This window comes from Hyperoodon ampullatus, assembly GCF_949752795.1.
Source record: "Hyperoodon ampullatus genome assembly, chromosome: 11".
In the NCBI taxonomy this organism is placed as follows: Eukaryota; Metazoa; Chordata; class Mammalia; order Artiodactyla; family Ziphiidae; genus Hyperoodon; species Hyperoodon ampullatus.
In genome coordinates this window covers 5257218-5329306 of record NC_136924.1, presented here as the reverse complement: position 1 = coordinate 5329306, position 72089 = coordinate 5257218, and positions in this window count along the sequence as shown.

The following is a 72089-nucleotide window of genomic DNA, read 5'->3' as shown; positions in this document are numbered from 1 at the left end:
TACAGTTCATTTCCCTGTTGCTTCTTTGGGGAAATGAATAGAACACTTCAATGCCAGAAAAGAAAAAGCTGTATGGGGAAAGGAAAAGAAAAACAGAAAAAAAGATACATTTTCAAATGTCAGAGGCCTATATGGCATCTGACCTAGGAAGAAGCTCTAAAGAGGAATAAATCTCCCTGGCGCCTCCATCACTGAGCACTGACCTCCTGCGGACCTGGCTGCTGTGTAGGTAAGGAGTGCTTTTGTGCACCTTGAGTGGAATATTTTGCACTGAAAACACACTGAATTTAACTCAACCTTAATCATCTAGAGCTACCAAGAGAATACTTTTAGAGTCAGACTGAGGAGAACAGACAGCTCCCAGATAAGAGTGATATTTGAGGCAATTATTTGTTAACTACTCTGACTAACTCTTCTCCTGTAATATGAAACCTTTGATATTAGGCAAAACAAATTTCCTAATGTTTGATAACCAAGATTTATGGCTCTGTATTATTAATCAAAAGATAATGTGACTACTTTATATTTGTATATTGTTCATCAATACATTATCTTGACTTTCCATACATTATCTTGATTTGTGCCTGTTGAAATGTTTTTAGTTACACAATAGGGTCTCAATAGCCTAATTTTTTTTTGAGATCAAGAAACTGAGCCACATAGTTATTAAGTAAATTAGTGAAAGTCAAGCATTTTACTCAATGGCCAAACACGGACAGTAACAGTAATATTAATAGCAACCAATATATACTTTTTATTTACCATACGTGAAGCACAGGCTGTAAATCCTCATTCCCAGTCTTGATCAAGATGTGGCAATGAGATTTTGGGAAGTAACACCTTTTTTACAGTGTTATTTTAATAATGAAATTAAAAGACACAATATCTATCTATCAAGCTATCTCTCTATCCGTCCATCCATCTATCTATCTATTCGTTCATCCATCTAACCATGCCATGTACTGGAAAATAAATGGGTCAGTCTTCCTTTCTAAACATAATTTTAATTCTTAGATTTAAATTCTTTAATTTTAAATATCAACCAGATATTTTAGTCACTAAAAGAGCAAAGGCAACACATTTTTTAAAAATGTGATTATTTCAAAGAAGTGTCAAAATTCTTTCTTGTGCATGGAGATGAAAAAGACCTTAGCTGGATTTCCTTACACATATTTTCATGATTTGGTATTGCTGGGCACTGTAATCTTTTCAGTTTAGGTCTTCTAAGCGACTTAATCTGGTCCTAGGCAAAGACTTTTATTTTATGCTATAGAAAAAAACTACATTTTATTCTAATTCTCAAATGCTAGGTAGATATATTAATGGAAATATTCTACTGGCTTGAATTCTGTTGAAAGCATTGGTTTCAATGTTGACCCACTGGCCCTCTGATCAGAGGGAATGTCCTGATTGGAAAGTATTTGCTGATTTTTACATCTGCTGTGGCTGATTTCAAGATGTCAACATGATGCCACTGAACATAAAGCTGGTCAGAAATAGATACAAACAGTCACCGACATGAACTCCTGCACTCCAGTGGTTAGAATACATTACTTATGCAGTTTCACACTTCAGTATCTGGCAGGGTTATCAAAGTTATCTGCATTACTTTTTCAATCAAAGCTAAATCTCTTCTACAGCATTCCCATCCACTGACATCAAATTTACTTTTAAAAACTTCCAGGCACTGAGAGCGCTGACTGCCCAAGGCAGCCAACTACTCAATTTTGGACATCATTTACTGACAAAAATGTCTTTCTTATAAAGAGCCAAATTCTGTTTGATAAGGCCTAATACCAATAAGTCCTAATTTTGGAATATTAATTCATGATTTTCAAAGAGACTTAACATACATCATTTGTTCCTCAAGAACTTCCAATTATAAAAAAGACACTGAAAGTTCTTCCATAAGTGGTGGTATGTTCCCAGTCTTAAGTGTTCTCCACCCTCAGGCAAGCGGACAAAACCAAACCAGACTTTTGGTCTGAAGCATGAAAGGGGTGTTGAGACAGGCAGCGAGGCTGAGCTGGGCTCAGCTGAGATGAGACTGGGACCAGTTGGTTCTGGTCAGGGGAGGTGGAAGGGAGAGAGTTTTGTGGGAGGGGTAAGGAGATCTGGCCATGGTGTCTCTGGAAGACTGTTTATTTGTCTTGTAGCAGATTCAATTTGCTCTATGTACCTAGTACTTTCGAATATCAGATTTGAAAATAAAGATCCTTTGAGGGAAAAAAAAAAAGGGCTCCATAGCTGCATGAAGGGACCTTTAATATTATAAGAAAGAATTGGAGCTACTTAGGGAGAAATCAATGTCTTTAATATTTTGGGGAAAGGGAATGAACATGATCAGATTTCTGAAAAGTTAGGGTTTTTGATTCATTTGCTGTTAATCTAAGTATAGCCCTGCAAAAACCAGTTGCTTACTGTTTTCATTTTTAATTATTAGACATCTTATATCAATGGACAAGATGAAGTGAATGAGGAAAAATGGGTGACTGGAAAAATGATTTTAAGGTGTTGTAAGAGACCAGTGTTGAACATAATTGGGCCTTGGCCAGGGTGGTGACATTGGCAATAGGGAGACACTATGACTAATAAATATTTCAAAGGTAGAACTGAGAGGATTTGAAAACTCATCAGCTATTAGAAAGAGTTAAGAAAGAGATCAAAGATGATTCCTAGTTTTGAAACTGGGCTTCAAAAAATACTTTGGATTGAGTGAATTAGAACACAAATATCAAAATATATTTAATTCAGCTAAGATAGCACCTAGAAAAAAACTTATACCATAAGCGCTTGTATCAGAAAATATGAAAGGTCTAAGATTCATAATCTAACTTCCCATATTTACAATCTAGAAAAAGAAAAGCAAATTAAACTTAAAGCAAGAAGAAGCACTAAAACAGAAAACAAAACCAAAAAAATCCAAAAGTTGTTTCTTTGAAAGAGCAATAAAATTAACATACCTCTAGCCATACTAATTTTTAAAAAGGAGAAAAGATACAAATTACAATACTAGAAATAAAGAGGGGGATATCCTTCCAAATATTACAGACATTATAAAATTATAATAGCAAAATATTTTCATCAACTCTATGCCAATAATTTTGACAATTTAAGTGAAAAGGACAAAATCTTTGAAAGATACAAACCACCAATGTTCATCCAAGAAGAACTAGAAAACCTATATGACCCTGTATCTCTTAAATAAATTAGATTCATAGTTAAAAGCCTCCCCACATTGAAAAAACCCCAGGACTAGATGCCTTCAGTGGAATCTACCAAACACCTAAGGAAGAGATGATGCCAAATCTATGCAAACTTCCAGAAAACAGAAGAGGAGGAGATATCTTTCAACTTATTATATGAGGTCAGCATTATCCTGATGCCAAAGACATTACAAGCAAAGAAAGCAAGAGAATGATACATCCCTCCTAAACATAGGTGCAAAACCCTTAACAAATTACTAGCAAATTGAATTCAGCAAAATATTAAAAGGGTAATACATTATGTCCAAATAAGTTTATTACATGAATATAAGGTTGTTTAACATCCAAAAACCAATCAAAATAATTTATCACATAAACATTCTAAAAAAATAAAAGCCTTATGCCTTTCCAAAGAGGATCATATACTAAAATATCATTTGATAAAGTTCAATACCCACTTATGATAAACTTCTCATTAAATCAGGAATATAAGAAACTTCTTCAACCTAAGGAAGGAAATATATGAAAACCTAGAGCTAACATCATATTTAAATGTGAACTACAGAATGCTTTTCCCCTAAAATCAAGAATAAGGGAAGGAGTTTTATTCTCACCATTTCTATTCAATATTGTTCTGGGGGTCCTATCTAGTGCAATAAAGCAGGAGAAAGAAATGAAAGGCATATAAATTTGTATGGAAGAAATGAAATTTTCTTAATTTGCAAATAATATCAGATTTGAAGATGCTCCTAGGACATCCATAAAAAATTGCTAGAAACCATAAGTAAATTAGAAAGGACACAGGGTACACAGTTGATATACAAAAAACAATTGTTTCATTTGCTAGCAAAAAATTATAAAACATGCCATTTACCATTTTTAACAAACAATAAGCAAAAATTCCAATAAACATCAAATACCGAGCATGAATTAACAAAATATGTACAACAGTTATATTTTGAAATCTACAAACGATTGGTCAGAGAAATTAAATAAATGGAAGTGCATATCATGGTTATAGATTGACAGGCTCATTGTTAAGATATCATTTCTCCTCAAATTTATGTTTATATATATAAATAACACAACCCCAATAGTAATTCAATTATTTTTGTAGAAATTGAGAAGATGATTCTAAATTTTATCTGGAAATATAAAGGACCTAGAAGTCTCAAAACATTTTTAAAATGCAGAACACAATTGGAGGACTTATACTAAATTATTTAAGACAATAAAAGACACAAGGATCAAGACCATGTATTACTGAGCAACACAGGTCAGTTCAGAAACTGACTACACATATATTGCTTTATTTTACCTCTAGCTCAAAAAATATTTTATGTTTCTTTTAGTTTTCCTGTTCTGTGTTTGTGTGTGGGTAGGAGCTAGAGAGAATGAGTGTTGAATTTGGCTGATCTTTTTAGGGGGGGCATCATTTATCTAAATGACTATATGGTCTTTCTTTACCATTAACTTTATACATAAATACATATGACTGAGGAGAATTCTGATCTTATTCCATTCTTAACAAGTGTCATCTCTCAAGCAGACCTCCACTGATACATTATTTCTGGGACTATGATGTTCTCACAGCGCTTTAGTCACTGGCAATTTTGAAGGGCGAGTTCTTAGAAGTTTGGTTTTGTATCACTTGGAAGCATCAGGAAAGCAAAGCGTTAAAAGTCCTGCTGTTGGTCTCAGTCAGCCCTCAGAGGGAATCCTGTTTCTTCCGCTTACTAGAAGTTTGTCCTTGGATGAGGTACTTAATTTTCCTAAGCCTTATTTGAAACTTGAGGAGTCAAACCACATCTCACAGGTTTATTTTAAGAATTAAATGAGCTCTTGAGATCATTCAGATAAAGCACAGAGGAAGGTATATAGTAAATGCTGAATGAATGGTATTTATTTATTGTTATCATTTTATTGCTTCTACTGCTGCTGAAGAAAAATACCCAGATTCCTATAGGATTTCTAGATACACTAACATCCATACCTAGGTCTGTCTATCCTTGCTTCAAACTATATCTGGGGAGAAGTACCCCACTTGTGACCAGCAGCTCACCGAGTCACTGCTAACAAGCCTAGGTGGTACTTTTGCACAAATTTCAAAAAGGGACTGCCTCTTGGATGACAAACCCCTAGGAGAGCGCTCATGCTTTAGCGAGGAAACTGCACACCAGAATTGATTGTGCATATGCTTGCCTATATGGCCAAGTGTCTTTGAACAAGGCAAGAATCTCAGAAACAGACAGATGGTTAGGAGGTGTCCCTCGTGGCACAGTGAGACAAAATGGGCCAAAGTAAAACCCTTGCAATAGTCACTGCCTCTCTGGTTATATGCACATGTTAAAACCAAAAGGATCGCTCTTTTTTTCATTTGAGCACAGGGCTTTTGGCCAAAGGAGGACAACGTTTCTCGTGGGGAAAGGTGTTTCGGAAAGTGCAGACTGTCCCAGAAAGAGCTACATTCTCTAACTTCAGAAGGTGGGAGGAGGCCAGGGATTCCTGAAGAAGCACTAGGCCCTCACGCTCGTTCCTTGTACCGAGGTGCAGGGCTGGGGGAGGGACATGAGGGAGGAGCAGAGAGGGAAGGATTCTGAGAGAGAGCACAGTAGTAAGATTCCCATTGGACGACAGTTCAGGAAATCTGAAGGAATCTGAAGAGCAAATAAAAAACACAGCACGTGAAATTTCTTGATGCTAATCTAGGTTACAATTTATATTTTGCATTACACGGTGTTATGTGTATGTACAGAACGTCTGTCATAACAAAATAAATCCTAGCTTTTCACATTTTATTGTTTCTTAAACAAGCTGTATGCGTAATATACTAAAAGTAAAATATACTTTTTTTCTCAGAAAAAGTTATTACTGATGCATCATTCATCCACTCGTGCCTAAAGTTTAAAAGTATAACTACTTCTGAAAAAATTGAAAAGACACAAATATATGTGTACAAAACTCATATATGAGACCATCTGTATTAAATCCAGAGGCATAGCAAATCCGGGACCCAACTGTTCAGACCTTGTCTTTCTCCCCCATCTAGAGGGTGGTTATGAGGTAGCCCAGCGCTAGTAGCTTGGAGTAGCAGTCTCTCACCCGGACCTGGCTCTCCCCATAAGCCTACAGTAATACACTGACTACATTGGATTTGTTTCAGTTGCGTTAGAATCTGTCCCAGCCAACCTCACTCCTCACTTTTTTTTTTCCTTCCTAATTAGAAGGAAAATAAAACTCTCTCCTGCCACTCTGATCCTGTCTGATACCACTACATGGTATTTTGTTCCCCATTAGTATCTACATTTACTTCTTGCTACCATGGCAACCAGCCACTTAGAGCAAAATCCTTGATACCAGGTTTCTCATTTTCCATAGATAATCTGCATTGTGTACATCTTTCCCTCCCCATTTCAGGCCTGAAAATCTCAGTATAACCCAACTCATGCTTCTCTAACAGCATCTATTTCTTTTTTTATTTTTTCAACCTCTTTTGAACGACTGTAAACTTCTTTATAAAATAGCATCAAGTTTTTAAACAAATATAAGAGATTCTTAAACACTTCCACATTTTGCTTCCAGGAAAGCCAGTTCAGTAGCCAAGGGGTCCCTTGATTTCTAGAAACAAATACTTGGTAGTTTTTGGAAATTATACAGCTGTCTTTATATTTCAATAACATGTGGGCTTCTAAAACTAGCACTGTGACTCATTTTTGGGTTTTAGTTCACTAAATAGCCCTATTCTGCTCTGTTGATATAAGAACAGGCCACTTAAAGATGGCATTTAATTTGTTCCATATAGGACAACTTACACAATTTTCTCCAAAATTTTACTGAAATTCAACTGGTTTGTTATTTAGGTTTTATTTCAATTATCCAGATGGTACATATCTCATCTAATCAGGTATGATGAAATGACCTTTCACATTGCAGAGTCACTGTGTCCTACTATTTGACTTACAAGCTAGGATTTCAGTAGTTTTGTTTTCCAAGAAGTACAACAGTTTACCTTTAACTACAAGGGAGAGACAAGCAGAATTTTTCAAGAATGATGTAAGCTCTCAAAGCAAACCTCTTCTGAGAAAATGGTTTATATGGACAAGAGAGATGATTGGATTTTTACAAAGAACTATGAAGCCATTTACTATAAAAGAGAAAAAAAAGCAGGAGCATAAAGAAATTATAATTTAGGTTTATATAATAAAATATAAAGGACAGTGAAGTAACAGACTAAACTTACTCAAAACAATGCCAAGAGCATACCTTATATAACTAGGATATGCTAACTTCACAATTTTTAATGTTTTCTAAAACTTCAGACAACTTTTAAAAGGGAGAAAGGTACTGTGAATTTATAAATATCTATTTCATCAGAAAAACACAATTTCTGCCAACTTTAAGTAGAGATTTAGACTACATAATCCCTAAATATCTAGATTCTTTTACAAAGCAATGTTCTAGATGTTTTGCTTTGCTAGATGCCAAGCAACCTGAAGTTTCTAATTATCTTCAAGTATGGAGTATCTGTTTGTGGAAGTTTCCTGCCCTATGAGGTCAGGGGTCCACAACAGAAATCAGTGTGATTTGGCACACTTGGACTAAGAAATGACCTTCCTTACCTGTCAAATCCTCAAACATTAATTATCAAGGACTCAGGAGTAATAAATGCATTTTTGTACCTTCTTTTATTCTAATGTATAATGAAAAATCCTTGCAATAACTACCTTATCTTCTTCCTAATAAAAATTTCACTTCATTTTAAGTTATTTTTATGCTGGAAATTTTTTTTATGTTGGAAATTTTTGTGTATATTTATGTCAAACCCAGATTTTCTACAGCAATACCAGACATGGTCATGTTGGTGGAAGGAGAAGTGGATTTGAAGATAGAATGCACAAACAGATACATGATTTAGCACAACTCGCTTTCCATTTGCATTTCTTCAAGTGCAAAAGGGTTGCTAGACATACTCTAGAAAGAGTATGGCTTCTCACCACTTCCTCCTTTCCTTATTTCACCCTAAAAGAGAGAAATAAGAATTTGGTGGATCACATTTCCTACACTGGGACGGATTAAAGTTGTTATGGGTGGAATTTTCAAAAAGTAAAGGATTACAAGGTAAATAACGATCAGGTAGAAGTGGTCTCTTCTTCTTTTCACTTGTTTCAAAGTGACTGAAGTGATAAACCTTAACCATCTTTCTTTCTCTCCCTTTAGGGTCCTTTCTCTCCTGCCCTGTGGCAGGGAATCGTTTCACGAACATTTGCTGTTCCATAATGATAAGAAAGAGATGATTATGGTTCAGTATCCTTACAAGTGTACCCCAAATGGAGATAAAGGGAGGGAGGGAGGTAGATAGATAGACAGTAAAATAGATCGGTCTAATCTTTCTGAGAGAGCTTTTTTCGTGTTTTAGTGTTAGCCCAGATATTAGCTCCTTTCCCTTTGGTTGGAAGAATTTTCTTCACAGAGGGGAAAAAAAAAACTATCAGAAATCATGGGATTGATACTGATAAAGGAGAAAAAAGTTACCATATCTGCGAAATTTTTGGGGACCACTTCCTTTCCTTTTTTCTTCCAGTTTTATTGAGATATAATTGACATAAAGCACTGTACAAGTTTAAGGTGTACAGCATAATGATTTGACTTACATACACCATGAAATGATTATCACAATAAGTTTAGTAAACATTTATCATCTCATATTGATAAAAATTTAAAGAAACAGAAAAAATATATTTTCCCTTGTGATGAGAACTCTTAGAATTTACTGTCTTAACTTTCATATATAACATACAGCAATGTAAATTATATTTACCATGTTGTACATCACATCCTTAGTATTTATTCATCTTATAGCTGGAAGCTTGCACCTTTCAACTGCCTTTGTCCAACTCCCCCTTCTCCCTAATCTCTGCCTCTGGTCACCACAAATCTGATGTTTTTCTATGAGTTTGTTTGTTCATTTGTTTGTTTTTGAAGTATAATTGACCTACGACACTATGTGATTTGATATTTCTATACATTTCAAAATGATCATCACAATTAAGTCCTGGTACAATCTGTCACCATAGTAAGATGTGATATACTTAGGGACTATATTCCCCACACTGTACATTTCATAACTGTGACTCATTTATTTTGCAACTGGAACTTTTTACCTCTTATCGTCCTTACCTACTCTTCCCCCCCACACCCCCTCCTATGGTAATCACCTGTTCTCTGTATCTACAACTCTGTTTCTGGTTTGTTAGACTTGTTCATTTGTTGTGTTTTTCAGATTCCACATGTAAGTAAAATCATAGTGTTTGTCTTTCTCTAACTTGTTTTACTTAGCATGATACCCTCTGGTTTCATCCATGTAACAAATGGCAAAATTTCATTCTCTTTTTATGGCTGAACAATATTGCACTATATATACATATATATGTATATATATACACATATATACATATATATATATACACATATATATATATACATATATATATATACCACCTCTTCTTTTTCCCTTTGTCTGCTGATGGGCACTTACGTTGCTTCCATACCTTGGTTATTGTAAATAGTACTGCAATGAACATGGGGGTACATATATCTTTTCTAACTAGTGTTTTCGTTTTCTTCAGAAATATACACAGGAGTGGAATTGCTGGATTAAATGGTAGTTCTATTTTTAATTCTTTGAGGAATCTCCATACTGTTTTCCATAGTGGCTGTACCAATTTACAACCCACCAATAATGCCTAGGGTTTCCTTCTCTCCACATCCTCACCAACACGTGTTATTTGTTGTCTTTTGGATAACAGCCATTCTGATAGGTGTGAGGTGATATCTCACCATGGTTTTGATTTGCATTTCTCTGATGATTGGTGATGTTGAGCATCTTTTATGTGCCTGTTGTCCATCTGTGTGTCTTGTCTGGAAAAATGTCTACTCAGATCCTCTGCCCATTTTTAAACTGAGTTCTTTTTTTGATGTTGAGTACCATGAGTTCTTTGTATATTTTGGATATTAACCCCTTATCAGATAATATCATTTGGAAATATCTTCTCCCATTCAGTAGGTGGCCTTTTTGTTTTGTTGATAGTTTCCTTCACTGTGTAGAAGCTTTTTAGTTTGGTGTAGTCCCACTTGTTTATTTTTGCTTATATTTTCCTTGCCTGAGAAGACATATCCAAAAAAATTATAACTAAGATTGATGTCAAAGAGCATACTTCCCATGTTTTCTTCTAGAACTTTTTTTTTAAACATCTTTATTGGAGTATAATTGCTTTACAATGGTGTGTTAGTTTCTGCTTTATAACAAAGTGAATCAGTGATACATATACATATGTCCCCATATCTCTTCCCTCTTGCATCTCCCTCCCTCCCACCCTCCCTATCCCACCCCTCTAGGTGGTCACAAAGCACGGAGCTGATCTCCCTGTGCTATGCAGCTGCTTCCCATTAGCTATCTATTTTACGTTTGGTAGTGTATATATGTCTATGCCACTTTGTCACTTTGTCCCAGCTTACCCTTCCCCCTCCCCGTATCCTCAAGTGCATTCTCTAGTAGGTCTGTGTCTTCATTCCCACCTTGCCCTTTCATGATCATTTTTTTAAATGGCTTCAGATCTTACATTTAAGTATTTAATCCATTTTGAATTTATTTTTGCTCATGATGTGAGAAAGGAGTTTATCTTGATTCTTTTGCATGGAGCTGTCCAGTTTTCCCAACACCATTTATTGAAGAGGCTGCCTTTTTTCTGTTGTATATGATTGCCTCCTTTGTCATAGATTAACTGCCCATATAAGTGTGGGTTCATTTCTGGTCTCTCTGTTCTGTTCCATTGATCCATGTGTCTTTTTTTGAGCCAGTACCATACTGTTTTGGTTACCGTAGCTTTGTAGTATAGTTTGGAATCAGGGAGTGCTATACCTCCAGCTTTGCTCTTCTGTCTCAAGGTTGTTGTGGTTATTTGGGGAATTTTGTGTTTTCATACTAACTATAGAATTATTTGTTCTAGTTCTATGAAAAATTCCACTGATATTTTGATAGGATTGCACTGAATCTGTAGATTGCCTTGGGTAGTACAGTCATTTTAACAATAGTAATTCTTCCAATCCATGAACATGATATATCTTTCCATCTGTTTGTGTCATTTTTAATTTCTTTAATCAGTGATTTACATAGTTTTCCAAGTACAGGCCTTTTACCTTCTTAGTTAGATTTATTGCTAGGTAGTTTGTTCTTTTTGAGGCAATTGTAAATGGGATTGTTTCCTTAATTTCTCTTTCTGATAGTTCATTATTAGTGTATAGAAATGCAACAGATTTGTGTATATTCATTTTGTATCCTGCAACTTTACCAAATTTATTGATGAATTCTAGTAGCTTTGGGGTGGCATCTTTAGGATTTTCTATATATAATATCATGTCATTGGCAAATAGTGATAGCTGTACTTCTTCATTACCATTTTGGATTCATTTCATTTCATTTTCTTGTCTGATTGCTGTGGCTAGGACTTCAAATACTATGTTGAATAAAAGCGGTGAGATTGGTTATCCTTGTCTTTTTCCTGATCCTAGAGGAAATGTTTTCAGCTTTTCACCACTGAATACAATGTAAGCTATGGGCTTGCCATATATGGCCTTTATTAAGTTGAGGGATATTCCCTCTATACACACTTTGTTCAGAGTTTTTACCGTAGATGGATGTTGAATTTTGTCAAAAGCTTTTTCTGCATCTACTGAGATGATCGTTTGATTTTTATTCTTCAATTTGTCAATGTGGTGTATCACATTGTTTGATTTGTGGATAGTAAACCATCCTTGTGTCCCTCATATAAATCCCATTTGGTCATGGCATATGATCCCTTTAATGTATTATTGAATTCAGTTTGCTAATATATTGTCAAGGATTTTTGCCTCTTTGTTCATCAGTGATATTGGTCTGCAACCCTCTTTTTTTGATCACTTCATTTCTTTCACATTTTATTCTTAAAATATTTATTGAGCCCCTACTACATACTAGAATTTTTAATATAGTGGTTCTCATCAAGATTATAATTTAGAATGGGAAAAGAAAGATATTTACATGTAAATAAATAGGTAAGTATATGATTATGAACTGTGCTAATGAAGCTAATATGCAAAGAAAAAGAGTAGAAACTGACATGAAAAGCCTGCTTAGATAAGGGGTTAGGGAAAACCACAATGTGGCTACAAGACTTACACCAGGCCTGAAGGATGAGAGGAGAGAGCCATGCAGAAAGCAGGGCAGGAGCAGCCCAGACAGAGAGAGGAGCCTAGACAGAAACCTGAAGAAAAGTCTTGAAATGATCAAGAACTTAAAAGACCTACATAGTTGGAGCAAAGTGACCAAGAAGAAAAGCATAGGAAGTGATTTGGGAGACAAAGGCCATGTTAAGGAGTTCAACTATTCTAAACGTAATGGGAAGCCCTTGAACATTTTTGAGAGAGTTCTAATATCTCTGACCACACTGTTTACTTACTTTGGTATTAATAACATAGGTCTATAACTCCCAGAACATATCCATCACACTTTCCTTAGTAAGCCTGAGCTCCTTTAAGCTGTCTTAAATGACTAACAGAAACTGAATGAACCACCAGAAAAATACTAAGTGTTACCTCGATCATTCATTGGTCTATCATCAAGAAAAACTTGACTTCAGTAGGGAATTTAGCAGACTTTTCATTTTCTGCACCAATATTGCACTCCTTCAGTGTATAGAAGAGAGACATCAATATATTTATGTATGATGTATGATACAGACATTTAAATTATTGACCATATTTTTACTTCCCAGATATATGGTCCTAAGACTTTTCTGCATATCAGTCGCTATAGCCTCAACTCCTTGCTCAAGACTCCTTAGTAATTTCCGGAATGCTAACCAGGACCACACATCATATTCTAAGCCTGATTACCATATTTTCCTTAGTAGTACAAATTATAATAATACTTATTAAATAGCAGTTATCACAGTTCAATTAAATTCCTCCTAACAGTAACTGCAATGAATAAGACATTTTAAACTTTTAAGCAAGCCATATTTTCTGGGAGATTTCACATTTATCCAAATCTTGAATCAAACCACAAGTTTCCCATAATTTTTCCCCAGATTGAAAAGTGGAAAAGACATCTAAACAGTTTACTTGAAATGTCAGAAGAAAGTCTCCTAGGAAAGGACAGATGGAACATGTCTCAGCAGGTTACAGGCCCTACCTACTTGTGAATATGTAATAATAAGTGTTAAATATAATTAAAAGCTAAAGTAAGACAAGTAAGAAAAATAAGATCTTGGACTGAGGATCAGGAAAATCCCATTTTTTATTGCTGCCATCTGATCACATTTCCCATAGATCATGAAAACATGAAATACTTAAGCATTTCACTGTAACGTTAATAAATGATGTTCCAAACCTTGTCTCCTGAGGGGTCATGCAATCTTTAACACTGAATAGTTTCGCTTTTGTCAGAGGAAAGCAGATCATTAGATAATTAAATGCATGTGTGTGCATGCACCCAAGTGGGTGATTTTTATGTATTTTGTTTCCAACCTTCCCTGAATCCTTTTACATAATAGGGGCAGAATAAAACACACTGTAGTCCCACTGGACCATCCATAACACTCAATATACTACACTTTTCTAAGCAACCAGGACACTATGAGACTGATTTGAACTGCTGTATTTGACCCCTTTGCAGAACACATCCCCTCGGGCTTCTCTTCATGTAGTCTGTGCTTGGTTTGTATCTAGCATTTAGCTGGGGTAGGCCTAACTGGCTGATAATTGGGTAGAGAGCATTGTTCTTTATAGCTCTATGGCTGAAGACTGCCTTAAGAATCTCAGTTAGGCTTTGACATTCAGACCTTAGAAAAAGAAGTAAATTCCATATCTTTAGTCTTATCATGAATCATTTGATACTTATCCCTTTGGACCTGGTCCTTAAGAAGCCTTGAATGAGAGTCAAAAACAGATGCTTGGGGCTTCCCTGGTGGCGCAGTGGTTGAGAGTCCACCTGCCGATGCAGGGGACACGGGTTCGTGCCCCAGTCTGGGAAGATCCCACATGCCGCAGAGCGGCTGGGCCCGTGAGCCATGGCCGCTGAGCCTGCGCGTCCGGAGCCTGTGCTCCACAACGGGAGAGGCCACAACAGTGAGAGGCCCACATACCAAAAAAAAAAAAAAGATGTCTGCTTCACATCTCACTTGACTGCTTAAAAAAAGAAATATTTCACACAAGAAGTTGTTCAACAGAAAGAGATCGATAAAATAGAAGCATAAAATCTATCGATAAAACAGAAGCATAAAATCTATCTCCCTGTTCAACCAAACTGCTACAATAATTAGCATGGGGGATTAAAGAATCCTTTAGATACCAGTTGTTTTGCTTTGGAGGTCAAAAGAGAAGTATATGAAAGACTTTCATATTCTGAGGGGGCAGTCCTGTTTTGTGGTGAACTGACACAGAGTTATCAACTGGCAAAAGATTGCATATGAAGCTCTGCAGAACAACTTTCTGCCTCCTAGATTGAAAATACATATGAAAACGGAACAAGATCTGCTGCCATATGAGGACAATGGTAACTTCAATGAAATTTCAATAAGACTGTTCAACGAGCTGTACGTAAGTGTTTGGTTGGAAGATTGGAAAAAGAATTTTCCAGAAATTTTCCAGAATTGGAAAAAGCCATAGGGTAAAGGGGTCATTCAAACAAAGGGAAAATGCATCTCTATACTATGTATTTATTGGCTGTTTCCTCTGAGAGCTTTGATTGGATTTTACAGCAAAACCAGGCATGCTATGTTGGCAAAATATAAAGAATTAATAATGAATTTGGAACTTGAAATCAAAATATATTTTTCTTTCATTAGTAGGTCTAGAGGTTTACTAAGTTGCCTCAAGTCTGACTTCTAACAACCAGAAATTGGTGGAGGCCTCAGTTAAAAATGGCCAACTCCAGGAGAACTTGATTTGTTTCTGCTGGTATTTGAAGTTAATATTTCTATAGCAAGGTAAGACAATTAAATAACTCTCTTTTCAATCTTAACCACAGAGAATATATTTTGTCCATAATCTCCTCATAAACAGAAGACTTACTTATGAGGATAGTAGAAAAGTAAGACTTGATATATTTATATTTTAATTTAAAATTTGGCCAGTGAATGCTTGATACGCAGTAGGTACAATGCCAGGCACTCCAGATTCAAAGATGGGTTCTTGTATAAGAGATCACAGGAATGGAGAATTCTAATTGGCCTCATCTAGTAGCTAGAATCAGTGATTTAGAAAATTCACTCAACTAAATTTAAGAAGAAACAGGTGTACTGTAAGGATATATTTACTGTTATATGCTAATTATATATAATATATATCCTTATTATACATTCCATATATACACTATACATATACACTCTGATACTTTCTAATAGCGTATATGTGTGTGTATATATACATATATATAAAATATATATATGTGAACCAGGAACTGACAGAGGCAGCCCACAGGTCATCTCTGCTTTGCTCTCTCACTCTCCCCTTCCTTCTCTCTGCCTACTCTCTAAGCATATACGCTTTCATTCTCCCTCTGTCTACTGAAGTCTTTATCTTCTATTCCTCTTTCCTACCCTCTCAAATTTTTAACTTTTCTGAGGCTGTGCATCCATGTACCCATACAACAAACATTTCCTAAAAGTATAATATGTGTAGGCACAGTACGTGAAATGTTAAAAAGAAAGTACAGGGATGTAAAACAGAAATTTCACAGGGTACATTAAAAAATGACAAGTATTATTTGAGTTATTGCAATAGGAGAGAGGACTTCAGTACAGAACTGAATTCAACTCCATTAACAAAAGGCAGGAGAGTTTTTAAGCACTGGGGTGAGGTAACTTTGAGCAGAGTTCTGAAGGGAATATGATTAACCCTAGGAAATATTTAAGGGAAGAGAATTCCAGGGAGAGATAAGAACAAGCATAAAACCCCTGAGTCAGGAGCATGCTTGATGGCAGTCCTGAGACGGAGGAGAAAGACAGTAGAAGATGAAGTCTGCGAGATAACAGGGAAGAGGCAGAACAGATCCTGTAGGGACCTTGAGGTCACAGCAAGGATGCTGACTTTTATTTTTCACGAGAGGGCTACAAAGGAAGAGTAATAGCCTTTGACTAACTTTATAAAAGGATTACTCTGGCTACTGCGATAATAAAATTATTGTTGGGAGAGAGAAATGCAGAGGCTGGGAGACATGAAGTTGGGTATATCTAGGAGGCATTTGGAGTCTGGAGTTGAGGGCAGTAGTGTGAACTGGAGATTAAAATATGTGAATCATCAGTGTATAGGTGTATTATAGAATCACCTGACTGGATGAGTATACTAACAGAGCCAGTACAGACAGAAAAAATAATTACCTTGATGTGTGAAGACAAGGAGAAAACAGAAGCGCCAAAGGAGGGTGAGTGAGGTAGAGGGCCACTCAGGTGAGTGTGATCTCCTGAAGGACACGTGAAGAAAGTATTTGAAGGTAGAAGACTTGACTACCAGTATAATACCTCTGAATTGTCAAGGAAAAAGATGACCCAAATTTAACTTTTGCAGTGGTGGAGTAAAAGCTTGATTAGAGCGGGTTCAGGAAAGTAGAGAACTCTATGATTATATCTATTAGAGATTATTTTATTCCAGAAAATTTTTCTACAGAAGAGAGATGAGAAATAGGACAGTAGCTAAAGGGAGATGCAGATTCAGGAGAAAAATATTTATATATATTTAGAGTGAAGAAATTACAGCATATTTGTGTGTTGATGAGAATGATTTATCAGAAGGGGAAAAAGATAAGGTAGAAGAAAAGGAGAGAACTGCTAGACTGGTGTTCTCCAATAAATGAGAGAGGCTAGGATTGAGTGCTCCAGTGGAGAGGTTGGCCTTAAGTAAGAATGGTCAATTAGTACACCTGTGATAAAGGTAGGGAGGCAGGGTGTTATGTACACAGATGGAAGCAGATGAGGAGATATGGAGGGGACTCACAAAAGTACTCCTAGAAATTCTTTCAACTTCACGTTATGACTCAGTTCTTTCCAACTCAATTTGGGAGGAGAACCTGTTCAGCCTATCTCAAATGTTCACACTTGGTATGTCATTGGTCCTAAGTCATAGATCACAGAGCATCCTTTGGATTAGCTGCCTTCCTGTCACTTGGTCTGAAGATCTTGCCAGGAGAACAGAATTAGTGGTCCAAGTCATAGATCTTTATATAGCAGGGACTGAGGGGGAATAGTTTCTCTTGGAAGAGCATATGACTGGCAGGTTCTGTGAATATGTCTTAGTGTATGAAGGAAGACAGATATAAACACAAATAGAGGTAACAAAGTACTGTGTGGGCTATAACATAGGATACAGAGCCTAAAAAACCTGGAGAGGAGAAAGTTGCAGCAGAATGACATCAGAGCAGAAAAGAGCTGAGTCTGGAAGACTTAGTGGTAATTTTCAGAAAGATAGCCTAGAAATAGAAAAAAAAATGGAGCCAATAAATATAGATATATCATATTCTAGGAACTGCAAGTTGCTAAACACAGCAGGTGCATAAGGGGTGGGGTAGGTCTAAGAGAATGAATAAGAAGTCAGTTTAGCAAGAAATAAAGAGGTGAGAATATAAAGAGCCTTAATACCCACCCCAAAGAGTTTGGACTTCATCTTGTGTGTGACAGGTAGCTAAGATAGGTTTTTAGTCATATTAGCATTTTATGAAGAATTTGCACTCTCCAGAATCTGAATGGAGGTTAAACTGTAGGTGAGAGAGCCTGGAGACTATTTGGAAAAGTCCAGAAGAGAAGGGATAAGGATCAACCCTGAAATGGTAGCAGTAGGGATGAGAGTTGAGGAGTAATGTGAGAGATTTCTTGGTCAGGTAGAGGACAGGGTCTAGAATGACTGCATCAGTAAGAGCCTGAACCACATACATGTGCTTAAAATATGGTGCTTCACAGAATAAACACAGTGACAGAAGTATCTAACCTGAAAATGTTTGCTTACCAAAAAGAACTCATGATAGATAAAAAATTACCCAAATAAATCATTGTCTAGAAATTAGGCCCTAAATAAAAAATACAAGACAAGAAACCCTTGTAAACTCAGACAATGTTATAGACTCAATTATAACTAATCCTTTTGATATTAAAACAGGAAATACCTCATCAACAGGGTAATCCCTCAAAAACATGTAGTAATAATGATCATACTTAATAGTATTTTGAGCTGATATATGCATTTTCTCTTTCAGTCCTCTCTGGAGTAAGTAATGGTACTCCATTTTACAGGTGAGAAATCAGACACAGAGTGGTTAAAAAACTTGTTCAAGCTAATAATTGGTAGATCTAGTATTTATTTTCTGATATAGATACTAACAAGACTGAGTCCCAGTGTTTGAGCAACTAACTGTCTAAAAGGAAGAGATAGGTATATAAACAAATGAAACTATGCAAGGTCAATGCTAAAAGAAAGTACACAATATATATAGTAACAACTCAAGGAGGGAGTGATTATCTTAATAATATTTTAATAATACATGGAAAAAAAATCAGGAAAGAGTTTATGAATCTTGGCCAAAAAATGAGCAGAGCAGATGAGAGGAAAAATAGATTAGATTAGGCCAGAGAGGATTAGAGGTATGGTAGGGCAGGAAGGTAGGCTGCAACTTGTAGGGAATCTTATTAAAAGCTGAGACAGCTGTTCTCAAAGGATGGTCTATAGACCTCTGGGGTCCCCAAGACTCTTTCAGGGTGTTCCAAAATGTTGAAATGAGTTTTGTTTGGCAGGCATTTTCTTGAAAATGAACAAAGTGAACTTGTCATTGTAAGGAAAATAACTAATAGTATTTGTTGCCAATGACAAAATTCAAATTTTAAAGAAAATCAGAATTTTGGAAAACTTGTATCTGCCACATGAACTTAACAGCATCCCAGTATACGACAATTTTTTTTTAAAAAAATGAGATTTGGGATGGTATCAGTGAATGTGATTTCTTGATATTATATAGTGAAATGCATCAACCTTCGGAATATCTGTATAACTTAGTGAACCAATTTTTTCATATAATCAAAACATGGTATTACAAGATCACACATGGGTAAAAGTTCCTTTTAAAACGCAAGTTAGACAAATAGATTTTAATTTAACAGAGTAAAAAAATGTCATGGGCATCACTTGAGATCATACATTTCAACTACCCTGTAAGAAACTACCATTTGTTGAGATTTGGTGTAATACCAAAGAAGGATATTCACAATTATCTGAAAAAGACTATTAAAATATTCCTTCATTTTCTAACTACATATCTCTGTGAGGTATGATTTTTGTCACATACTTCAAACAAAACAACATATCATAACAGGTTGAATGCAGAAGCAGACAGTTAGTTGACTTTTATTAAGCTAAACATTAAACATTTTACAAAAATATTAAGCAAGGCCACTCTGCTCACTATTTCTTTTTTGTTTGGGAAAAGATATTAGTTTTCATAAATATATGTTATTTGTGTTAATGTATAATAAATCTGTTGTATTTTAAATGAATTAATAATTGTCTCAGTTTTAGTTTCTAATACAGTAAATACATACAGATTTGACCTACAGAAGCAAAAGCTTTTGGAGATCATCAATCACTTTTAAGGGTGTAAAGGGGTTAGTAGATCAAAAAGTTTGGAACCACTGTACTAAGTAAGATGGGAAGTTTTATTTATGGCAACCAATAGAGAAATAGATTTGTATTTAGAACATGACTCAGTAAGCAGGCTGGAAACAGACTAGGAGACTACTGCCTTGGTGAAAGTTTATGGAGGTTTATCTTCTAAGTAAAACTTGGAGGAGAGGTTATTTTCTGATTTCAATTACTAAACAGATTTAAATTCAGTATGAAATGTTCCATCCTATATTGATTCTCACCCTAGCGTAAATGGTTTTGAAGGTTTTAATATATTCATTATACTTAAGAAAAAATAGTTAATAACAATAAAAGTTCACTGCAGATGCTCAACAAGGAAGAAATCAAGAAGGGTGGAAACTGTGTTCCGGTGTCTTAAGGGTGTTCATGTGGAAGAAACAATTAAACTTATCTGCTCCAGTGAGCATAATGAGTTCCAGTGGTCAGAATTCGCAGGAAGGCAAATTTCAGAACCTTGTGACAATGAGAACTGCTGAAAAGCAGAGTGAGCTGGCTAATTTGGCTGTTAACTTCTTGAAAATAGCTACTATTTATAATGCTAACTTCATGCAAGCCACTCTGTTAGGCATTTGGCATGGTATCAATCCATTTCATTCTTACAGTAACCCTAAGTGATAGGTATTATTACATCCCGAGTCCCTATTTTATAAATTGGGAAAGAAATTTAAGAGTTTCAGTCTTCACTGACTTACCCAAGGTTACTCAGCAAGCAGAGGACAAAGCCAGGATTCAAACTCAGGACTTCTGATTCTCCCCCTCGGGGCTTTTGCCACCAGCCTTTCCATGAAATATGTGACAGCAACTGTGAAGGATATTGTGACAGAATGGATTAAAAACGCTCTGCAATTCCTTTTAAGCACTAAGATTTTTTTTAACAACTTGGGGATGGGATTTTGCTATTTATCTTTATATTCTCAAACGTTTTCACAATGCCTGGAGCACAGTTTATTCTCAATAAGTATGTGTTAAATTAATAAATGAAAATGTTATGATTGTAAAATTAAAAGGAATGTAAAGCACTGTTTAGCAAAGTTATGTTCTTTTGAATCATCCTAATGATTAAGAGTTGTATTTAGTACATGTCAATATTACTTGGTCTGGCTAAGTTAAAAATGACTGAAAATCAATACCAGTGTTGAAAAACCTTCAATTCCTCAGTTCTACATAGATATGACCTTGGGCCCAGGGGAAGTAAGTGCTTTATTAAATTGTTTGTGCATGTTGAACTGATTTGATGGAGTATGCATGCTGGAAAATCCAGAGCAAGCCTTTTCCTAATGTATTTTTCTCAGAAGCGAAGTTGTATGGATAACAAATTATTGGCTATTTTCAGTATCCATGAACAATCACTCAGGCAGCTCCTGTGGGGTTCGAGAGGGAGAGATCTAAGTACTTGTAAAATTAATGTGGATTATCTCCAAATTCTTTCCTTTATTGTAGTTATGGTTTATCATATTAAGACAATATGATAGAAGAAAAGTACGAAAATACTGTCAGAAAGAGCTGTCCAATTCTTTCTCTGCCACAAGCCAGTGTTGAACTGTGGCTACCAGATTAAAATAGAAAATTAAATTGTTAGCCTCATGTACCTGTGGAAAAGGAGACAAACAGAACAGCAGAGACCTTTTCTGTCCATTTGTGCTTATGTGTATTATCTGAAGCTTAGTCCCCTGCTAATTGTTAAGAATGTTCTCACTCCCACCCGACTCTTCCCAAGTATCTTGGCACAACCAGTTGTAAATTTCAGATGTCCAGATATGACCACTGAGATCAAAGCATTAAGTTCATGAAGTCACAATTTCCCACTTGAAGTTAAGACCTCTTTAATTCCATATGCAAATTTATGCACACAACATAGATTTTTATGGTCTCTAGATTCTCTGACAATATCCATAGCTCTATTGCGTAATGGCCACTGTTGGTGTGGGGTTTCACTGAGCAGATTTGGACAATCAAACCTGTAGCCAACATGTTGGCTGCCTGTCTGAAGTAATACCAGGTTATCTAGCCCTTTAGTGACAGGTTTCTGAAGTTAGATCTGTCACTATGAAGCATAAAAAGAATTAATAAAATGATTTTGGGGGGGATGTTTTGGTGAAAGATATTTGGCAAACATATATATATATATATATATATTTTTTTTTTAATTTTTGAGAAGGGAAAAATATTTGAAAGAGCACAGTGTCCAGCTGTGCAGAGAATGATGCACCTGCAATTTAGCAAAACTGAAAACAAACAAGCAAAAAATCAGTAAACATGTGCATTGTTCTTCTTAGAATCCAGTTTGGCAGATATTAACTTTGGTGACAAGGCTTTCTGAAAAGGCCCAAGAGACAGCTATGCACAGAACAATGGAACTTAGAGATATAAACTAAAGAGATAGGGCTGCAGGGAAGTTCTTCCCCTCTGTTGAAAGCTTTTGAGGCAACTATTTTAATTTCTGTTAAAAAATGCACATGCTGAGTGGTGTCTCAAAGCCTATCGAACAGTGTTATCAGATTGAAGGCACTTTAGACCTCTGCATATCAACAGAACAGTCATTTGTAGCAAATTCCATGTTACTTAGTGAAAAATGATGGTATATTTGGGGGAGCATTCAGAGACTGGATCCCTCAAATTACAGATCATTTGGGTTAGAATAGATCCCTGGATGGTTCTTCCTAAGTCACTCTGCTGGTCCCTGACCTCTTCCTCATACTGCAGTAAATCTCAGTGATTGGCTATGGAGAATAGTCTCAACCCGCTGTAATGCCCTTCCCCTTCAAGGCCACCCTAATTATTTCCCTGCTACTGCCATCTCCACTTGCTTCCCAGGTGGTGTGTGCTCCCGGGTATGCTCTGATGGCTCCCTGCCATGTGCCCACTACAAGTCAAATGAGCACTGACAAGACAACGTGGAGGACAACTCCTGAATCCTTATGGCACAGATGTGTAGTGTGAATTTTTTTCTCTTTCATCTCTTTTATTTTTTATGTTTCTTTATTGAAGTATAGTTAATTTACAATGTTGTATTGGTTTCAAGTGTATAGCAAAGTTTTTCAGTTATACATATATATAGTGAATTTTAAAAACAGTTCAGCTTACAGTACTTCATTTTTGCAAGCTTTATTGTTCTAGGACAAACCTCTCTTCTTCTTTCAAACAGGGAATTCAATTTATGTCCAAAATGTCACTATCTAGCCACACATAGACACATGACATTTTATGTCATTTAGGGAATCTAGGATTCTAGGGGGAAGTCCATGAACTCACTTTTATTCTTTTATTGTCCTCTTTCTTTCCCTCAAATATCTCCAATGCATTGATGTTCCAATCTATGTAACTTTCATTTAAAACAAAAAAATCTGAGAGCTTGAACACATGTAGAAGCTGATATCCTGTAGTTGGCCTGAATTCAAATACTGAGAAAAGAACTGAAGTCTAGACATTTCCCCTATCTTGTCACTAAAATCCCCATGAAACTGGTAGGCTTATTTCAGCATCTGTTGCAATAAAACTTGGTATAATATAAAAGTGTTAAAAATGAGTTTTTAAATAAGTAGTTAATGATGTTTGAGGAGCTGGTTATTCCAGTGAGTAGGTTTATAATGCAAGCATATTTAAAAGTGGTAAAGATATTTTCATATTTTTAGGATATTTTCCTATCCTAATTAACAAAAACATTCTCATTAGGACATTTATGACCAACTATCAAATCAGGGGGCATTGGAAAGACAGAGGCAGTAGGATTAGAAACTTGTCATACATTAAGGCTTAACAATGTAGAAATTCAACTTTCTGCTGAATTTCAGGATATTTCCACCACGGTAAGAATGTCAACGGAGTTAAAAAAAATACCGTTTTTTTTGGAAGACTCTGGCTGGGAAACTGGGCAAAACTGAAGACAGACAATTTGGTTTCCAGCGTCTCATTTTGGATCTTTCAATCATTCCCTCCTCCTCTCATCTTCTCCCTAACTGTCTCTCTAACAGCCTAGCCTTTGGTGAGTGTGTTTGGTTGGCACTAAAGACTCTTAAAACGGTCCTGGTATTTGTTCTGCCATCCCTGCCACCCGGGTCTATCTCTTAGTCTTCTAGTTGATACCTTGAGGGAAACTCCAAATATGATGGCACCTGATAGGCCTCCAAGTCCATATACTGCAAAATACCTTTACAATCCATGAAATCTGTTCAACTTCAACAGTGACTATTTCAATCTTCTCAGTTCTTTGAAACAGAATACGTTCTTACTAGAACCCCATCTGAATTTGTATATTCTTCAAATATGTGTACTTAATTTCCAGATGCTCAAACATTTAAAAGATACCTTGCCACTTCCCATTTCCACCTGAATTAAAATATTTAACATTTGTATAATATGTGTATATATATTTTTTCAAAGAGCATGGCCCCAATTAGCTAACTAGTGTTCAAAACACTCTTAGAAAGGGTTTTCAGATGTAGAAAGTGAGATTTGTCTAAAAATTGCTAGAAGATTCATGGAGTGATTTGGCACCCGACCTCCTTTCATTCGCAAACAGTACTTTTACCATCATAAAAGAAATACTGACTTATTTTCAGTGAATGATGTTGCATATGAATAGGCTTCCTTAGACCTTTACAGGGAATGCAATGTGCTGTACATTCAGCCAAAAAGACTATTCAGAAATGATTAATGGTGACCAAAATGTAAGAGCTTTTACAGTCTTCTGGAATAATATTTGTTCTGGAAAATATTTATTCATTCTTTCATCATATCCTTATTGAGCACCTACTATGTGGCAGGCACAATAACTTGCCAAAAGAATTTACTGTACTATGTAATAATAATCACTACTATTTACTGAGAGTTTTAAACATGCCTCATTCAATCCCAACTTCAATCAGGCAAGGTAGGTTTATTAGTCAGGGTTCTCCCGAGAAAAAAAACCAATATGATATGATATGTATGTACATAAGCACACACACACATATACGGAGAGAGGATATATATGAATGAGAGAGGGGGGAGGGAAGAAGGGAGGGAGGGAGAGAGAGAGAGAGAATAAGAATATATGAGTCAAGGAATTGGCAAACAGCATTCTGTGGTGGTGATAAGTCCAAAAGCTTTAGAGCAGGCCATCAGGCTAGAAATCCAGGCAGGGTTTCTATGCTGCAGTCTTGAGGCAGAAGTGTTTCTCCTTTTGAAAACCTCAGTTATTCTTATTAAGGCCTTCAACTGATTGTTTGAGGCCCACCCACAGTATGGAAGGTAATCTGTTTTACTCAAAGTCCACTTGTTTAAATGTTATTCACATCTAAAACATGCCTTCACAACAGCATCTGGACTAGTGTTTGACCAAATAACTAGACACTATACCCCAGGCAAGGTGACAAAAAGTTAATCATCACAGTATTACTATATTTTATACATAAAGGTGTTGAGGCTCAGAGAAATATTTACTGGGATTCACTCATATAATAATTGAGAAATTGGAAATTTGAGTCAGTTTTGTCCTAAAACCAGCATGTTTTCATCAATATCACAATATACAGTGGTATGTTATAAAATCAAATATATTGTCCATAAACATTTTAAGTGTTTAGAATGATTTTTGGTGGGGGATGTCAAGTTAAAATTTATTCATTCATCCATCCAATATATATTAATTGAGAATCTCCTATATAAAGGCCACTGTGCCAGGAGCTGCGGATAGAACAGGGAACAAAACAAGACAATGGCCCTGCCCCCTAGTGAGGAAAAAAAGACGATAGACAAATATCAGATCTACCTATAGCAAATACTACAAAGAAAAATGAAACCATGTAAGGATGATGGGGTGACTCTCTGTGGTAGTGATATTTGAGCAGAGACCTGAATGAAGTATGACCATAAACCATGCATATGTCTAGAGAAAAACATTTTTTTCAGTTAAAGGGAAAAGCAGATGCAACAGCCTTAAGATAGATGAATGCTCGGCATGTTTCAGGAATAGCAGGAGACTAATAGGACTAGAGCAGAAAGACTTAGGCTTATGGAGTAAGGTATTCAACATAGCACAAGCAGAACATAATTATTCTAAAGGCAGAGGGAATATAAGAGTGCTTAGTTTAGGAGCACTTAGTAAGGGAAAGATTCTTGAAAAGCGAGTTCAAAGCAGAATGCTTGAAATTAGCAAAAAAAATAAACAATAGAAAAACAGGAATGACTTGGGTAAATGCACTGAATCTAGAACTACATCAGATAAAAATAAAGAAACATGAATAAGTACAATGGCTTAACTAAGACAGAGAATCTATGCTGTGGAGAAACCCTGTCAGTGACTGGAAGTCTAGGGATGACGGACTAAATGCCATCAGGCTAAATGTCTGTGTTTATGCAGGTGTCAAAGAATTTAGTGAGAACTGATTAAAAGGAAGTTAATGGAAAACTCAAATACAGAGGCTCCACTTTAATGTATATTGAAGAGGTGGTCACTGTAGGTATCAAAATGGGAAGCCAATGCTGAAAAGAAATTCAAAGATAATTAATAAGAAAATTAATAATTGAGTGCTGGGGCCTCCCTGGTGGCGCAGTGGTTGAGAGTCCGCCTGCCGATGCAGGGGATACGGGTTCGTGTCCCGGTCCGAGAGGATCCCATATGCTGCGGAGCGGCTGGGCCCGTGAGCCATGGCCACTGAGCCTGCGCATCCAGAGCCTGTGCTCCGCAATGGGAGAGGCCACAACAGTGAGAGGCCCGCGTACCACAAAAAAAAAATAATTGAGTGCTTTCTGCATGTTAGGCATGTTTATATGCACCATTTCCTTTATTCCTTATGATAATCATTATGACATGAGATACTACTATGATCTATATCTTTGTTAGAGACAAGGAAGCTGAAATGAAGAAATATTAACTAACTTGTCCAAAGTTACATAGCTAATAAATAGTTGAGCTGGCATTTGAACCCAAGCAATCCAGCTCCAGAGCCCCAGCTCTAACTAATAGTGTCTTCCAAGGCCACTTACAATATGGCCTAGCAATCTTTATGGCACATAGTAGGTTCAAAATGATGTTTGCTAAATTGAAAGAAAATTTAATTATATTAAATGGGCTAAAAAAAAGTAAAGAAATTTGGATATAAAATACAGCAGTACTCCTGGTTTACAATGATGGTCTGAATCAATAAAAAATGTAGCCATGGACACAGAGAAAGAGGGGGACCCTAATTAATAGAACATGGTGATAGATTTGATTTAGAAGATAAAAGTGTGAAAAATTAAGGATAATTCCAAAGTTGCACGTTTACAACAATTAGGAGATTGGCAGTGAGAAGAATACAATTGTTTATCATTTACTAAATCAAACATAAAGATTCGACTTCATTTAAGCCTCATAACCCTGTGAGGTTTCTAAAGAATGATTATTTCCATTTTATAAATAGCATAGGGGCAAGGTGGAGTCAAGATGGCGGACTAGGAAGAAACGGAATTCATGTCTCCGCACAACTAGGGCATCTGGCAGGGGACCACAGACACCTAAGGGGACGGGAGGAAACCCCAGCAACCAGGTAGGACATGGGGCATGGTGGGGAGCGAAGGGGGAGGAGGAGTGGAGGTGGGACAGGACTGGAGCCCCTGAGGGGTGGCTGGGGGCGGGGAAGGGATCCCACACCCAAAGGGGGATATTGGGGGACCATTGGGAAGGCAGAGGATCAAAAGGGAGCGTGGCCAGGTTTACCCTGCCCACTTGGACCCCTGCGAGCCCGCTGAGATCCCGGGACTGATCCTCTGCCTACCGAGGCCCCCTCCAGCCGCACGGGTCCTCAGGGAGTGGGAGGGAGGGAAGGGGGAGCGAAAGTAAAGGCTGGACCTCTGGGACCAGCCTCCCCTGAGGGGGGCTGGGGGAGGGGAGGAGTTCCTACACCCAGCGGGATCCACCCATGGTTAGGGGTCCAACAAGACAGGGGAGACCCTGTGGGAGACTGTGGGGGTGGGGGGCACAGAGGAACGGAATGCAGCCGGCGTTCTCTGTCCGCTTAGGCACTGGGGAGCCTGTTGGGTTCCCAGGCCCAATCCTCTGCCCTAGGAGCCTCCCTCTTGCTGTGCAGAGCCCAAGCCCCAGCCCTACACCCTCACCCAGGGCTCTACCTCTACACTCGGAGACCCCCTCTGAGACCCCTCCAACTGCACTGGGTGTAAACCCCACCCACACACCCTCACCCAGGGACTTACTTCCAAACTCTGGAACTCCACACTCCAGAGGCCCTCCTTTAGAGGTGCTGCCTCTCCCCTTCTGTGAAGGTCCTAAGCAGAGGCCCCACCCAACTCTTGAACATCTTCCCACCTAGGCCCCGCCCCAATGCCTTTTTCGTTGGCTTGGGTCCTGAGACTAGGATGCAACCCACGCCCAAAAGTCACCCCCCACCTGCCTAGGTCCTGCCCCACCCTAAACCCCACCCCTGTCTAAGTTCCACCCCCACCTAAACTCTACCCCCCATAGCCAAGGATTTTTTTTTTCTGTTGCGGTTTTATTTTACCTTGTTGCAGTTGTTTCAAATAAATTTTTATTTTGCCTAATATATTTTTTATCTTTCTGATTTTATTTTGTTTTATTCTTTGTTACTGTATTGCTCCTTTTTTACTTTTTTTTTCTTTTTTCCACACAACACATCTTGTGGGATCTTGGTTCCCAGGCTGGAGGTTGGGCCTGAGCTCCTGTGGTGGGAGCTCTGAGTCCAAACCGCTGGACTAACAGAGAACCTCAGACCCCAGGGAATATTAATCGAATTGAGGCCTCCCAGAAGTCCTCACCTCAGCACCAAGACCCAGCTCTATCCAAATGCTTGCAAACTCCAGTGCTGGATGCCTCAGGCCAAACAACCAGTAAGACAGGAATACAGCCCCACTCATCAAAAAAAAAAAAAAAAAAGAAAGGCCAAAAAAATATGTTACAGACAAAGGAGCAAGGTAAAAACCTAGAAGACCAAATAAATGAAGATGAAATAGGCAACCTACCTGAAAAAGAATTCAGAGTAATGATAGTAAAGATGATCTAAAATCTTGGAAACAGAATGGAAAAAATACAAGAAACATTTAACAAGGATCTAGAAGAACTAAAGAGCAAACAAACAGTGATGAACAACACAATAACTGAAATTAAAAATACTCTAGAAGGAAGCAATAGCAGAATAACTGAGGCAGAAGAATGGAAAAGTGAGCTGGAAGATAAAATGGTGGAAATAACTGCCAGGGAGCAAAAGAATGAAAGGAATTGAGGGCAGCCTCAGAGACCTCTAGGACAACATTAAACACACCAATATTGGAAATATAGGGGTCCCAGAAGAAGAGAAAAAGAAAGGATCTGAAAAAATATTTGAAGACATTAGAGTCGAAAACTTCCCTAACATGCAAAAGGAAACAGTCAGTCAAGTCTAGGAAGTGCAGAAAGTCCCACACAGGATAAACCCAAAGAGAAACACACCTAGACACATATTAATCAAACTATCAGAAACTAAATACAAAGAAAAAATATTAAAAGAAGCAAGGGAAAAGCAACAAATAACACACAAGGGAATCCCCATAAGGTTAACAGCTGATCTTTCAGCAGAAACTCTGTAAGCCAGAAGGGAGTGGCAGGACATATTTAAGGTGATGAAAGGGAAAATCCTACCAAGATTACTCTACCCAGCAAGGTCTAATTCAGATTCGATGGAGAAATCAAAAGCTTTACAGACAAGCAAAAGCTAAGAGAATTCAGCACTATCAAACCAGCTTTACAACAAATGCTAAAGGAACTTCTCTAAGCAGGAAACACAAGATAAAGACCCACAAAAACAAACCCAAATCAATTAAGAAAATGGTAATAGGAACATACATATCGATGTTTAACGTAAACGGATTAAATGCTCCAAACAAAGACACAGACTGGCCGAATGGATACAAAAACAAGACTGTTATATATGCTGACTACAAGACACCCACTTCAGACCAAGGGACACATACAGACAAAGTGAGGGGATGGAAAAAGATATTCCATGCAAATGGAAATCAAAAGAAAGCTGGAGTGGCAATACTCATATCAGATAAAATAGACTTTAAAATAAAGACTATTACAAGAGACAAAAAGGGACACTACATAATGATCAAGGGATCAATCCAAGGAGAGGATATAACAATTGTAAATATTTATGAACCCAACGTAGGATCACCTCAATACATAAGGCAAATGCTAACAGCCATAAAAGGAGAAATTGACAGTAACACAATAATAGTGGGGGACAATAGCAGCCCACTTACACCAGCAGACAGATCATCCAGACAGAAAATAAATAAAGAAACATAAGCTTTAAATGACAAAACAGACCAGATAGACTTAATGGATATTTTAGGACATTCCACCTGAAAGCAGAAGAATACACTTTCTTCTCAAGTGCACATGAATGTTCTCCAGAAGAGATCACATTTTGGGTAACAAATAAAGCCTTGGGAAATTTAAGAAAATTGAAATCAAGTTTCTTTTCCGACTACAACGCTATGAGATTAGAAATCAATTACAGGGAAAAAAAAACAGTAAAAAACACAAATACATGGAGGCTAAACAGTGCGTTGCTAAATAACCAAGAATTCACTGAAGAAATCAAAGAGAAAAAAAATATATCTAGAAAAAAATGGCAACAAAAACACAACAATCCAAAACCTATGGGACACAGCAAAACCAGTTCTAAGAGGGAAGTTCATAGCAATTCACGCTCACCTCAAGAAACAAGAAAAATCTCAAATAAACAATCTAATCTTACACCTAAAGCAACTGGAAAAAGAAGAACAAAGAGCCAAAATTAGTAGAAGGAAAGAAATCATAAAGATCAGAGCAGAAATAAATGAAATAGAAACAAAGAAAACAATAGCAAAGATCAATAAAACTAAAAGCTTGTTCTTTGAGAAGATAAACAAAATTGATAAACCATTAGCCAGACTCAACAAGAAAAAAGGGAGAGGAGTCAAATCAATAAAATTAGAAATGAAAAAAGAGAGATTACAACCGACAACGCAGATATACAAAAGATCATAAGAGACTACTACAAGCAACTATATGCCAATAAAATGGACAACCTGAAAGGAATGGACAAATTCTTGGAAAGGTACAACTTTCCAAGACTGAACCAGGAAGAATTAGAAAATACTAACAGACCAATCACATGTAAGGAAATTGAAACTGTAATTAAAAATCTTCCAACAAACAAAAGTCCAGGGCCAGATGGCTTCACAGGTGAATTCTATCAAACATTTAGAGAAGAGTTAACACCTATCCTTCTCAAACTCTTCCAAAATATAGCATTCTACAAGGCAACCATCACCCTCATACCAAAACCAGACAAAGATATCACAAAATAAGAAAATTATAGACCAATATCACTGATGAACATAGACGCAAAAATCCTCAACAAAATACTAGCAAACAGAATCCAACAACACATTAAAAGGATCATACACTATGATCAAGTGAGATTTATCCCAAGGATGCAAGGATTCTTCAATATGTTCTTCAATTAATGTGATACAACATGTTAACAAATTAAAAATAAAAACCAGGGGCTTCCCTGGTGGCGCAGTGGTTGAGAGTCCGCCTGCCGATGCAGGGGACACGGGTTCGTGCCCCGGTCCGGGAGGATCCCACATGCCGCGGAGCAGCTAGGCCCGTGAGCCATGGCCGCTGAGCCTGCGCGTCCGGAGCCTGTGCTCCGCAACGGGAGAGACCACAACAGTGAGAGGCCTGAGTACTGCAAAAACAAAACAAAAAATAAATAAATAAAAATAAATAAAAATAAAAACCATATGATCATCTCAGTAGACGCAGGAAATACTTTTGACAAAATTCAACACCCATTTATATAAAAACTCTCCAGTAAGTGGGCATAGAGGGAAACTACCTCAACATGATAAAAGCCATATACGACAAACCCACAGCAAACATCATTCTCAATGGTGAAAAACTGAAAGCATTTCTTCTAAGATCAGGAACAACACAAGGATGTCCATTCTAACCACTATTATTCAACATAGTATTGGAAGTCCTAGTGACAGCAATCAGAGAAGAAAAAGAAATAAAAGGAATACAAATTGGAAAAGAAAAAGTAAAACTGTCACTGTTTGCAGAGGACATGATACTATACATAGAAAATCCTAAAGATGCCACCAGAAAACTACTAGAATTAATCAATGAACTTAGTAAGGTTGCAGGATACAAAATTAATGCACAGAAATCTCTTGCATTCCTATACACTAACAATGAAAGTTCAGAAAGAGAAATTAAGGAAAGAATCCCATTCACCATCACAACAAAAAGAATAAAATACCTAGGAATAAACCTACCTAAGGAGGCAAAAGACCTGTACTCAGAAAACTATAAAACACTGATGAAAGAAATCAAAGATAACATAAACAGATGGAGAGATAAAACAAGCTCCTGGATTGGAAGAATCAATATTGTGAAAATGGCTCTACTACCCAAAGCAATCTACAGGTTCAGTGCAATCCCTATCAAACTACCAATTGCATTTTTCACAGAATTAGAACAAGAAATTTCACAATTTGTATGAAAACACAAAAGACCCCGAATAGCCAAAGCAATCTTGAGAAAGAAAAATAGAGGTGGAGGAATCAGACTCCCTGACTTCAGACTATACTACAAAGCTACAGTAATCAAGACAGTATGGTACTGGCACAAAAACAGAAATATAGATCAATGGAACAAGATAGAAAGCCCAGAGATAAACCCACGCACACATGGTCACCTTATATTTGATAAAGGAGGCAAGAGTATACAATGGAGAATAGACAGCCTTTTCAATAAGTGGTGCTGGGAAAAATGGAGAGCTACATGTAAAAGAATGAAATTAGAACACACCATAATACCACACACAAAAATAAACTCAAAATGGATTAAAGACCTAAATGTAAGGCCAGACACTATCAAACTCTTAGAGGAAAACATAGGCAGAACACGCTATGACATAAATCACAGCAAGATCCTTTTTGACCCACCTCCTAGAGAAATGGAAATAAAAACAAAAATAAACAAATGGGACCTAATGAAACTTATAAGCTTTTGTACAGCAAAGGAAACCATAAACAAGACGAAAAGACAACCCTCAGAATGGGAGAAAATATTTGCAAATGAAGCAAATGACAAAGGATTAATCTCTAAAATATACAAGCAGCTCAATATCACAAAAACGAACAACCCAGTCCAAAAATGGGTGGAAGACCTAAATAGACATTTCTCCAAAGAAGACATACAGGTGGCCAACAAATGCATGAAAGAATGCTCAACATCAGTAATCATTAGAGAAATGCAAATCAAAACCACAATTCTCACACCAGTCAGAATGGCCATCATCAAAAAATCTACAAATAATAAATGCTGGAGAGGGTGTGGAGAAAAGGGAACCCCCTGCACTGCTGGTGGGAATGTAAATTGATATAGCCACTATGGAGAACTGTATGGACGTTCCTAAAAAACTAAAAATAGAACTACCATATGACCCAGCAATCCCACTACTGGGCATATACCCTGAGAAACCCATAATTCAAAAAGAGTCATGTACCACAGTGTTCACTGCAGCACTATTTACAATATCCAGGACATGGAAGCAACCTAAGTGTCCATCAACAGATGAATGGATAAAGAAGATGTGGCACATATATACAATGGAATATTGCTCAGGGCTTCCCTGGTGGCGCAGTGGTTGAGAATCTGCCTGCTAATGCAAGGGACACGGGTTCAAGCCCTGGTCTGGGAGGATCCCACATGCCACGGAGCAACTAGGCCCGTGAGCCACAACTACTGAGCCTGTGCGTCTGGAGCCTGTGCTCCACAACAAGAGAGGCTGCGATAGTGAGAGGCCCGCGCAACACGATGAAGACTGGCCCCCGCTTGCCACAACTAGAGAAAGCCCTCGCACAGAAACGAAGACCCAACACAGCAAAAATAAATAAAATAAATTACTAAGCTCCTACCCCCAACATCTTCTTAAAAAAAAATATTACTCAGCCATAAAAAGAAACAAAATTGGGTTACTTGTAGTGAGGTGGATGGACCTAGAGTCTGTCATACAGAGTGAAGTTAAGTCAGAAAGAGAAAAACAAATACCATATGCTAACACATATATATGGAATTTAAAAAGTGGTAGTGATGAACCTAGTGGCAGGGCAGGAATAAAGACGCAGACATAGAGAACAGACTTGAGAGCACATGGGGTGGGGGGGGAAGCTGGGATGAAGTGAGGGAGTAGTATTGATGTATATACACTACCAAATGTAAAATAGATAACTAGTGGGAGGCTGATGCATAGCACAGGGAGATCAGCTCGGTGCTTTGTGATGACCTAGAGGGATGGGATAGGGAGGGTGGGAGGGAGATGCAAGAGGGAGGAGATACGGGGATATATGTATATATATAGCTGATTCACTTTGTTGTACAGCAAAAACTAGCACAACATTGTAAAGCATTTATACTCCAATAAAGATGTGAAATAGATAAATAATAAATAAATAGTTAGCATAGGTCAAATATATGCTCTAAAGCTACAGTGACAGCAAATGGCACAGCCAAGGGTAAATCTGGTGTGGTCAATACTTCAACTGTTTGAAAGGTCAGGTCTCAGCATTTACAGTGTTCTCCAAGTACTGCCATAAGATTGCCCAGATACTTAAGCCAGAAAGGCACTGAGATTCAAGGCTGCAAATGCATATTCAGGAATTATCAGCAAACCATATAAGTCAATATGCTTACCAAAAAGAAAAAAAATGCAGAAAGAAAGGCAGAGTTATATTCCAGAAATGATGCTGGGGAGTGGATGGTCTGGAGGAAATAGGGAGAAAAGTAGATATCAGCTGCTGATGGGGAGAGAAGATGACCGAGAAGCTGCTACTCTTTGACATACGAGTTCTTCAGAGCAACAAAATCCAAAACCTTAGCAATGGAATGACACTTCCACCATGCAGTTTCAGCTGTGTCCCCTGCAAAAGCGAGCACCAACTGTCACGGAGGCGGAACAGTCATGAATTAGAATAGCAGTCCAGATTCATTTTTGAAAACTTGGCAATGACTTTACATGGCAATGTGACTGAAGTTTGCAAGGATGTAAGAGCTTCCTTGTACTAGCCAACTTATTGTACATCCTCAAACAGAAAACAAACAAAAATCCTGCCTAATTCACTGATTTTCTGTGGCTTACCCTAAGCAACAGATCTTCAAAATAATAAGCTAGGCTCTAAATAATACATTCCTAATACTGATTTGGTATGATTCCATCACACATTAATTAGAGAGTTGCCTGGGTGTAGGGGATGATGGGGCATTTGGAGGGGAAGGTCTGACTCAGAATGTTTGTGGCCACAATCTGTTACGTGGTACATCCATATCTTTTAAATGGGATAATTTATTCTTTAGAATTTACTTTGGGCTTTGGAATATTCTACAACAGAATAAACCAAAATAAGTTATGCATTGAAAATGTGAGTGGAATTTCATGAAAACTGTTTTATCTCATTTCTTAAACCCAAAGAAGCCTAAGTTATCCATTCACAACAGCCAGACAGCTGTAAAAAGAGCAAATATTTATTTTCCTACTTTCTCCACCTTTTAGCAGCACAACCAGGAAGTATCTGGGGGACCCAACAGTAGGCTTGTGTAAGGCACACACCCCGAGCAGCCAGCTCTGGCTTGTCTAAACCCCTAACATGCCATTTGAACAGATGGAAAATTCTACTCACCTTAGAAAACTACTCATCGATTCCTGGGGCTTAACTGTCCCAGGTGTTGTGGCCATCTGCCAGACTTATTTACAACAAATTCTTGCTTAAAAAATGGGATACTGAAATCTCACAGCTTCCTTAGGACACGGTTAAAGAGCATATGGAATTGGAAATTAAACCTCAAATCTTATATCCACCACTCCTAACATGGGCAGTTTCTGCAACAGAAGAGACAAGAGAGATTGATAAGGCAGCGTGAGCTGTTGACACAAACTAAAAGTGAGAGAATGTTTCAAGGGTAGAGAGTGAAGAATTCAGGGATACATTGGAAATTGAAAGCTTAGGAAACAGTGCAATTTTCAGAGAGAACGATTTATTCAATGTCTTTGGTGAGAACAAGTGGACATTTAGGTTTATGTGAGCAAAGATTCCAGAGAAGTAAGCAAAAGGAAGGGATGATAATTAATAAAAAGAAACACACTTTTTTACTAGCTGAAGTTCTTATAATATGTGAGTATTAAGTGTAGAATATTCTTAAAGCTGCTCATGTGAGCAACTTGTGCTATGGTGCACTGCCCACAGAAGTGTAAATGCCTACAACATAATTAATTAACCAAAAGCTGTCATTTCAGCAAAGAATGCAATATTTGATTGTTCATGAATGAGCAACTTCATAATCCATTTTCAATCTTCTTTTAACAGAGCTAAGAAAACGAATACAAGCCCAACTATTTTCTATTTTTTTAAAGAAATAAAACTTAGTGGTTTTGAAAATAAGAGATTGAAATTAAAATTAAGAAAAATTAAAAATAAACAAAATTAAAATGTAAAACAAACAGTGAAAACAACTAAGTACTCTAATTCCATTAAGGAGTTAGATGGCTAAATATAAAGACAAAACTTGTAGCACTTAACTACTAAATATTTCTAAAAGAGAATAGTGTTTCTGTTTCTTTCTTTACTCCAAGTATTTTCCTCAAGCAGCTCCCTCTTCTTCTTTCTCCCCAGAAACTGAAGACCTGGTCATATTCCAAAGTCAGTGCCACTTGATCCTTTCTGGTGTTTCTATTTCTTGCTCTGCATCAACATTTTAAATAATCTCAGCTTTCTGCTTGAAGATGCATAAAACATAAATACTTCATGTTCCTACCTCCATCTTAGCTCAATCTTCATTTAAGATGTAGTGAAGGGAATTCCCTGGTGGCGCAGTGGTTAAGAATCTGCCTGCCAATGCAAGGGACACGGGTTCGAGCCCTGGTTCAGGAAGATCCCACATGCCGTGGAGCAACTAAGCCCGTGCGCCACAACTACTGAGCCCATGTGCCACAACTACTGAAGCCCACGTGCCTTAGAGCCCACATGCCACGACTACTGAGCCCACGCACAACTACTGAAGCCCACGCACTCTAGGGCCCACATGCTGCAACTACTAGAGCCCGTGCTCCGTGACAAGAGAAGTCACCACAATGAGAAGCCCACGCACCACAACAAAGAGTAGCTCCTGCTCGCCGCACCTAGAGAAAACCTGCACGCAGCAACGAAGACCCAGCATAGCCAAAAAAAAAATTTTTTTTTAATATGTAGTGAAAATTTTTTAATGTGAGTGGAATTTGTGCTCCCACCTCCATCTTGCCACAACCTTCAGGGTGTGAAAAATTCTAACCTGATGAAGGTGGAGGGGTGGTACTAGCCTTGCAGTAGTTCCTAATTTTGTCCAGTTGTGTGTACATCAGCAGCTCCTCTGTCCTGTTCCTCTGACATATACATTCCCAGCTCATCACCGCCTATTGGTTATTGGTCCTCAGTTTAACAATAATTCAGTTTGGTTGTTGCCCAGTTTACTCCCAGTCTTATCCTCAGTTATAGCAAACAAGACCTTATAAGGTAGCTTTCTACTACTTCACTGCAATAATTTTAGAGCATCTCCTAAGAGCTCCCTCGCTGTGGTAGACTCACAGGAGCAGCTATACATAGCATAGCTCTTTCAGGAAAACGACTGTTGCTTATGCAGTTTGCCTAGGAAAGCAGCCGTGTGGAACTATAAGGTGGGACCCACCCTTCCCACATTTCTCTTTTTTTGCACTTTGTCCTTAGATCCACATGAATTCTTATATGCCCTAAAGATTTTAATAATAAAAATGATAAAATAGAAAACACTCCCCTAGATTACGTGGAGGATATAAATTTCAGTGAAATATGGCCCATACCCCTAAAGGAGCTTAAAATCAGTTGTGAAGACAGATATGCACACAATTAATAGGAGTAAATAAAGGTCATAAGGGAGAAATTACGGAATGCTGAACTAATCTCAGCTGGCCTTTTGGAGTATTATTGGTGGAGAGTATATTTTTAATATAATACATAAAACCTTGGTATCTCAAACATTAGAAATTTTACTGTGCAAGAGCAGAGGCAGGTGATACTCTTATAGTTTATTCCAATAGCATAAAAAACAATAAAAATCCAATTTGGATCTGGGGGTCATAGTATGCCTATTATTCTTTAGAGCAAATTTCAAACTTGAATATGCAGAGAATTTAGAATCCAAACAGCAGACGCAGAAGAACCTAAGTATTATGACCTTAAAAAGAGGGTAGTATTATTTTAACAACATACTGGAAGTTATACACCCAGATGGATGATGAGGCACTTCGAAGTAACAAACTTGTTAAGTCTGAAGACCGATTCCAATTCAAATAATTCCATTCAAATTGTATCATCATGCACCTCTTTCAAAGTTATCTTTAGGTTCTAAAGCACGTTATTTTAAAATAGTTCAAGGCCTGTTTTCATCCACTCTGGGTGTCCCTATCTGCGTCAGCCTTGTCTACCTACAGGCAACAATAATGGTATCTCTTCTTAGTTTGTGAACATCGAGAATCCAAACCTGCCGCATATCAAGAGCTTCGTTACATTTCCCTCTAAGGATTGGAATTATGTTCTTGCCAATACTTTCACTGCTTCCAGCTCCTCTGGTATCACGGTAGGTAGACCTCCAGAGCTGTTACAGTTCTATAAATGGAATTTGAGACAGTCTGCCATACAGAAGTCCTGCTCCTGTGTCCCACTGACGTACGTTAGACTACTTAAAAATTGACAATGACCCAGATCTGCCTTGAGTTAGGTTTGACTTACCTGGCCTTCGTACTTTGGAGTTTAGATCTTTTTTTAAGAAATGGCAAGGGATTGGGGGGGGTGATTTTCTGTATTATACATTTAGGTCATACTGGATATTGTACTTTGGGAGTATAATAGATCGGTTTAAATCAGTAAAAAGTATTTTGACAAATTCTATGAATAACATATGTGGCATCTTGGTAATATATTTTAGGGTCCCAAGTATATTGCTATAAAATAAAACCTGAATTTCATGTGTGACTCTGATTCTGAAGGCATTCCCAAAGAGGAATTCACCAAATGTCTGTAATTACCAAAATGATTACTTTAAAGATCATTTTCAATTTAGAAATGTATTTGTTTCTTCCCCAAACATGACTTTATTGGCATATATATCCCAAAGTAAATAAGTATGCTAAACTATAGTGACAGTACTATCAGATTTATATCCATTATCTTCATTTAAAAAAAAATTTTTACAGGTCATAGGGTGTTCCAAGGTATACTTAAAACATTTTTCCCAAATTCATGTATACTGTTGAGGATACCAGAGGTATGAAATTAGCTTTTTTTCTCTTTTCTACAGCTCAGAGATTTGCAAAATTAATGCAAATATTAATTAATGTACATATTAATAATTTATTTCTCTAATTTTAGCCTCAGTAGCTCATTTTTTTATTTTAGGAAAGTATCAAGGAGATGCAAAGTAGAAACGTTATTTTTCCTTCAAAAAGCAGGTAAAGTTTCTAAGTTTCCTCCCAAAACTACGTCTGCCCTAACTCTGTGCTACCTTTTACAGGAGGAGGACAGTTTGGTCTTCCTACCTATTAATTATTAGACTTGTTTGTGGAGACTGTTGGTGAGAATGCAATCAGGACTTCTTTGAGTAAAAGTGTAATGATTGCACATGATGTTTTTATAGCTGAGAGACTTAAAATGTGAGACAAATGTACCACTAAAAAAAAAGTCTGAAGTCTTTCTACGTTTTAATCACCATTCTTACTACTGAGTGTAACCTGTAAAAACTTAACAATTCTCTTTAACCTGGAAAGATCCAACTGTTGTAAAACCTTCTTTAAGAAATTCATCCCTGGTTCTGTAGACTGTGGCAGGCTTCTTGGGAAATATGGTTCCAATGAGAATAAATACAGCCACTATCAACTTTCAGTGTGATATATTTCACACTGGCAAATGATTTAGTTGGTCCTTTCGCAGGTGTTCAGAAAGAAAATTAAATTTACAACATTCGGGGGCAAATAATTTCTTCCTCAAGCCCCATGGTACGCCCGCGATAATTGAAGTCCTACAAATAATTCAGGCTCTATCTGCCACAATGGCAGCCAGGATTCAATTTAGTAATATTCCAGGCAACTAAGGGGAGGAGATGCTCCCTGATAGCAGTGTAGAAACAAGGCCCTTTGCTGGCATCAAAAGATGACTTAATTCTCGTCCAATGGGCACACCTGCTGCGTATCAAGGCAAAGATTATCGCTCTTCAAAGATCTTTGTCAGCAAATCTTTGCCTGAACTCTCCTGCCATGCTTTGTTAGCTCTTTGATATGGATTTCATTATTCCCTGCATCAGTTTCTCCAGCTGCATACACAGAACATTTGGTGATGAGTTTATTTTGAACATGGCTGTGTAGACGATGGCTGTTTTAAAGGTCAGAATTACTGAAGATATGTTTCACTTTAGTTCAGATGTGACTGGCATGTTGGCGGATTATTACTTTTGCCCATTCCTCTACCTCTAGCCTAAACAATCTGAGATGGATTTGAATGGTCTTCACCTACAGAAGAATTAAAATTTAGATAGAAAAACACTGAGCTTCTCAAGTCAAGGCTACCTGTGATATTTCACACCGAAGTTTCGTAAGAGCTATATGTCTTTTGTGGGTCAGCTTGGACAGTTCTGTCTACCAAACTTATTAGAAACTCATAAAAACTCATAGAAAACCATTAGAGTGCCTCGTTCAAGTCTGAAAGAACAGACAGAGAGGGAATGTACACAACAGGAGAAAAAAAACAGTCACAGGTAAAATATAGAAGCAGTGTTTTAAAAGATCTCTCCTGGAGTAAAGTATACCTCCTTAGGAACAGAATTGAAGAAAGCTCTGTACTGAAAGCGTAGACCCTGAGCAGTGGTGGAGAGAGAAAGACAAGGATTCTAAACTGGCATAAAAGCAAATAGCCATTACAAAATAAACAGTGGCAGAAGCCAGATTACCTGTTACAAATGCATTTTCATTGCCAAAACCCTATAGAATATGCCCTTAGCAAGGTAATCAATGAGATCTCTGGTACTAACCCCAAAGGTTGCTTTCAATTCCTCAGTTGACTTAAATTTCTTTAAGGAGAAGTCTAACTTCCCTTGAATGTGGGTCACTGGTGACTTACTTCTAACAAATAGAATGTGGCAGAAGGAATACTATGTGGCTTCCAAGACTATCATAAAAAGGATGCAGCTTCCACCTGGCACTCTGTCTGAAATGCTCACTCTGGGGGAAGCCAGCTTCCATGGCACAAGGACACTCAGGCAGCTCTGTGGAGAGGTCCATGTAGAGAGGAACTAAGACCTCCAGCCAACAACCACTATCAATTTGCCAACCATGTGAGGGAGCCACCTTGAAATGGGATCCTCCACCTCAGTCAAGCCTACAGGCAATGCAGCCTCAGCCATTATCTGACTGCAGCCTCATGAGAGACCCAAAGCCAGAACTGTCCAACTGAGCCACTCCCAAATTTCTGACCTCCAGAAACTATGAGATAATAAATGATTTTTCTTGTTTTAAGGGGGGAAAAAGAGAGAGAAATCTAACTTCTTTAAAGAAAGTGGGATTTTCTCTATCTAGCCTTAAGTTCCAGTGTTCCCAGAGTTCTGGCCTGTCTTCTCTCACCCAAAATATTCTCCATAGATTGCAAAGCCTCTATAATTTCCATTACTGTCTAAATGCTGATGGCTTCTTAATCTAAATGTCCAGCACGGAACTCTCTCCTGAGTCCAGACGGCTATCTCAGTTTTGCTACAACACAGCTCCATCTGAATGTTTCACATATGCCCATAACTATCATTTTCTTCACACAATTCCAACCCACCCCTTCCTCTGTGGTCCACACCTTGGCGAATGGCTTGTATTCACTCTACCAGCTGCTAAAGAGCTGCTGCAGTATACAAGACAGAGGTGACCCCTGCCTTCCTTCAGGTTCAACCCAACAGTGAAGAATAAAATTTAACAAGAAGTAACAGGTGTTAGGACTATCATAAGAGGAAAAGTGCATAGAGCACATAAATGGGGTACTTAAAATTCTTGAGGGTGGGAGTGGGTCATCACTGATTCTCCCTTTTGCTTATTATCCCCCAATCTAGCACCAAGTCATAAAATTCACAGCTCTTTCTACATTTTTATCCCTTAATTTCCCTCTAATCCCACTGTCCCCATCTTAGTTCAGATCACTATCATTTTGTACTTAGATCACAACAAGCAACACCTTAACAGGTATGCATTCTTACCCTCCTTGACTTCTTCATGTTCTCCAGTGGAACAGAAGCTTAGAAAATGATTGTTATTGCTGTTATCAGTTAGACACACAGAAAAAAAAAACTATTTTGGTTGTGATTGAAGAACCACCCTAAGACATTCCTGTCATCTGACTGAAGAACAGTTGAGTGTACCCCAAACGGCCAGCTGTTGATAAAAAGCCAACTGTCGTGCATGTTAACAAAGCACAGCACAACCTTCTCTGCCACACAAGCACAAAAGAGAAACACTTAGCTGGCAGGAAGACAACTTCACACACCCACAATGTTGTCACCTCTCTGAGTTTAATTAGAAACTTAAATCTAGAATAGTATGAAACAAATTAGACTTTCCCATCTAAAGATGTCACAGTTGTCCCATATTTTAGTAACAGCAGCACAGAAGTTCGTTGTGAGATGGATCCAGATAGAGGGAACACCTACAGCTTGCTATATACAGGAATGCATGGAAGGAGCAGCTGTTCCTGTCTGTGCTCTAAATGCTCCCATTAAAGCCAAGGGCACTCTTGAATGTTACTGGTGGAACCTGGCAACTCAGAAGACAGATGGGCAGTAGGCCGCCTGAAGGAGGATCACCAGTTTGTAAGTGGGACCTACCCTTGACTGTCCAGTGCACATCATGGAAGAGTTCACCATGTGGAGTCTGGTGTTAACAGGTGAAGGGGTGTCTCCAGGAACCAGCTCTGATATTAAGAGTGTTAGATTTGATAAGCTTAGAAAAAGAACAGCTGGACATAGTCAAGAGTCATAGCAGCAGAGATTACTTTTCCTTCAGTTGTTCCTTAAAAATTCTTTTCCTCAGGGATACATTTTGTGTACAAACTCCACAGAGTGACTACTATGAACCCATACCTACACTCAATTACTTACATACATTCTCTTTCCCAACCCTCTAAGCTTCAACCTCCTATATGATACTTATACCTGCCATTTACAGAAGAATCTCTGGACACTTGGTCATTTAGCTCACTCAGTATGTACTGAGTACCTACTACATTTCAAGTATGGTTCCAGGTACTGAGATACAGAATTAAACAAAAGAGACATAGTCTCTATTCTCAAAAAGCAGACAATTCAGTTGGGAAGACAGACCGTAAATAATTACACATGTGATCATATTTAATCTTCAAAATACATTTTAAGGTAACTATTTTAAACCCTTTTTTTTTACTAGTTATGAACATAAGATTTTAAGATATTAGATAATTTGCCTAAGGTCATGCAGCTGGTAGGTGGTAAGCAGGGCTTGAAATGTAAGTCACCTTAGCTTCATGGACTGCAATCCTAAGTCCTGGGTTCTATTGCTTTCTCTACAACAAATGATAGCTCGACATCTTGCCTTGAGTGCCTCAAAGCTACATCACATCCAACACATGCCAGCCTAAACTCACTGTATCGTTTCTTCAGACCTGCTCCAAATTTCTCTCTCAGGACACAGCAACACAATCCATTTGGTTTCTAAGCGGTAAACCTGAGACTTATCATAGATCCTGCTTTCTTTCCCACCTCAACCATAAAATCACTTATCAGTTCTATACATATTTGCCTGCCTAATCTTCCACATCCTTTCTTTTCCATTCGTACTGCCATTCTTGCGTGTTAAACTTTCTTTCCTCCCCCCACCCCTGAGTGCTTGTGATGGCTTCCTTCTGTCTGGACCTCCAAACAATCCTTGTTCCCCCTCTAAACAATCATCTACTGTGCTGAATGAATGAACTTCTCAAAATACAAATTTGGTCATGTCACACTTCTGTGGGGTCTGCACTCCATAAACAAAAAAACAGATTTCTTTTCAGTCTGTCAGCCTCTTTAAAAGCTAACATCTGTCTGCCTCCTAGCTCAGCGCCTCCCACTCCTCCTTTCTCTTCTCTATTTCAGTCTCTCTGCAGTGCTGCTATTTCCCCACATGTATTCTGTCTCTACATACCTCTGTACACATATACACTCAGTCCTCACTGCATGGAGGCAATTTCCCCAATCCTTTTCAATTTAGAACTTACTTGTTCTTCAAAATTCAGCTTAAGAATCAACTCCTTCAGGAAATTTCCTTCTCATCTCAATTCCAAATATTATAGCTCCTCATCCCTTTTGGGTCTTTTTTATATATATCATGAGTTCTATAGTAACACTGGAAATGTGCCTGTCTCCAATGTTAAACTGAGTTCTTTGAGGTCCGACTTAATCAATTTGATTATGAGTCTTGAAAAAGAACAAAGTAGGATGCTGTCCAAAGGCTATGTGATCTGTAGTCAGAAAACCCATTTTCAAGTCCATGATCTTCCCCTTAATAGCTGTGACCTCAGTCATCATTCAATCTCTTACTTTTAGCCTCCTTACCTGTTAAGAAATGAGTTGTATAAAAAAGTGAAATGAGACTTAGCAAATGAAAGTGTTTTTATCTATAAAATGCTAAAAAACATTACTATCCTATGACCTTATGAGCTCCGTGGGAGCAGACACCATGTTTTGACATCTTTGTATGATTCTTTCCCCTTCACAGTCAGACTTAGCTTAGTACTGATCTGGTACAAAGCTCAGGTTTGATTGGAAAAAAATACATGTTTTTGAACTAATAATGAGAAATGTAAGCGTTTTACCTTAAAATTTGTAAAGACTTTTTTTGCAAAATTTCACCAGAAAGGGAAAAAGCACTGTAAGAAGCATGAACTCTTAAAAATTAGCACATTAATTAAACTCCTGGAGAGTAAACAGAATAAAAGAGACAGAAATAATAAAATTCAATAAGGTCTACTACAATGTGTCTTCGATGGCTTTTTTTGGAGGAGGTACAATTCAAGGAACAGCAATTTATATTTCAGGACCTGCTTCTCAGAGCTTGCCCTGGGCAGAGTTGAGAAGTATGCATTTTGTTTTGTAATTTTATCTAACATTCTGTGGCCATTTCCAACACCTGGAAACCCTTCCTCCAGTCTAGAGGTTATTGGAGTCTTGCTTCCAGGTGTCTTCCTAGAACTGGCATTCCTAAAGATTTCTCATTATCTCTGACGGCCCCCTCTTACTCCCTCAGCTATTATATCCATCAACTCAAGCAAAAACATCTGTTAGAAACACAGTACATACTAGATTTTAGGAAATACAATAGAGGTAAGATACTGTCCTTGTTTGGGGGTAAACATCCACACTATTTTAGATAGTACACACAAATTATGATATATGGTCTGATAAATACATCACAGGACACAGAGCAAAGCACTGTGAGAACAACAAGGAAAGGGCAGTTCACCATACTGCAGGATTTGAAGAAGGCTCCATAGAGGAAGTGATTTTTTTTAATTGAAGTACAGTTGATTTGCAATATTACATTACCTTAAGGTATACAACATAGTGATTCGATATTTTTATAGATTATACTCCATTTAAAGTTGTTACAAAATAATACCCTCTGCTGTACAATATATCCTCGTTGCTTATTTATTTTACACATAGTAGTTGGTATCTCTTAATTCCCTACCCCTATCTTGTCCCTCCTCACTTCCGTCTCCCCACTGGTAACCACTAGTTTGTTCTCTACATCTATGAGTCTGTTTCTGTCTTGTTATATCCATTCATTCTATTTTTCAGATTCCACATGTAAGTGATAACATACAGTATTTGTCTTTCTCTATCTGACTTATTTCACTAAGCAGTGATACCCTCTAGGTCCATCTATGTTGTTGCCAATGGCAGAATCTCATTCCTTTTAGGGAGGCGTAATATTCCATTGTAGGTATATACTGCCTCTTCTTTATCCATTCATCTGCTGATGGACACTTAATGTTGCTTCCATATGTTGGCTATTGTAATCAATGCTGCTATGAACATAGGGGTGCATGTTTCTTTTTGAATTCATGTTTTCATTTTGGGGGGATATATATTCAGGACTGGAATTGCTGGGTCATATGGTAGTTCTACTTTCAGTTTTTTGAGAAACCTCCATACTGTTTTCCACAGTGGCTGCACCAATTTATATTCCTACCAATAGCTTAGGAGGGTTCCCTTTTCTCCACATCCTCGCCAACACTTGTTATCTGTAGACCTTTTGATCATAGCCATTTTGACAGGTATGAGGTAATATCTCATTGTGGTTTTGATTTGCATTTCTCTGGTGATTAAAAATGTTGACCATCTTTTATGTGCCTGTTGGCCATCTGTCTGTATATCTTCTTTGGAAAAATGTTTATTCAGGTCTTCTACCCATTTTTGAATCAGATTGTTTTCCTGATATTGAGTTGTATGAGCTGTTTATATATGTTGGATATTCACTCTTTATCGATCATATGTTTTGCAAATACTTTCTTCCATTCAGTAGGTTGTCTTTTCATTCTGTTAATGGTTTCCTTTGCTGTGCAAAAGCTTTTAAGTTTAATTAGGTCCCATTTGTTTATTTTTGTTTTTGTTTCTTTTGCCTTAGGAGACAGGTCCAGAAAAATATTGCTACAATTTATGTCAAGGAGTGTTCTGCCTATGTTCTTTTATAGGAATTTTATGCAAAGGAAGTGATTTTCAGCTAGGTTTTGGAGGGGAAGTGCAAATTTTTCAGATAAAATCTGTAGTGGACAGGAAGGGAGCGAAAATACGCATTCCAGGAAGGGACCATTGCCTATTTAAAGGCCTAGAGACATGAAAGGGCACAACATATTTGGAAGAAAGTTGGAAAATTAATATGTTTTAAATGATTCTGAACCTAACCAAGGATGTCTCTAGTGGTAGAGTATTGGGCTACTTAAGAGAGTACAAAGGGAAAGTTTGGATTATGTCCATATGGAATATTTTTGGTCTAGGGAAGCCTACAACATGGATAACTGCTTAAACCTTTCCCCCCTAGGTCATCTTCCTCAACCCTTCCCCCACCTCTAGGCTGGAACATGTCTCCCTTGTCAATTTATTCTAGCATCATGGTCCATCTTACATTATAACTGGCTAACCTCATATCTGTCTCTTCCACCCTGTCCTCTCTACTGTGCCTAGCACAAGTTTATAAACATACATCAAACTGAACAAAAATGTATCTCATTTAATTAAACTTCAAGGAACAATAATAAATATATGCTTTGCATTTAACATAGCACTTGTGTTTTATACTTATTAATCTTTTCAATACCCAATGAACTGGGTATTATCATTCTCATTGAATAGTTGAGTAAACTGAGACACAAAACATTTCCATCTTGTTCCTTACAAAATAATCATATTAAAACAGTTTACTTCTATCATTTTAACCTACATTCTTATGCCAATTTATTTGAAAATAAGGATGCTCTTTTTCAAAAATATAAAACCACTTTGCATTTGTGAATGTGTGTTACATTTTACAGTGAAAATTATCTTTACTAGTCACATTATACAAAATGATTCCTCCAAAGAAGAAAATAAATGCAAAATTTTCGAAATGATGATCATATATTACAAATTCCTTTGTGTTTGTTCTAGGAACTGTGAGCCATCTGTACCATGTAAGCAGTTCAGGTTGTGTCTGTAGACATACAGCAGAATAGAAGGTACCAAAATGTGCAATTTGTTGTGACCTGCTTACAAAGTTTCTTGGAGTCAGGGATGCAGAAATTTCATGGCTGAGCTTCTCCTGAGAGTCATGTTAAAAGCCACAGACTCTTGCCTCTACAGTGATGTTTATTTCTTTTTTTTTTTTTTTTTCACGGCACGTGGGCCTCTCACTGTTGTGGCCTCTCCCGTTGCAGAGCACAGGCTCCGGACGCGCAGGCTCAGCGGCCATGGCTCACGGGCCCAGCTGCTCCGCGGCATGTGGGATCCTCCCGGGCCGGGGCACGAACCCGTGTCCCCTGCATCAGCAGGCGGACTCTCAACCACTGCGCCACCAGGGAAGCCCAGTGATGTTTATTTCTAAGGCATTCTCTTTGCTTTACAGTACATGTATCAATGCATTACAATTTCATCAATGAGAACCACCTACTTAGCTTTTTTGATTAATTAGGGTTCAGGCTAATGTTTAGGTTATCACAGAAAAAGATTAATAGGCATATTAATATGTTACAATTCCATCAATATTTTTCAAACTATGAGGGAAATTAAACTTTTTAATACTAAATGCAACACCTATGTTAAATGTAGTACTTATATTAATTATAATGTACTCTCATCTGTTTGTTGAAACAATTTATTTTACAGAACAAATGTACTTTTTTTTCTATAAAGGTCATATTTTATTAAATTTTTGATTTATTGCTTTATAAATTTTTATTTAAAATATCCTATAATTCAGTATTGTATTTTTCCTCAATTATCTAAATAGATGAGATATAACTTTGCTTTTAATGAGACTTATGTATGGTTTTACGGATTCATCATCATTATCCTCCTTGAAGTCTGGTAACATCTATCTCCCCTTTCAGTAATGACATGAAGCCCCTGTTGGGCTTTCCTGTTGGATAAATCCAGTTAATTATTTTATTCAACTTCTAAAACTACCTAGGGAACTTCTAAAACAGGCTTGTGTTTCTCTTAGGTATGTACCTATTCCCTGGAACTTTATTGTCTATTGAGAAAAAAGAGAGGAAGTATAGGCATTAAACTTGATGAGAATTTATGCAAATTTGGCAATTCAAATAGAATTAAATGAAACAATTGATTTGTTCTGTGCTTTAGGAGCTACTCAAAAGTTAATCAAAAATACTCCTGTCCTCTAAGTCCTACACTGTGAAAAATATTTATTCATAGGTAGATTAAAGAAACATGGAATCTTAAAGCTGAAATGGATCTTGGAGTCCTCCAGTATTAAACAACAAGGAGTCTTTATGAAAATCCTCCAATTGGTAATGAGCTCTTATTTAACCATCTTCTTTAACTACCGGTGATGGGGAACTCATTGCTTCCTGAAGTGGTCAATTCCATTTGAAAAGCTCTAATACTGAGAGAGTTTTTCTTTATGTGCCAATCCAACTTACTGTAATTTTAAAGATAAATTAAGTGATTTGATCTCATTTCCACTCAGCAGCTATTAATGAATGAGGATACCTGTCCTTCATTCAGCACAAAGGTACATAATTGATAACCTCAAAATCTGTTTACTGTGAATTTGTAATTTAATAGAGACTCCTTCCCTATCTCAAAATATAATGTACCTATTATAAAGATAGTCCAGGGACCATAAACATATTGGTTTACACTGAAGAAAAAAATGAAAATCACATTTAAAATTTTAACACAGCTACTAAATTAATATAAAAGAAGCATCCCAGATCAATGGAGCGGCAGTTATTTAATGAATTGATTTGGAATACATATTTAGCAATCTAAAAAAGATTTAGTTTGGTTCTCTACACAGCATCATACACCAAAAAAACTGACTTTTAACCAAACAGCCTAATGTAAACTCTAAACTTCAGCCAGACAAGAAAAAATACTGTCTATTAAATATCTTCAGGGTAAGAAATTTCTTAATCTAGAAGCAAGAGAAGAAGGTCCAAAGGAAAGTGTCTACAGATTCAAATATATTAAAAGTGTACTTGTATGATAAAAGCATGCGGAAACTAGAATTAAAAGCCAAACAACATAGTAAAATAGTGGCAGGAAATATGACAGACCAAAGGTTAATCTCTTTATTATCTAAAAAAACTCATAAAATAAGTAGGAAAAAACTTAAAAGATAAACAGGCAAATAAATAAACAGATACTTTCCAAAAGCAGAAATACAAATACTAAGCAAACATTTGAGAAAATGTTCATTCATACCAGTAATCAACACAAATCAAAATAACAAAAAATTTTTTTTCTATTAGTAATAATTAAACATTAGAAAACTTAAGCTTGGCAAAGCTTTTATGGTACATTAGTGTAATCCTTATGAATTTGTATTTGGCACTATGTACTAAAACAATAAACATATGCATGTAGTGGCAAAATAACTCTTTTTTTGAGATTTTCCTAAGGAAATAATTTAAATATGGGGAAAAGTGATGTTCAGTGGTGCCCATCATAGTATTACTTATATTAGTTAAACCATTTTTAAAAATCCAAAATAAACCAGCATAAAAAATAATTATATGATATGATACTATATATAGAAAACCCTAAAGACTCCACATAAAAACAACTAGAACTGATAAATAAATTTAGAAAGGTAGCAGGACACGAGATTAACATATAGAAATTGGTTGCATTTTCTTATGCTGACAATGAAATATCCTTTAAAAACTGCACCAAAAAAGTAAAATACTTAGGAATAAACCTGACCAAGGAGGTGAAAGATTTATATGCTGAGAACTATAAAACATTAATAAAGGAAACTGAAGGTGATTCAAAGAAATGGAAAGATATATACCATGCTCATGAACTGGAAGAATTAATATTGTTAAAACGGCCATACTATCCAAAGCAGTCTACAGATTTAATGTGATCCCTATCAAATTACCCATGACGTTTTTCACCGAACTAGAAAAAACAATCCTAAAATTTATATGGAACCATAAAAGACCCAGAATTGTCAAAGCAATCCAGAGGAAAAAGAACAAGGCTGGGGGCATAACCCTCCCAGACTTCAGGCAACACTACAAAGCTACAGTAATCAAAACAGCATGGTATTGGCATAAAAACAGACATATGGATCAATGGACCAGAATAGAGAGCCCAGAAAAAAACCCACACACCTACAGTCAATTAATCTTCAACAAAAGAGGCAAAAATATACAATGGAGAAAAGACAGTCTCTTCAGCAAGTGGTGCTGGGAAAGTTGTACAGCTGCATGTAAATCAATAAAGTTAGAACACACCCTCACACCATACACAAAAATAAACTCAAAAGGCTTAAAGACTTAAATATAAGACATGACACAATAAAACTCCTAGAAGAGAACATAGGCAAAATATTCTCTGATATAAATCATACCAATTTTTTCTTAGGTCAAGTCTCCCAAGGCAACAGAAATAAGAACAAAAATAAACAAATGGGACCTAATCAAACTTACAAGCTTTTATACAGCAAAGGAAACCATAAACAAAATGAAAAGACAACTTACGGACTGGGAGAAAATATTTGCAAGTGATGCGACAAACAAGGGCTTAATTTCCAAACGGTACGAACAGCTCATACAACTCAATAACAAAAACAAAAACAAAAATTAAAAAAAAAACAGTCAAAAAATGGGCAGAAGACCTAAATAGGCATTTCTCCAAAGAAGACATACAGGTGGCCAATAGGCACAAGAAAAGATGCTCAACATTGCTAATTATTAGAGAAATGCAAACCAACATTACAATGAGGTACCACCTCACACTTGTCAGAATGGCCATCATTAATAAGTCTACAAATAACAAATGCTGGAGAGGGTGTGGAGAAAAGGGAATCCTCCTACACGGTTGGTAGAAATGTCTATTGGTGCAGCCACTATGGAAAACAGTGTGGAGGTTCCTCAAAAAACTAAAAATAGAGCTTCCATGTAATCCAGCAATCCCACTCCTGGGCATATATCTGGACAAAATTATAATTCAAAAAGATACATGTACCACAGTGTTCATAGCAGCACTATTTACAATAGCCAAGACATGGAAACAACCTAAATGTCCATCAACAGATGAATGGATAAGAAGAAATGGTATATATATATATATATATATATATACACATATACAATGGAATACTACTCAGCCATAAAAAAGAATGAAATAATGCCATTTGCAGCAACTTGGATGGACCTAGTGATTATCATACTAAGTGAAGTAAGTCAAAAAAAGAAAGACAAATACTACAGGATATCACTTATATGTGGAATCTAAAATATTACATAAATGAACTCATCTTCGAAATAGAAACAGACTCACAGAGAACAGACTTTGGTTGCCACGGTGGCAGGGGCAGGGGTGGGAAGGGATGAATTGGGAGTTTGGGATTAACAAGTGCAAACTATTATATACAGAACGGATAAACAACAAGGTCCTACTGTATAGCACAGGGAACTATAGTCAATATCACGTGATAAACCATAATGGAAAAGAATATGGTAAAGAATATATATGTATAACTGAATCATTTTGCTGTACAGCAGAAATTAACATATTATAAATCAACTATACTTCAATAAAATAAAAAAATTATGAGTTCATTTCTATTTTGATGCATAGATTAAATAAAACTATTAAAATATGAGAATTGATTATAAAAATAAACATTTACTAAGGCCCTACTGTGTGACAAATATTGTTCCTAGATATTTAAATGTATCACTCATTTTATTTAATTTCCTCACAGAAACTCTAGGAAGATAACCAAATTTGAGACGAGAAAACTGAGAAACAGAGTTTAAATGGCCTACTCTAGATCACAGTAAAAGTGAAAAAGTAGAAATAAGCAATCTGACTCCAAGTTTTCAGTGCTTAATCAACACTATAACATAAAAACTACTTATTAATGCTGCAACAAGATTTACTACTTCTTGATATGACATTAAATTATTAAAACAATGCAAAATCATGCATAAAGTTCAAAAACCATATTTTAAACTATGAATTAAAAATTGTATTACACGAATTAAAATGCCAATTCAGTTAGTATTAGTATTGTACATTGTTAGATGATTTGTTTCCTTTTTTTAAATTTCTAAATCTTTCATAATATTTTTATGCTATTTTTATAAAACAATTGGAAAGAAATATTTAAATCCTATTTCCAGTACTATGATGAGCTAAGCTATTTCGACTATCCCTTCTGCTGAAAACAACTGAAGTGCTTTTAACATTGTTTTAAAAATCCTTTTTAAAGTTTTAAATATGTGGCAAGATAGTAAATCAAAGAGAAGGTAGAAACTAAGAGAGGTAAGCATATCAATGAAACCACATTTACCTTGAGAGCATTCACCAAACTAGCAAAAGTGAGTTTTCCTTCTGATAGCCTGCTGGAGAATGGGGGCCAAAATCAAACACAATCTCTGGCCAAGCTTGGAAGTCCAACAGAAGAGAACGCTGGAATTCCAAATGTCTATACTTTAGTGAAAGAGCAAGTCATAAATAAACGTTCCCCTACCTCCACCACAAGACACTGCATGAAAAATCACCTTGGCTTCAAGCAAAGCCGAAAGGGAAAAAAAAAAAAATCCTCAAATGGTGCTCTGTGGATCTCTATGACAAAATGAGATCATGTATGTACTCAAACAAGAACAACAACAACAAAAACCCTAATGTTACACATTGAGTTTAATGAAGTCCGGAGAAATTGTGTTGTAGGTGCTTGTCAGGAGGAAATGCAAATACTCTCTGGGGTAACTCCCTTTCAAAACTAAGGACACAAGGAAATGACACTTTCTTTGAGAACCAATAGAAATAAAAGAGCTAAAATTCTCAAAAAAGATTTTAGATGTTGGAATTATCAGACACAGATTAAAGTATGGTATGCTTACTAGATTTAAAGAAATAAAATGTGAAAGTATGTGCAGGGAATAGGAAACTGTACAGAATAACATTTCATATTTCTTAAAGTAGATTTTCAGAAATTTTAAAAATTACAATAATTAACTAATTCATTCCACCATGGTACATCCCAGACAGTGTTCTATGCTTGGAAAACATAGTATTGGGTAAAACAGATGAAAAGTCTTCCCCTTGTGCAGACTACATTCTAGTTTGCAGAGAGGGAGGTAAAAAATATGTCAAATTTATGGTATGATGCATGTTGTAAGTGCTAAGGAAAAAATAAGGGGAAAGGTATGAATGGGCCACATGCGTAGTTTTAAGTTATAGTGTTTAGAAAGGTCATCAATAAAGAAATGTCATCAATAAAAACATGACATGTGAGTTAAGACTTCAAGGAAATGAAGACATCAGGCATGCAGATAGATTAAAGAGTGTTCTGAGTAGTATACCAATGAGTGCAAAGTGCTGACGTAAGAACAGGCCTGGCATATCCATGGAACAGAAGCAACACTATTGTGCTGCAGTCTAGAGAACGAGGGAAGAGGATAGGGAATAAAGTAAGAGAGGTTACACACGGGGCAGAGGTGGGAGGAGATCTGAAGAGACTTGACGGTCCCGGTCAGGACTCTAGCTCTTATCCTGAGTAAGTGGGATAGCAATTGGATGGTTTTGAGTCACAAAGTCATGTGATCTGATTAATTTATACATTCAAAATTTTGCCCTGACTGCACAAGGGTGGAGACAGAGTTCAATTAGGTTAGAGACTTTTAAAATAACCAAGTGATAGATGATAACAGCTTGAACAAGGGGAGTGGCGCTGAGGATGGTGAGATGTAGTCAAGTTCTGGACATTTTGAAGGTAGAGACCAATAGATAGACTGATTGTAGAATCAGAAGAAGAGGAGGGAGCATGATACCAAAGGGTGTGTGTGTGTGTGTGTGTGTGTGTGTGTGTTTAATTATGAAGAGAAAATTCATCAATAAAAGTTTATATTCACGACTTTTCAAATAATGCTCTTAGCAAACTTGAATAAAAAGAACATCCCTCAATCTGCTAAATAGTACCTCCACTGTAATTAGAGAAAATATCATACTTAACAGTGAAATACTGAGAGCTTTCCCTTTATATGATGACTAGAAATTAATTCTATCAGCAACATTTTCATTCAGCATTTACCTGAGAGGTCCTCACTACACAGCAGGGCAGAAAGGATAAACAAATAGACTAAAGATTGAAAAGGAAAAAACAAAACTCTCATTGTTTAGTGATGGTATCTGTATTTTGTGGTTGTGATCTGTATTATCAAAAGAATTTACAAGTAGATTATTAGAATTAATAAAAGAATTTAGGTTGATAGGAAGAAAGTAAAAATACAAATACTTATGGCTTTTCTATAAATCATCAACAAGTATTTAAAACACAAAATTTTAAAATATACCACTTGTAATCAGAAGTGCAAAATACCTGTGAGTGTATCTATAAATATATATATATATATTATTTTAGTAAATAAAATTATAAAATTTAATTGAGAGATATTTTAAAAGACCTAAATAAATAGAGATATACCATGTTCATGGCAGGAATACCCAATATTGAAAAAATGTCACTTCTCCCCATATTATTTTATGGATTCAATGCTATCCCAAACAAATTCCTTATCATTATTATTATTATTTTTTGGTTCAAAGTTGACAGGGTTATTCTTTACTGTATTAAATAGTGAAAGAGATCTAAACAGCCAAGGCATTCACAAAGGAGAACAACCAATTGGGAGGAATCGCACTAACATATATCAAGACATTATAAAAATATAATATTTGGAACAGTGGGTTGATAATCCTGTGCTAGACAAATAGACAAAAGGAACATGATAGGAAGCCAAGAAACTGACCTACACACACAGAGACACACTATATGACAGAAATGTCATTGCAGACCAGTGGGAAAAGACAGACTTGTCTATAAATGTCCTGGGAAATTATGCATACATATGGAAGAAGAATGAAATTAAATATTTACTTCACGCTTTACAGAAAAACCAGTTCCTTGTGGATTAAAGACTTAAATGTGAATAGCCCATGAGAACTGCAACAGTCATTAAGAGTGGTGCCCATACATAAAGAAATTAGTCAACAGATTGCCTATCACCCACCAAGAGCCCAATAAATTTCTCAGATCCAAATAGAGAGAACTAAACAGGTCAGTTACAAAAACAATTGAGGAAGGTGCTTAGAAGGTTCTGAAAACCTGACCCAAGGCAAAGTGTGCCCAAGGGACTCCTGAAGAGCCTTTCAGAATTTGTTTTGAGGACAGACTTATTCAGCTTATGCCCATATTCTCCCTATAGTATGTTTCTTACAGATTTACAATCTAAATTGAAAAGGACAGACAAAACACACAGTAGTGTTTGCAGTCACAAGATACGTTTCCACCAAAAGAAAGAGATTTCAAATCTGATCAAGAAACCAAAAGCCTCCCCTAAAACATCTTACTTTCTGGGATACAAAATAAACCTCAGATTTGGAACTCAAAGAAAAGAGATCAGGGCTGAGATCCACTGTGAGACTAATTCCACAGATCTCTGAGTGGGAGGCTCAAAGGACCTCTGAGAAGCACACTATTTCTGAATCAAGCCTCTTGGAACGTGGCAAGGAGGAAGTCTTGAATTGATCTCAACGGGACTCCCCCAAAAGTTCCCCAAGTTTGCTGAACTCCCTAAAGCATCATCAGACAACCTGTTAATAAAGAATAGCTAAATTTACCAGAGTCACTGCAGTAAGGGAAAACATTATCTCAGCAACGTCTTAGTAGTGACTGAGAAGGTGAGAATCAGAAGAGGGCTATTTCTAGGATCTTGAGGTCTTGGCACAAGTAATTTAAAGTGAGGTTTTCCAGTAAGGAAACTGACTGGATTTTGCAAAGTGTGTGACATCAAACTTCCAGACTAGTAGACACAGCAAAGTGATGGTCTTGAATTGTCTTAAAGCAGTTGTCTCATATTTTTTGGCACAAATTTTCCTAAGCAAGCAGTGGTGCTATTCATTGGTTCATAGTTTTATCTTTTTTGAGCAAGGATTTCCTGGAACAAACAACCAAGTCATGCTGACAACACTTACTTCTCAGTCCTAATAGCTACGTTTGATGCAGTTTGTTGCAGTTCTCAACCCAAAATACTAAAAAGAGTGTGACACTGTTTATATAATGTTCAAAAGTAAGCAAAATAATTATATAGTTTAAGTGTTCATTCGTAGGTCACAGAATTACTTAGAACAACAAAGAATTAGTTAGAACAATAAAGAAACCAGGGTGGTGGTTACCTCTGGGATGAGTAGGAAGGTACTGAGCTGGAAGGGGCAAAGTTTCCAGAATTCTGACGATATTCAATTTTATGCCTTTGGTGGTAGTTATACAAATATCTGCCTTATAATCATTCTTTAAACTGTACTTGTATTTAACACTCTGCTGAATGTATGCTACTCGAACAACTGTAAATTAATTAAAATGCGTGTTCTAAGTTCAAAGTTATAGCCTTCGACTCCACTTGGTGCCTGAATTCCAGTTGTAACTCCCGTCTCCTCTTGAGTCCTTTGTACCTGAATGACCTTGATAATGTTACTTGCCTTTCTCATCTTCATTTTCCATAAAAAGTGTGAATAATTAAATCACAATTTTATGAAGAATTAAATAAAGTTTGTAACTTAAATGGTACTTGTTTTGTCATTTTCATTGTTAATAACAATGATGATGATGGTATCTCATCACATTTCTAACTATTTCTCTCTGTATTCTGTATATTGATACATAGAGCTCTGAAAACATTTCTTTACGTCTTTCTTTTCCATTTGTATATTGATACATAGAGTTCTGAAAACATTATTGTCACTTTTGAATTACTGGAGGTTTCTTCTGTATATGACTGGGAGTAATTTATCACTGAGAATATTACTATAGTAATTCATTCTTCTACCTTACTAGCCCCTCCCTCCTAGGTTCCTTTGCTGGTTCCTGCTCATTTCTCCAACTATTTATTGATACAGAAGCATTGCAGAACTCAGAATTTTAGCCTCTTCTCTTTCATATCAAGATTATTTTTATCTAGTCTCCTGGCTTTAAACACTATCTCTATAAGCTGATGACTTCCAAATTTATATCTCCATCCTGGACCTTCCATTTCCTAAGCCTCCAAACCTTGAAGTTTTAATTAACTTCTTTCATCTTTTTCATATACGTCATTAGATCCATCAGCAAATATCTCCATTTCTACCTTCAAAATATATCCAGAATCCAACTGTCTCTCACCATCTCCACTGTTAACCCCTCTGTTTAAGTCACAGTTTTCTCTCACCTGGATTTTTTTCATAGTCTGGTCTCTATTTCTACAATCACTCCATTTCAATTTATTCCTAACACAATGACCAAATTGATTCTGCGATAGCATGAGGTCACGTCTTTCCTCTGCTCAAAACCCTTCTAAAACTTCCCACTTTACTCAAATTTAAAGCCAATGTTTTTAAAATTACATATAATCACCACCTGATTTATAATTGCACCACCATACATATGCACACATATTAAGCACTCCCTTTACTCAAATTTAAAGCCAATATTTTTAAAATTACATATAATCACCACCTGATTTATAATTGCACCACCATACATATGCACACACATTAAGCACTCCCCATGCCCCATCTCTGACTCGTTTTTCTTCAGGATCTTCTCCTCACCCTCCAACCTTACCTCTCTGACCACATCTCCTATTAGTTTTCCTTTAGCTCACTCTGCTACAGCCACACTGCCCTTTCCTCAATACCCGAGGCACGTTCATAACTTATAACTCTTTGCAGTTTCATCTACCTGGACCTCTGATCTCGGATTTGCATATGGCTCACTCCCTCAACCTTCTTCAGTGACCCCTTCTCAACCAAACCTTCTATGACTACCCCATTTATAAATGCAACTCTCCCAACCCACATTCCCAGCACTTCTCATTCCCCTTTTCTGATGACATTTTCTCCATAGACTATATTCACTATATCATACTATATGACACTACAATTTACTTATTTTTATAAATTTCTATTTATACACAAATACAGAGTGCAAGGATTTTCACTTCTGTTTATGGCTATTTCCTAAGAATAATAGAATACTGCTTGATACACAATAGGCACTCAATAAATGTTTCTTGAATCAATGAATGGATACATGAATGGATAGATATATCTAATCTAACATCTCCCACAATGTATGATGTTTCAATTTTATCTGGAAACATTTTCATATATATGGCATAGTCAAGACAAAGTCCATCATATCCAGAATATGTAGGTATGTCATCTGGCACCATGCACATTGTTTGCTGTTTATTTCCCATGTCCTCTTTCTACCAGAGTTCATAGTTTAACTGGGAGAAAATGGGGAAACATTTGCTGTGCATTCTTGTCATTCAAGTTGAGTTTACAGCTTTACAACCCTTAAAACATCTCCTAGATTTGTCCTAATCGCATCATTCATCTTGTGTTGGGGATAAAAGGGGACTATCTGACTACTGTCAACTTAACTGGTACTTGAAACATGCTTTCCTCCTTAGCAAATATACAAGCTCCTGGAAATAGACCCATTCAGTGACTGGTAAAGAGACCATCAGAGCTTTAAAAGTAGCTAGTGTCTTAGTCTGTTCGGGCTACTATAACAGAATACCATAGACTATGTGGCTTACATACAATAGAAATTTGTTCCTCACAGTTTTAGAGGCTAGGAAGTCCAAGAGCAGAGTGCCAGGATAGTCAGGGTCCTAGTGAGAGCTCACTTCTGGTTGCAAACTGCTGACCTCTCACATAGTGGAAGGAGTCAGGGAGCTTGCCAGTGGTCCCCTTTACAAGGGCACTAATCCCATTCAGGACAACTCTGCCCTTATGACCTAATCACCTACCAAACACCCCGCCTCCTCTGACCATCAGGTGACAGCCCTAGTCAAATGCTACCGTAAGTCAAAGTTTCCCTTTTACATTATTTGTGGCTGCATAATTTCTAATTTTCAGCACTGAGATAACAGACATGACACTACATGTATTATTTTTAGCGTTACAATTTTTTGCTTTCTCTATTGTAGAAATATGCATTTCTTCCCTAAAAACATGCATTCTGTTTGGGGGTGTGGGAAAGAATAATAACTGTTTCTTTATCCATTCACTCTTTAACACATTCCATGCATAGTTGGTGTTGGATACAATGCTTTTTACCTATTTTTTAATTAGATGGAATTTCTTCTTATTGCTTCACTCTCTGTGTTACCTTTTTCCATTTGGTTACTTATTATTACTAGTTGAGTGATCCTGTCTTCCATTGGTGATTTCTTTTTTGTATTACTTCCTGAACCCACATCATTTCTAATATGTTTGTACAGTGAGAGTCTTTCAACAAGCCTGTTCATACTATCTGGGGAGAGAGCACATCTTTTATTTAATACACTTATATAGAAGAAAATATGTCTAGCAGGAAGATTAACCTATTCATACCTATGTAGGCCACGGGTTATCAACATCTCTTAACAATTAGAGATTATTTCACTCTTTTATTCATTCAACATTTATTGAGAAATAAACAAATGCCAGACACTCTGCTATATACCAGGGACGTTCCCATAGGTCCACATTTCTTTGAGGCTCTGCAATAACAATTATGAAGCAAATTATTATGTCAAATTTCATATTTGCTCCATTTGTTCTCCAGAACTTAGGAGCAAGTCTCCTCAGGCCAGATCCCAGGACTGCTGGCTCTTCCCACTAGAATTTGTTCGTTGCCAAGGGTTAAGGTTGAGCAATTATGAGTAGCTACTAGTGGACCCAGGGATATCTAACAACATTTATATTTTTAAATAATATACTAGACTTCATTCTACTAATCAGAAAATGAGACACCTAAATTTGTGGATCTGTCATTTTGCAGACCACTGAAATACTATTTCTTGTCACTCCAATTTTGATCCATAGATCTGCAACATCAGCATTATCTGGGACTTTTTCAGAAATGTAGAATCTAAGGTGATCCCCAGACTGATTGAATCATAAGGTGCATTTTCACAAAAACCCCAGGTGATCGGTAGGTACATGAAAATTTGAGAAGCTGCTGTAAATCACTTTGACTTATTGAGCCCTTCCTTGTAAATGATTAAAGCTCTTTTCTCCACATGGTTATATTATCAATTTCGGCAAAAACTGAAACATAGGGAAAAGAAAGAAAGAAAACTTTGAATCCACAAAGGCCAGTATCAGGCCTTGTTAGACACTGTAGATCAATCTAAGGCTCTAAGGGAATGGTGGCAAAGATAAGTGGCGAAATCCTTTAAAAGTTTTGCCACCTGTTGAGGTTACTGAAAATGCCTTCAAAGCAATATGAAATCCTCATACAAGAATAATGTAACCTGCCAGTCAGAAGTCTTTTGAACACTTGTAACTAATTGATGTTCACCCCTCCAGGCATCAAATGCAATTACTGTGCTACTTGGGGTACAATTTAACTTGAAGTTGACATATTGAACGCAGAGAGAATCACAAACACTAAAGGCACGAACAAGTCCACTTAGAGGGACAGCGTCTTTCATTTCTGGAGCACACAGGACACTGGTCCACTGACATGAATCCTGAATCATACTGCTGATCTGTTGCGAAGATGAAACAAAGAAACATGAAATCCTATAATACTATGTTTAAGTATGTATGATGTGTGGAGAAGTAGCTTACAAAGGAATTAATCCTGAGACCACACTAAAAAAATTTTTTTTTTAATCTAAAGTCTTATTTGTCACTATTTAATCCTAAGAAAAATAAGTTGGGACCTGTGTTTCATCAACTGCAAACTTGGATGCTGGTTCTTCCCGTCACATTTGTTAATTGCCCAGGGTTAAGATGCAGCAATTATGAGGATGCTATGACGATGGTATATAGGTAGATGTTTTGTAGACAAAAATGGGCTAGTGAATCTGACATCACATTATTCATTAGACTTAGACACAACTATCATTTTTATTTTGAAATTTAACTTAATTTTTCTGTAAAATGAGTCTCATTATTTTAGAAATTACAGCCCAAACTGTGTAAACATCAGGCAAATCTATGTTATTTACTCCGCAGTTCTCCAGCAATGTATGTACCCACAGTAGGTTTCCTATTTTCACTCAAAAGAATGTCTGCATTGATTTTTTATACTGTTTACAGTTGCCTCAAAACAGAAATAACATTATTTATATGACATGTAAATCACTTCTACCCACAAATCTCTTCACTTTTGAATCCTCAGGCAAGTAGGATCTAAAGTTCTCACGGCTCTTTTTTTAGAAAAATGAGCCAAAACAATATATATGTAATCTTATAGTCGCCGCCTCCAGACTATAAAATAAATTTACTGAAGCACAGCCTACTGATGTCATATGGAGACATCTGAAAAGTATGTGTTTAGTTATTGTTATGCTTTTAAAGAATATTCTATCACAATGTCTTTTGTTGCTTTATATGTGCATATATACATCTTGTATATGACTATAAATATAACAGCTAAAACTTTCTTCTTGCTATCTCTTGGTAGCATCACTTGTACTTAATGGGCAGAGACTGACTGCTTGCTCAATAACCCGATTCCCTTTTCTCCTGGGCACGTGGCTAGAATTCATTTCACAGACTGCATTGTAGAGTCAAATGTCCATTTGATTGAAGAAAGTAGAGTCTGTGTCAGCTTGGGCTCCTGAATGACTCCTGGAGCAGAAACCCCCTCTACTGCACATACTTCACACATTGACCTTCCCACACACCCACTACCCACTCATCCTACCCTCACCCCCGACTCTCAAACTGCCAACTGGAATTTATGTGGGCAAGAAGTAGACCTCCATTGTGCCCAACCACTGACATTTTGGAATTTACTTGGTAGTATCGCTAACACTACTTTCTCTAATAAAGAATAAGCATGCATTGAGAACAGCATTTATAAATCTCAAGAAACTCTTTCTTATCAGTTGTTTTCCCTAGTCTTACTCCCTCCCTATCCCATACACATTTTTTTTTAATCTGGAGGAAGAATGTGAACAAGAAAGGAAGAACAAAGAATATGAGTACAGATATTACAGGGAAGAGAGATGTGAGTATAAAAAGGCTTGACCTTGTCCAGTGGGTGGCTAGGGGCAATCTGTATGTCTGAATCTCGGTAAAGCTGTTTTATAATTAGACTCTTAATTTAGAGGCCATCTTCTGTTGCTAATACTCATGTGCTACTCTCACTCCTACCTTCACTTGTCCAGTCTAGCTAGATGTTCACCAAACCCACTTCCCCCACCATGTAGCAATAGAACCACCTCCCCAAGTTCAGCTTGCACTCCAAAGGGCTGCCGCTTCACTCTCTGTATCCCGTTAATGACATCTGTCTTGATTATAGTAATATTTTTGTGAGAAAAATTCAAGTTCAATTGCTTTTAATCCTCTTGGGTCTGTTTCTCCACTCTTCCTTTGAGACAGTTATTTCTTCTATGCCTCTCCATATGATGAAATAGTGATTCAAGCAATTATTGAGAACCTGCTAATTTCTGAAACCATACTTGGCATTGGGGACTAGGGAGATAAGGCACATCTACCTGCAAGAAGCTCTCAGTCTGCTGTAATCAGCCAGGTATGAAAACTATTCCCTCCAGTACAATGTGCTGAGTTTTATAATGGACGTTCATACACCAGTCTATGGAAACTCAGATGAAGATAAAAAGTTATTCTCACAGAAGAATCAAGGAAAACTACAGGAGGTGATATTTGTGCTAAGCCTTTAAAAATGAGTAAGAACTTGTAAAGCAGAGAAGGGAGTGCGAGTATATCTTGGGAATACGGAAGATCATAAGAAAAGGAATAGAGGCAAGAGGCCCAAGGTACACTCTCTTCAATCAAGAGTAATATTTATAGGTGGGGAGAGGATTTGAGTTGGCTCTGAAAAAAGTTTGTGGCAAGCACGTTCAGAGCCTTGACTGGCATGTTAATAAAGCTCTGGAGGAAATGGGGTGCATGCTAAAGGTATGTCTTAGATTCTTCAGCATAGCAAGGTAGATAATGAGAGACAGGGTAAGAGGGTCAATTAGAAGTTGATTTCAACAATCCACAGAATGATGATAACATCACAGTCTATAATAGTAGCAGCAATGGGGTCAGTGGGGAGTGCACAGAGAGTATTTATGGTATGGAATGGACAGGATATATCCATAAAAAAGAGTCAAAGATGGCTAGGTAACTTCTACGCCAGGCAGAAAATTAGGGAATCACTAGCAAAGAGTAGATGAAGCCATGGGAATTGATAAACTTTCTTTGAGTGGTATGTACAGTGAAAAGAGAAGGTCAACCAGATGTTCATCAGGAAGTTCAGAGTGATAGTAAAAATAAACCATTAGTATTCAATGTTACTGAAGTTAAGTGAAAAAAAAAGTCTATTAAAAAGGGAAAGGATAGAGAGCATTGTTTCAAATGATGTCAAGAGAACAGGACATAAAATTTTACATTTTCTTGCATGCTACAGATATGCATCTATATTATGACCAAAGGAAAGTAAATTATTAACATATTTTGAAAGGATTAGATTTCCTTTATACATAGATATATTCACAGTTAATACCCAGATAAAATGGCCACATTATTTGCCTAATGCAGAAAAATATTTATATCATAAAACTATGTGTAGAGTAGGAGGAGCCTGGTATACTAAAGACTTAAAAGACTTATATATGCCTAAGGTCAGACTTAAACAAAAAGAAAACATTCCCAAAATGCAGTTGTTCAAAGTAATCCTTAATTTCTGCCTTCAAATCTTTGAGACTACAAAAAGTTAAAAGAAATTCTCTGTGTTCTTCTGTCATTAATATCTTCATTAAATTTCTGAAATATTAACTTATTTCAACCAGACATTAAGATAATACTATGCTAATGTACACTATAAATACAATGAAACAGAGAAGAATTTAAATCTTTTAAACATGTCAAGGAATAATAGGAAAGTCCTGGCAATACATCTCAGTAAATTTGAAGGTGATTAATGCCAATATAAATATGAAGGTGATTAATGCAAAAACGGATCTAAAATCATAGTAAGTAATGAATAAGATTTGAGTAAAAGATGTAATTTAACAATAGAAAATGTCTCTAAAAGTGAGTGTAAATAGTCTTAAATTACAAGAGATGAGATTTAGATTATAAGAGTTACAATGGTCATTTCTTGACCATTCCAATTTTAAACATAAATTGAAATTGTCTTCCAAGAGATATTTAAGAGAGTAGATGTCTCTGACTTAGGAATAGAAAACATGCATTGTAAGCATCTCTAAAGTATTTTCCAATCAGATTTATCTGCTATCTAATACAATAATTTTAATGCAATACTGTTCCTTCCCCATCCTAAACATTCTTATTCCTAGCTTATGTTGAACTGCAACTGCAAACTTATCTAAAAATAAATTTTAAAAAACTCTAAAAAGAGAATGTTTTCTTCCCCAAAGAAATTCATAGTCCAAACTGTATTTCCAATTTCTCTTAGATTTTTTTCACTTGGATATTCTACTTAAGCTTCAGATTCAGTATATTCCAAGCTCAATTCCCTTTCCCCAATCCTGTTTATTTTTCTGGCTTCCTTAATTCTACCATTGATTCTAGGATTAACTCATCTTCAACTCCTTCCTCTCTTTACCTTCAAATTCTAATTAGTGACCAAGTCCTTCTGGATCTGATTCTGAGGCTCATTTCCTTCTCATATTCTGCACTTATTTAGATTATCTTTACCATTCCCCCAAAATGTTGTCTTGGTTTCCCAACTTGTCTCATTCAAAATCTCCCCCATTCCAATCCACGCTAGATCTTATTGTCAGATGAATATTACTGAATCTCCATTCTGACCTTATAAGTCTTTTGTTCAAAATTTCCAATAGCTCTCCATTGAATACTAAACAGACCCAAATGTCTTTGCCTGGTATTCAACATTTCCCAAATTATTTTTTTCCAATTTTATTCCCATTACTTCCCTTTATACCCCTCATTTCCCAGTTACAGCAAAATATTGCTTCTGCTCCTTTAAGTTATTGCTTCTGTGATCTGCTCATGTCTTGTGCTAGTAATGTCCTTCCTGCAGATCCATCATTAATCCAAAACCCATGAAACATGCTGAAATACTATGTCCTCAGAACAGTTTTTCTTACTTTCCATCACACTCCACGCCTTTAGAAGTCAGCAATCTCTTCTCTGTATTCCAATAACACTTTTTTAATTTCTAAATTATACTCATCAGTTTTACCATTATTTTATCAATATACCAAAATCAATTTTATCATTATTTTGTGCACCTATCTCACCTACAATAATGAAAACTCCTTTAAGAGAAGACATTTGATTCATCCTTACAATAGTGGATTCTTGGTATTTCCATATTAAACATGAATTTTATGTGAGGGCAAAATGACTTTTCTTCCCCTGCTTCCTATTTAAAGTGAACTTCAAGCAGCAAAAGTATAGTCATGAAGCAAGATTTGACATCAATATTAGCTCATTTAGGATCTTAGTAGTAACCAGATTTATGGAAAAAAAACGGGAAGATAATTAGTACTCCAACTTTTGAGGGGAGAGTTCTCTGAGAAATGAAGTTATACCTCCAAATCTCAGAGAATGAGCCTTGGAAAACACTGGGAGGTCAGGAATAATCTGTGTTCACTTTTGAGTTGTCTGACTTTAAATTCTTTCCACTTTACCTATGGTGAAGTGATCTAATTTCTTCATTAGCATCTGATGGAAGGAGAGACAGGTGGTGTTTGGGTTGAAGGTGGGAATGGGGTCAATGAAAATTCTCAACAATCACAGACAGGAGTTTCTTGGGTTGACCATATATTAATTCCATTCTCATGACCCACTGAAGGTCTGCTACCTCTTGAGTAGAAATATGGAAACCTCCAAGACTGAGCCATGGTCTAGAAGCTTTATCCATCCCTAGGGGAAGCATACCAGACTCAGGAGCATCTTCTACCCCTGGGTGAAGGATGGAGGAATGGAGAGTCTAGGTGTATGATGCCATTGGTATCATTTCCTTTTTTGATCTCTTACCCAATAAACAAACATTTCTATAGTTTCCCATAATGATATCATGGGATATTAGTGGATAACACTGCAATTAACTATGAATATATCAGAGTTAGGCTACAGATGATATTCTACAGCATTTTTCTCTGGCTCCTATTTGTGACTACCATTTATTCTCCTTTACCTCTGCTATGGCACTACCGTCAACTCCATTCTTTGACTTCAAAAAATGATTGCAACCATAAAATAAAAATCAAAGGCAAACACTAAAACAATGAAACAAAGAAAACAATATTTACTAAGGTGTCTATGTGACTGAAAGTTTGGAGGAGATGAATAAGGGTTTACATCAGAGGGACAAAAACATCTTTAAATTGATTATTATTTCTTGCCCTTGGACCACTATGAGATTTAGTGATTCCATGTAACCCATTCCTCCTTTCTCATCTCTTTCATGACAAAAGCAAAAACATACAGACATAAACATAATAATGACACTAAGCTCCATTTCCTAATGCAGAGCAACTGAGCTCTTCATTGTCCCTGCTGTCAACTCTGGTCAGGTCTTCCCTTTACATGTCCAAAAATTCAGCAGAGGCTTTGAAATGACTACTTTGAAGATCCTGGTTAACTTCTTAGACCATACAAAGTGTTTCATCTTTTTAATCTATAAGCATCTGAGATAATGGGGGATTGAAGCCAAAGAAGAATTTTTACTTTGTACCGACACTAGTCTAAGAACTCTAAGTATATCAACTAGTTTAATTCCACAATTCTCCTATAAGATTGGCATTATCATTACCTCCTTTTTGCAGACAAGGGTAGTGAAATATGGAAAAATTAAAGAACTTTCCCATTGTTACCTGGCAAGAAAGTGACAGAATTATGAAGAAGGCAGATATTTTTTTAGTCAGGATAGGCTAGATTTTGCTATAGTAAATTAATTAATAAATCAATTCCAAATTTCAGCAACTTGATCCAACAGTCCTTGGCATCAACTTACCTCCTCTGCATAGATATTAAATTGAAATAACTTGGAAACAGCAAATCATATTGAAATGTAAGCCTGTGTGAGTGAGCCTGATTTTAAGAAATCCCTATTATGTGTAGCCACAATTTCCAAGGACCTGTTTACCTATCCATTTGAAAACCACTCTCTTATATAAAAGTAAAATGATTCTTAGCTTCCTCACCCACAGAGTTACTAGAGTATGGCATAGGATTAGCACATCAAAGCTAATCTAGTAGAAAAAAAGACTGTGCACAGAATTGAAAAAAACTGTGTTGGGTTCAAATCCGAGCTCCACCCTTGACTGAGGATATGGCCTTATGTTAGTTATTGAACTCTTCTGGGTTTCAAGTTTATCATCTACAAAATGAGGATAATGACGCTGTCTCAACAGGATTGTTGCCAAGAATAAATAAATTAAATAATATGTGCTAAGAGGCTAAGAAATTGCCTGGTTTGGGGTGTGCAATTGTCCTGGGTTCAAATTCTAGCTCTGACATCTGATGTGCATATGACATGAGGGCAGTTACTAATTTCCTAACACTTGAAATGGTAATGATAATACCGACGTGAATCTCATAGAGTTATGGGAAGCTTAGAGATAAAATATAGAAAGGTTATAGTTGAACAACTGACATATAGCAGGAGCTTAATATGTAGTTGACGAATAGTTAGTTATCATTTCTTACATCTGTAGGAGACAAAGTCCATGATACTTCTAAATCTTTTTTTGAGGTATTATTAATTGCCTGACTTCAATCAGCTTAAACCTCAAAAAAAATAATCACACATTATTCATCTCTTTTAAATCCCTTTACTGACTCACCAGTGCCTTCTGTGCAACATTTTAATTCCTATCTCTAACATCTCGTGTATCTGCACAGCAGGCTTACTAAGCAGCTCTTATTCCTTCCTATATAGGTTTCTGGGCACAAGGAGGACTCAGATCATTAAGGCAACGAGTATGCGAGATGCTGTATAGAAAATCGAGAAAACCAGTTCCTGCAATTTGACTTCTCAAATTGACTTCGTTATATAATATGAAATTGATTGTTCAGCTCCCCCATCATCTTCTCCTTGCTCAGAAACTCAAATGCCCTACTTCCATTTTTCTGTTCCTTCACATTTTTCTACAGCTCTCTTAATTGGAATAGCTCTGGAGCTTAATTAGAACAATGAGTATCTAGTTTATACAATTTGTCCAGATGAATAATATAACCTTACAGTGATTATTTATTGATGTGGGCGTTAAACTCGGGCACTCTCAACTGCAGAGGGCTAACAACATTTTCCCTTTTAAATACCTGGATATCCTTGTTGAAGGATTTCATTAATATAAGGAGACAAGAACAACACAACAAACCTCTGGGTCTGAACTGTTATACAGCCTAATGAGAAGGAAGAGAGAAGTAAAACCTGTCCACATAAATCTGTGATGCATCCGCAGAGTATTAGACCTTTTTATTAAAGCATAGAGTTACTGAATATTTTGTAAAAGCATTATAGATTTAACTAAAATATGATATGCTTACATCTTATTTGTGTTGATCACTATAGTTAGCTGCATAGTGATAAGTCATTTTTGCAATGACTATTTTGAACTAGGAATTAACTAGTTACTGGGTTAATAGAAGAGGCTTTGAGAGAAGACTAAAAGATGAGAAGGAATTTTCAGGGAAGGGAGAAGAATTTTTCAACCTAAAGGAACATTATGGCCAAAGACCCTAAGGCTGAAATGAGGCTGGAATGGCAAAGAGTGGTTTGATCCCCTAGAACCTTGCATTCCACACTTAAGAATCTTGGGCTTTATCTTAAATGAAATGACGCTCTAAGTCATCCAGAAGAAAAGCGTCTAAAGGACCAGAAATCTCACAATTTACAACAAAATATGGCTATGAAAGCAAGGTGAGCTCAATATGCAAAAGGAACACAGAAAAACTCACCTAATGTCAACCTGGTGTATCAGGAAATGATTTTCTGAGAAAGTGACTTTGATCTTAAGACGTTATGGCTGAGGAAGCAAGGTAGAGAGATTACGAAGGACATTTCCTATAGAAGGAAAACATGCAATGACCTGGCAAAGCGAGAGCGGGATACATTAGGTCTGCAGCTGTGCAGTGGGCAGTGCAGGGGGCCGAGAGTGGAAGTCTGGTGAGGGGCAAGAGATGAAGTGGGATAGGTGAGCAAGGTTTGAACCAAGATGGCTGTTAACTACCATAGGTACTATTAAGTTTATTCTAGCGCCAGTGAGAACAATGAAGGGAATATCTTCTCTCCTGCCCTCACAGTTCTCTTCCATTTATGGTCAACACAGAAAAGAAAACCACTCTAACACACTGGATTTGCTTCTTCGACATATATTTCTTATTAAGCACTTGCTTTGTACTAGGTAGGGTATTTGGCAAGAACACAGGCAATACATTCATTCCTGTCTTCCATCTGTTCAATTATTATTTTTTATTTATTTATTTTTTTTTTGTTTTTTTTTTTTGCAGTACGTGGGCCTCTCACTGTTGTGGCCTCTCCCGTTGCGGAGCACAGGCTCCGGACACGCAGGCTCAGCGGCCATGGCTCACGGGCCCAGCCGCTCCGCGGCATGTGGGATCCTCCCGGACCGGGGCACGAACCCGTGTCCCCTGCATCGGCAGGTGGACTCTCAACCACTGCGCCACCAGGGAAGCCCTGTTTAATTATTTTTTATTAAGGGTGTACCAAGTTATGTGGGCTAGGGATACACAATGGGGGAAATGCAGATACGGCCTCTGCTCATAGGGAGCTTTAATGAAGCTGTGTGTTACTCTAGAGAGGGGCTTATAGTGCTTGGAAACAGAAAGGAGGGGCACCTAAGCTTTCTGTCTCTGTGCACTATCTACGGCAGGGGGTAGGGGGTAGATAAAAAGTATTGTCAAGACAGATTTTTCCAGTGGTGAATAGGAGAAAGAGAAGCTTTACCAGGACAAGGAGAAAGAAAAAACATGTGGAGGTGTTCAGGAACTGCTTTAAAGGACATCAACTCTACAATCAACTCTAGGACAAAACCTGTGAACACGGGAGAAGAGTTCAAAAAGGTTCCTCTCTACCTCACAGAAAGAACCAGATTTATTCCTTTGTTAAATGTAAAACAAGTTACATTTTTAAAATTAAAAAAAAATTTTTTGAAGTATAGTTGGTTTACAATGTGTTAGTTTCTGGTATACAACAAAGTGATTCATATATATATATATATATATATATATACACACATATATACATATATACATATTCACATATATATTCTTTTTCATTATAAATTATTACAAGATACTGAATACATAAAACCAGTCACATTAATTGACATTAGGTTAAACTTGACAGGATCTGGGAAGTGGAATAGGAGGCATTACTATTTTCATCTTAAATGGCTTTATTTCTATACCACTAATAGAGAGTAAATCAAAGGTTTATGAGGGTTCTGCAGCTGGTACAGGGAAGCATGATGCAAATAACTATTTTTATTTAAATCAATGTGTTGTATTCATAGAGAATAGGGCAGGACGGTGCAGCTGCAAGAGAGAATTTAAAATTAGAGCAGCTTCAATAGTGCTGTTCACAATTTCATCCAAATTCCTGAGCCTTGCTCTATAGTAAGCATTTTTTTTTTGCATTTGTGATGTGTGTGCATATGCATGCACACACATTTAATACATCATTGGAAATTGAAACTAAACTGCTCTGGAGTCTGAAAAGAAAATTACTGTCTGTTCGATAATAACCTCTCTCTCTCTCTCCCTATGTCCATAGCTTCATAGTCATGTCAAAACTGCTACCTCATAGCTGCTGCTTCTACAGATAAGCACCATCATTCAACTTCCAGTACCTGAACAGGTACTGTTTATTTCACATACAACAGAATTAGGAAAACTTTCCTGCAGTGTTACTTGACCAAAAATAATTGCTGCATTTCAGAGTTGTTTACGTAACCCAGATGTCCTAGATTTCTCCAGGTTTCAAGGGTCATCTTTTCCTTTAAAGCCCAAGTTAGGAGGCTTACTTAATCCTCACCCTGCTTAACTAGAAGGTTCTCTGGGCTTTGACTGGGTTTCCTTCTTCATACATTTCTGGGAATCTTCACAGATGCCCTAGGTCAGATAAATAATAATATACAGCCTTTCTTACCAGGGTATGGTCCACTTCAATGATAATATCATTGCCTTATATCTGCAGATCGTTTACAAAGCACTGGCTCATTCATCATCTCATTTATCCTCACATTACCTTGGGCACAATGCCACTCAGAGGCTAACGACACACAGGTTTAATGGTGGCTTGGCTCCACGCTTTAGGATTCCCAATCCTGGGCTCA